The sequence below is a fragment of the Malus sylvestris genome, chromosome 12 (genome assembly GCF_916048215.2).
Source record: "Malus sylvestris chromosome 12, drMalSylv7.2, whole genome shotgun sequence".
Lineage (NCBI taxonomy): Eukaryota > Viridiplantae > Streptophyta > Magnoliopsida > Rosales > Rosaceae > Malus > Malus sylvestris.
Window position 1 is genome coordinate 19,884,738 of NC_062271.1, and position 57,711 is coordinate 19,942,448.

At 39.5% G+C, this 57,711-nt stretch overlaps 3 protein-coding genes and 1 long non-coding RNA gene across 6 annotated transcripts; 1 reads left to right on the forward strand and 3 right to left on the reverse strand.

Moving 5' to 3' along the window:
* Nucleotides 1-15,968: 15,968 nt before the first annotated feature.
* Nucleotides 15,969-19,586, reverse strand: LOC126592645 (putative receptor-like protein kinase At3g47110). Of its 3 annotated transcripts, none has more exons than XM_050258402.1 (3): nucleotides 16,749-19,586; nucleotides 16,321-16,553; nucleotides 15,969-16,233 (listed from the first exon to the last, which is right to left on the reverse strand). In XM_050258402.1, exons 1-3 carry the CDS (start codon nucleotides 19,465-19,467, stop codon nucleotides 16,132-16,134), a joined length of 3,054 nt encoding a protein of 1,017 aa, XP_050114359.1. In that variant the 5' UTR covers nucleotides 19,468-19,586; the 3' UTR covers nucleotides 15,969-16,131. The 3 variants fall into 3 exon arrangements, with proteins under 3 accessions (XP_050114359.1, XP_050114358.1, XP_050114360.1); XM_050258403.1 differs by having other exon boundaries at nucleotides 16,157-16,241; XM_050258401.1 differs by having other exon boundaries at nucleotides 15,969-16,553.
* Nucleotides 19,587-24,361: 4,775 nt separating this feature from the next.
* On the reverse strand, nucleotides 24,362-28,314 carry LOC126592222 (leucine-rich repeat receptor protein kinase EMS1-like). The gene is made up of 5 exons (XM_050257946.1): nucleotides 27,962-28,314; nucleotides 26,962-27,060; nucleotides 25,026-25,209; nucleotides 24,821-24,925; nucleotides 24,362-24,412 (listed from the first exon to the last, which is right to left on the reverse strand). The coding sequence occupies exons 1-5, from the start codon at nucleotides 28,312-28,314 to the stop codon at nucleotides 24,362-24,364; spliced, it is 792 nt and encodes a 263-aa protein (XP_050113903.1).
* A 13,127-nt stretch (nucleotides 28,315-41,441) lies between these two features.
* Nucleotides 41,442-45,305, reverse strand: LOC126594303 (probable LRR receptor-like serine/threonine-protein kinase At3g47570). Its single transcript, XM_050260547.1, has 2 exons — nucleotides 42,232-45,305; nucleotides 41,442-42,032 (listed from the first exon to the last, which is right to left on the reverse strand). Exons 1-2 carry the CDS (start codon nucleotides 44,945-44,947, stop codon nucleotides 41,608-41,610), a joined length of 3,141 nt encoding a protein of 1,046 aa, XP_050116504.1. The 5' UTR covers nucleotides 44,948-45,305; the 3' UTR covers nucleotides 41,442-41,607.
* A 3,307-nt stretch (nucleotides 45,306-48,612) lies between these two features.
* On the forward strand, nucleotides 48,613-50,669 carry LOC126591802 (uncharacterized). The gene is made up of 3 exons (XR_007612509.1): nucleotides 48,613-48,899; nucleotides 49,668-49,731; nucleotides 50,065-50,669. It is a non-coding gene; the product is annotated as an uncharacterized LOC126591802 (long non-coding RNA).
* The last annotated feature ends 7,042 nt before the right edge of the window (nucleotides 50,670-57,711 follow it).

The following is a 57,711-nucleotide window of genomic DNA, read 5'->3' on the forward strand; positions in this document are numbered from 1 at the left end:
TACTATATCTGTCTCTTCCCTCCCTAGTACCGTGCAGAACATATATATTTTGTTGAAACCCCAACCATTTATTGTAGGGAGTTTTATCGAAAAATCTGCAATAATGTTCACTTTAACGAAAAACCACATTTTTACACTAAAAAGTCAAACCTGATACTATTCATTTTACTCTTTATTTTATCCTTATCGTTAAAACTCAAAATTTTTAAACCATTTTCATTAGTTTTCCTTTTATTGTGAGACCCACAGCTTAAATTTCCGATCAAACTGCTAGGCCACTACATTCGAAAGTTTAGTATGTATCTTAATAACATTTTTTTTTGTATTTATCAAAAAAGTGTAGATGACTAAACAATTACAAATTTAGTTGATTTTTTAAAAGCTGATCTTTAAAATGCGATGTAAAGATAAACGATTTTGATCATTATGTACATTGCAGGATGAGAAAAAAAGGATAAAAATGTAGAAAGAGAATGCGATCATTCTTCAACAAAAATTCAGATGCTGAAGAGCAACTAAAGCTTATGTTAGGCCTAGCCTTAGGAGTAGAAATTAAATTTGCAATAGTGGACAGAACTGGACCTCCCCCAATGGGCCAATTCAGCTTATAGCTTTGCCCCTTGAATGCTATCATTCTTTTTCCTGTGAATATGTCTAGCAATAGTATTACTGCTGCTGGGTATTCTTGCCGATTCCAGATGCGTGCTCGTGCATTAAAGAACAAACACGCGAAGGAATTTAAACACAATAGAACTACCATCAGTAGCTGGAAACCCTTAACCCAGCTGACATGGTTTGCTTCCGGAGCAGTCATTTGATTCTTCCAACAGCAGGAACCTTGCTAAACCGAAGTCACCAACATGGGATATTATTATCTTCATTAAGTAAAAAATTGTTTCGATTTAGATCACAATGAATAAACGACGTTTAACAATGGTGGTGGCGATAATCTAATGCAGAAACTGTTAGTGTTTTTGGAAGGTTTATATTTTGTAGAAAATGTTCTTGACAGGGTTTTTGGTTATGGAAAAACACAAAAATGTAAAGAGGGATTTCGGCTATTGCAGTCTGCTCTCTTAGCAGCTCATAGCAAACATATATATATGCTGTCAGTAGGGTTTTGGTATACAAGGTCAGATCTTATCTCCATTGGAGCTAGTTGACAAAAACCACAACTACCATATAGTACTAAGTTAATCTAAGCCCTTCACTGGAGCTTTTAATCTAAGCCCTACACTTGTAACAAAACATAACTTAAAAAAACAACTAGCCGTTACAAACTAGCCGTTAGCATCCTGCTGCTTCATTCCTTCGATCAACCTGGAAGTGTTTAGCATCCAACACTCCCCTCTAAACTCTTCCTGGTGTTGACTCCAAGCATGCTTCGAAGGTATGTGAACCTCTCTTTTGGTAATGCCTTTGTAAAAATGTCTGCCATCTGATCTTCAGTTCTGCAGTACATTAATTCAATGACATTTTCTTGTAGTGCATCTCTGATAAAGTGATACTTCCTCTTTATGTGCCTTGTTTTCTGATGAAAAACTGGATTTCTTGTCATTGCTATAGCTGAGGTATTATCACACATTAGCTTAGTTGGTTCAACTTGCATTTCTCCAAAATCTTTTAGAACAAATCTCAGCCAAATTGCTTGAGATGTTGCTTCTGCAGCACTCACATACTCAGCTTCGGCGGTTGATAGTGCATCACTTTGTTGCTTGACCGAGGCCCACGAGAACACACCAGAGCCAAATGCAAAAGCATATCCCGATGTGCTTTTCATATCATCTTCACTACCTCCCCAGTCACTATCACAAAAACCAACCAGAATAGCTGACTGTCCTTTTTCATATTTGATTCCAAAATCAATTGTTCCTTGCACATACCTGAGTACCCTTTTTGCAGTTCCCAAGTGTATTTTGGTAGGACTATGCATGAATCTTGAGAGCAGGCTTGCAGCATACATAATGTCTGGCCTGGTTGCTGTGAGGTATAACAGGCTGCCAACAATTTTCCTATAGAGATTTGCATCCACTAACTCACTTCCATCCTCACTCTTGAGCTTCTCATTTGCAATTAAGGGAGTGTTTACTGGTTTGCATCCCTTGAGTCCAAATTTGTTCAACAATGTCTGTGCATATTTCATTTGATGAATGAAAATGCAATCTGATTTTTGAATCACCCCCATTCCAAGAAAGTGGTGAAGTAAACCCAAATCTGTCATCTCATATTTTCTCATCATTTCATTTCTAAATTCATCCACCATTTTCTTACTGTTTCCAGTAAAAACTACATCATCCACATAGATGGACACAATGAGAGTTTCTGACTTGTTCTCAACCTTGGTATAGAGTGTTGCTTCACTGAGACTTTTCTTGAATCCACACTTAGTGAGATGTGCATCAATCTCACTGTACCAGGCTCTTGGAGCTTGCTTCAGGCCATAGAGTGCCTTCTTTAATCTATACACTTTGCTTTCGGACCCTTTGACTTCAAAACCTTGTGGCTGGTCCACATAGACCTCTTCCTCTAGTACACCATTCAAGAAAGCCGACTTGACATCTAACTGATATAGCTGCCAACCCTTCTGTGCAGCTAATGCAATTAGTGTCCTGATTGTATCTAGTCTAGCCACAGGTGCAAATGTTTCATTAAAGTCAATTCCAGGCTTTTGAGAGTAGCCTTTAGCCACTAATCTAGCCTTGTTCCTCTGTACTGATCCATCCAAGTTCAACTTGGTTTTATAGACCCACTTCACACCTATCACAGGTTTATCACTTGGTCTATCCACTAGAGTCCAAGTTTCATTTTTCTTTATCATTGAGATTTCATCTCTCATTGCCATCTGCCAAGACTGGTCATTTTCAGCCTCTTCAAAGGTCTCTGGTTCAATAACACAGAAATTGCATGCTGCATAGATTTCTTCTAAGCTTCTCATTTTAATTGGTGCTGATCCTGAGCTTGAGTTTGAACTCGAGCTTTGTTGCCCTCTCTGTTGAGATGTTGAACTTGCATTTGGGTTTTGTGTACTCTGAGGAGTTTGAACTGGTGAGATATAAGGTATCTGCAAGCTTTCTTCTTTAGATTCATACACCTCACCAATTTCAGTTTGTGCAGTTCTTTGCTCAGAGATATCAACTTGCAGTGATACTTTGTCTTGTTCTACTGCATTTGTCTCCCAATTCCACAATGATTCTTCATCAAAAATTACATCTCTTGAGAGATTGATCTTCTTGGTTCTCAGATTATACAATCTATAACCTTTTTCATTTGTGCCATACCCAACAAAAATGCACTTATTGCTAGATTCTTGTAACTTGTGTCTGAGTTGTGATGGCACCAGTGCATAACACACTGAGCCAAAAACCTTTAAGTGCTTAACTCCAGGCTTCCTTCCACTGAACACTTCGAATGGAGTTTGCTTCTCCAAAGCTTTGGTAGGACATCTGTTCAAGAGATACACAGCAGTATTCACAGCTTCTCCCCAAAATGAATAGGGTATTTTCTTCTCATGTAGCATGGATTTTGCCATCTCCACTATAGTCCTGTTCTTTCTCTCTGCAGTGCCATTTTGTTGAGGAGTGTAAGCTACTGTGAGTTGCCTTTCTAGGCGCAAATTGACACGCCCCGATCCCGATATCCTCAGGATATCAGGATGGTCACGTGCTGGCCGACACCCGAGGGCGACGAAAGCCATTTATTGAGTGCAATTGCTGAAAATAAAGGATAGATAAAACTTATAAATATAAGAGAATAAAGAATATGCATTTAAGGAACGTGTTCAGAGCACACATCTAATCTAGAACATTAAAAGAATTAATATAAAAATTCAATGAACACAGAAGTGGGTCCTACACCGAGAGGACTTGAAGATACCGATGCGGAAGTGCCTGGATTGCCGGGATTGTACGCCTCGATCCTAAATCCTGAAGGGGGCGCAAAACAAACATGAGTGGACCAATTTGATATAAATATAACAAAACAGTTATCAACGTACTAACCCCCAAGTTTTATGAAAACACATATATAATGATAAACATAGGTTTTCCGAAACCTAGCATGATGTGCAGTGTCTCAAATCATAACTTTTATATATATAATAATCACTAGTGAATTGTCCGATAACCCCCAGGCCCCATGCCGGCTCCCCGTCTCTGAGCAGACAGTCAGAGGAAAATACACTTCAGGCCCCATGCCGGCTCCCCGTCCCTGTGCTAAATAGCCAGAGGAAACACACTCCAGGCCCTATGCCAACACCAAACCGTCGTCCGGGATGGACCGGAATCTATCCCTACGTCCCGTAGCGGAAAGGACCACTAGGTAAGTACAAAACCATTGAACATATATATTGAAAAACAACTTCATAGTATAAAGTCATCCATCATCTATACTATAAAGAGGTGTTCGAAACATGTTCTAAATATCATATCGTCATCCATCAGATATTCTATAAGAACACGGGTTATAGGAAAAATAGTAATAATTTAAAGTAGCCTCAATAAGCATGTTATCTCACAAAACGTTTCATAAAACGTAATCATCAAATCATGCTTTTTATGTATGCATTTCTACTATAAAACATGCATTTTAGAAGGGGTCCACTCACCGTACACCGTTGGTGCAACGCCATACCAAATAGGAATAACGGAACCGCCGTCATTAAATTCACCTAAGCACATAAATGATCCATTTAGTCAAACTCTACTCAAACGATTGAATTTGAGAAAACGGACTTCAAAAACGGATCCAGGACGTCGAAATTAGCCTAGGAAGGTCTTGGACGAAAACCCGAAAAGTCAACTAGAAAAGTCAACGTTGACCGGTCAAAGTCAACGGGTCAGGATCCGGGTCGGACCAGGTCAAACGGGCCTGGGCTTGGATCCGGGTTTGGGTCATAGGGTTTGGGTTCTTGGGTTTGGTCCTAAAGCCCAAAGGTTTAGGGTTTGGGCTTAAAGCCCTTAACAGAAACGGCCCAAAGGGCCCAAGTTTGATGGGTCGCCGGACCCGAGGAAGAAGAAGGCCGGAATTTCGGCCGGAAAACCACCCAATTTTAAATGGCTATAACTTTGTTAAAACTCAACGAAATCAAGCGAGACAAAAACGAAAGTTGTAGCCCTCGAAGAGACGAAGAGAATGGTACCTCACACGACGTCTAATTCGCCGTTGTTTGACCGGAAAACGCCTCGAAAGCCGTCGGACTCGCCGGAAACTGGGTAAGATTCAAATGAGTATAACTTCTTCAATACTCAACGAAATTGGGTGAAACAAAAAGGAAAGTTGTAGTAATCGACGAGACGAAGAGATTGATACCTTGCACGCCGGCCAACTCGCCGTGGTTTGGCCGGAGATTGCCTCGAAAGTGGCGGGTTCCTCGCCAGAAATGGGTGTTCCTGCACCCGAGTTTGTTTTCATCCTAAAACCTCCAAAAATCACGAAATAAAACCAATTAGAACCCATTCTCAAAAGATTCTAGGACGAAAGAGAGGGATTTGAGGCTTACCTAACCGGAAAATATAAAAATCTCGCGGGAGATCCTTTCCGATTTTCTGGGTTCGCAAACACGAGAGGGAGAGAGAGCAGGACGAGATGATGATGATGATGGTCTTCCTCGCGCAGGTGCAATGGGTGCGTGCGTGTGCTTGTTGCGGTGCAGAGAAGAGAGGGCGCAGAGAGAGCCGAGAGGGACAGACGGAAAAGAAAGAAAAAGAAACAGAAAAGAAGAAGAAGAAGAAGAAAGAAGAAAATAAATAAAAGAAAGGGAAAGGGAACGGGGGACAAAACAGGGGGTGGGCCCTTTGGGCACACCATTTAAGACCCAAAAACAATTTTAAAAGCAAGATAAACTCAAACTTAGTGAAAATACTATTTAAATTCGGGGCGGGTGTAACAATCTACCCCCCTTAAAAAGAATTTCGTCCCCGAAATTTAAAATCACCTACTAAACTGAAATACACGAAAATAGTAAGAAGAATATACGTATAAAGAGAAATCAAGTCAGAGTGGGTGCATCAAAGAGAATATACCACACCGTCGCGAGCGGGTTGCAAAATCCTCTATCATGCCTCCAAGCTTACTTTCTTCCCCATCAGTGTAAAAGTAGAAAACATACTTTATAAAGATATAAAGTCGAAAACATAAAATAGATTAAGGTCAAAAGTAAGAACATAACATACGATAACGTCAAAATGGATATGTACCAACATATAGGTTGAAAATTCGAGCTACACTTAAAAACTGAAAACGGAAATACTTTTCCAAAACCATTTGTAATGGCAAAACAATTAACTAGAGTAAATGAGGTTAAAATACTTATACTGAAAACCAAAACTGAAGAATGAGAGTGGGTCTTGCCCAAGAATTCGAAACGTCACGTACTCCGAAAATAGATGTGTCTTTGGGTCCAGTTCTAACAATAGTGAATCTTTAACGGCTGCCGTAAAAGGATATTCCTGCCCCACTTGCTTAACGAACCCAACAAATAAATTATCGATACCACAGTCGGCCGCCCGCGATATCGACCACACATTTGTTGTCTCAGTAAGCAAGCAGTAATTTCCTGAGGGTGCACAATTTCACACGTCGAAAATTCGATCCTCCAAGTACAAGCTTGCACGTCTCCTCTATCAACCAATGTTGCGTGTAGCAACTCTCGTACCATGTCGCAAATAGTGCCATTCCCAAATCGAACAAAACCAATAACTATCGTCATACTAACTCCCTTTAGTACCAAGCACAACCTCTTCCTCAGTTATTCCAAATGTGACCAACTACTCCAGAGTTATGCCAACAAAGAACCCATTTGAAACTGTACTTTGGGATTCAAGAGAAGTGGCCACCATGTTAGTAGTATACCCAAAAGCTCGAACTAGGTAAGCAGAAAACGAGAAGTCATCTTCCTCAACACGCAGTATCTCTTGGGAACTGTTGTAGTGCTCAATCTACCTCTCCATTTTTGCTTAGTTGCAGATTTCTAGTCAAACAAGATCAATGTTGGAGGAAAGAATGACTCTCATGCAATCAACCTAAACACCCCATGAGAGCACACACCATTCGCAAAAAGTGCAAAGATCTTCCGATTCTTATCTCAACTACGTTGTGGTGCCATTCCAGAGTGCACCAAACAAATCTGCTATAAGTGATTCAACATCCACATACTCACAAGAATAAGGTTCAGAAGTGAAGCAGTCGAAGTATGCATTGACACGAACACATATCGTTGGAAAATAACCGATGTGATGCCTATGAATTCTAGTAAGAGGGTGATACAATATGCTGACCTTCTGAACTAAAACCTTCAACCAACTCTTACTAAAAGACCGCTCAACCTCACGCCCACGTGCTCTCGAACCGAAGGATCCTGGTGAGAGGTAGTGGAAAGCTGCGTTGAGGCGAACACATCATCAAAAATGTCTACCAGAGTAAGATATGATGATTATGAATTGCAGCAGGATAATGAATGGTGACCATTCAATTCAGCGTGAAGATAGTGATACAATCTGCTAATCATCTGCACCACAATCTTCACCAGTCTCTTACCAAAAGACAACTCAAACTTCACACCCACGTGGAACTCTTTCTGGTAAGTCTAGTAAGCTTGTGAAAAGATTATGCTCCCAACATTCCTGTCCAAATCGATAAGAATTGGGCGCACACTTCCGCCGAAACCATCGATCATGAATTCCTCACTAATTGAGAGAGAAACCATGTCGATAAGGCTAAAAGAACACACAGGAATTTAAGGTTCAAAACAAGTCCATTAAATATAGAGTACAAGATATCCGGATTTGAACTAGAAACCACGCCGAGAACAAACGTTTTTTTTTTTTTTTTTTTTTTTTTTTTTTTTTTACACCCTTCGTGTAATGTCCCGGCATGATCCAGTTCACATTGAGAAACAAACAAACAAACGAAGGAAAATGAAGATGCAGAAATAGAAGTTACTGTTTATGATTATTTGGCTACTCATCACAATAAGGTCGACTGGTTTCTTAGCCAAAAGGAACAGGTCTAATCTCAAGAATAGTCAAGAACTATTAATAAGATTTGACGAGGCCAAAGACATTTCGAGATTCACGGTACTTCGCGATAGTCATTTAAAAATTCAGAAATTAAACATAAAACCTCTGAATCAGCAGAATAACGAAGAAGAAAGATACAAAGCAGCTTGTGTATGCATGCAGTGACACGATTGGCTACCTTAAAGTGATGCCTCTGAGCAAATCAAAGCTCAACGAGCCCAGAGAAGTTCAGAGTAAAGCTCGATCTTCGTACAATGATGAATATGATAGAGTCTCAAGCCATTACGCTGAAAATTACAAGGCTGAACAGTTAGGTTGCAAGCAAGGGACTAAGTTCACCTTCACTGAAAAGTACACGGATGAGGAACTAGGGTTTACTACCAAGTACCAAACCCAGGTGAAGTTCAAGGAATTTGTTTATCCAAACAAGGCTGAATCTTCATTATCCAAGTCCAACTACAACAACAACAAGAATCGCAACTCCATTTGGAAATTGATGAGAATAACGTCTGCTACCGAGGAGTTTCCCAAGAAAAGTATAATCTCTAGACGAAGTCAACTCTCGAGGGATTTGATGTGAAGCTGACGGTCAAAGGTCAGTGAACTTGACTTCGTCGTTGGAATAAACAAGAAGGTAATCGATAAAACAATCACAGAGAACTGTTATAAAGATTCACCCAAATTTTTTGAGTGGTAATGAGTTCGAGAACATTGATTTTGCTCCCACCAACTACCACCTACTAACCGTCGTCACCACTAGCACTTACTCGCTTCTTCAATCTGCATTTCGAAAGTTTCGAGTAAGTTCTAAAGAGATACGACTCTGCCCGCCATTCCTAAGGAACGCATGTTGCAGAGTACAACACCGCTTCAGAACTCCAGTTGGTCTTAGTCAATTCGTACTGCCAAGATTTTTTTCCGCTTCCCAAGATTTCGATGCAAAGCCGACTCCGCCCGCAATTCCTAGGGAACGCATGTTGCAGAGTGGCATCGCCATTTCGAATTTACAGCTGGTCTTGACCAGACTTCCTTAAGCTGAGATTTCTAAAATCCGTCGCTTCCAAGTAACACCGACTATGCCCGTCATTCCCAGGGAATGCACGTCGTAGAGTATCAATCTGAAGCTGAAAGTCGTCCAACAATTCAAACACGTCACCGATGAGGCACAATCCCGACACAAATTCTTGTATATCAACCCGAATGTGACAATTAAAACAGAGGAAGATTCGCACGACTGCGCCGAATGGCACCAAATCTAGAAGTCTGGACATCCAAATGATGTCAAAACCAACACTCTACGATAATAGAAGAGGATCCTAAGTATGCTCTGAACAAACCACGCTCTGATACCAATCTGACACGCCCCGATCCCGATATCCTCAGGATATCAGGATGGTCACGTGCTGGCCGACACCCGAGGGCGACGAAAGCCATTTATTGAGTGCAATTGCTGAAAATAAAGGATAGATAAAACTTATAAATATAAGAGAATAAAGAATATGCATTTAAGGAACGTGTTCAGAGCACACATCTAATCTAGAACATTAAAAGAATTAATATAAAAATTCAATGAACACAGAAGTGGGTCCTACACCGAGAGGACTTGAAGATACCGATGCGGAAGTGCCTGGATTGCCGGGATTGTACGCCTCGATCCTAAATCCTGAAGGGGGCGCAAAACAAACATGAGTGGACCAATTTGATATAAATATAACAAAACAGTTATCAACGTACTAACCCCCAAGTTTTATGAAAACACATATATAATGATAAACATAGGTTTTCCGAAACCTAGCATGATGTGCAGTGTCTCAAATCATAACTTTTATATATATAATAATCACTAGTGAATTGTCCGATAACCCCCAGGCCCCATGCCGGCTCCCCGTCTCTGAGCAGACAGTCAGAGGAAAATACACTTCAGGCCCCATGCCGGCTCCCCGTCCCTGTGCTAAATAGCCAGAGGAAACACACTCCAGGCCCTATGCCAACACCAAACCGTCGTCCGGGATGGACCGGAATCTATCCCTACGTCCCGTAGCGGAAAGGACCACTAGGTAAGTACAAAACCATTGAACATATATATTGAAAAACAACTTCATAGTATAAAGTCATCCATCATCTATACTATAAAGAGGTGTTCGAAACATGTTCTAAATATCATATCGTCATCCATCAGATATTCTATAAGAACACGGGTTATAGGAAAAATAGTAATAATTTAAAGTAGCCTCAATAAGCATGTTATCTCACAAAACGTTTCATAAAACGTAATCATCAAATCATGCTTTTTATGTATGCATTTCTACTATAAAACATGCATTTTAGAAGGGGTCCACTCACCGTACACCGTTGGTGCAACGCCATACCAAATAGGAATAACGGAACCGCCGTCATTAAATTCACCTAAGCACATAAATGATCCATTTAGTCAAACTCTACTCAAACGATTGAATTTGAGAAAACGGACTTCAAAAACGGATCCAGGACGTCGAAATTAGCCTAGGAAGGTCTTGGACGAAAACCCGAAAAGTCAACTAGAAAAGTCAACGTTGACCGGTCAAAGTCAACGGGTCAGGATCCGGGTCGGACCAGGTCAAACGGGCCTGGGCTTGGATCCGGGTTTGGGTCATAGGGTTTGGGTTCTTGGGTTTGGTCCTAAAGCCCAAAGGTTTAGGGTTTGGGCTTAAAGCCCTTAACAGAAACGGCCCAAAGGGCCCAAGTTTGATGGGTCGCCGGACCCGAGGAAGAAGAAGGCCGGAATTTCGGCCGGAAAACCACCCAATTTTAAATGGCTATAACTTTGTTAAAACTCAACGAAATCAAGCGAGACAAAAACGAAAGTTGTAGCCCTCGAAGAGACGAAGAGAATGGTACCTCACACGACGTCTAATTCGCCGTTGTTTGACCGGAAAACGCCTCGAAAGCCGTCGGACTCGCCGGAAACTGGGTAAGATTCAAATGAGTATAACTTCTTCAATACTCAACGAAATTGGGTGAAACAAAAAGGAAAGTTGTAGTAATCGACGAGACGAAGAGATTGATACCTTGCACGCCGGCCAACTCGCCGTGGTTTGGCCGGAGATTGCCTCGAAAGTGGCGGGTTCCTCGCCAGAAATGGGTGTTCCTGCACCCGAGTTTGTTTTCATCCTAAAACCTCCAAAAATCACGAAATAAAACCAATTAGAACCCATTCTCAAAAGATTCTAGGACGAAAGAGAGGGATTTGAGGCTTACCTAACCGGAAAATATAAAAATCTCGCGGGAGATCCTTTCCGATTTTCTGGGTTCGCAAACACGAGAGGGAGAGAGAGCAGGACGAGATGATGATGATGATGGTCTTCCTCGCGCAGGTGCAATGGGTGCGTGCGTGTGCTTGTTGCGGTGCAGAGAAGAGAGGGCGCAGAGAGAGCCGAGAGGGACAGACGGAAAAGAAAGAAAAAGAAACAGAAAAGAAGAAGAAGAAGAAGAAAGAAGAAAATAAATAAAAGAAAGGGAAAGGGAACGGGGGACAAAACAGGGGGTGGGCCCTTTGGGCACACCATTTAAGACCCAAAAATAATTTTAAAAGCAAGATAAACTCAAACTTAGTGAAAATACTATTTAAATTCGGGGCGGGTGTAACACAAATCTTCACAGAAAGCTTTGAATTCTAGTGAGGTATATTCACCTCCCCTATCACTCCTTATCTTCTTGATTTTATGTCCACTTTGTAACTCCACCATTGCTTTAAACTTTCTGAATATATTGAAGACTTCTGATTTGAACCTCATAAAATATACCCAACACATTCTTGAGTAGTCATCTATGAAAGTCAAGAAGTACTTGTTCCCACTGATGGATGCATTTTTCATTGGACCACACACATCAGTGTGAATTAGTTCTAGAGGTTTCTCAGACCTCCAAGCCTTTCCAGTTTCGAACTTGTCCCTATGTTGTTTCCCAAATGCACAGCCTTCACAAACCTCCTTCATTTCATCCATCTGAGGCAAACCTTGCACCATTTCATGTTTTTGCAGATTTTTTAGACTTTGCACATTCAAGTGCCCAAATCTTTTGTGCCATAGTCTCTCTGACTCAATTTTGCCTGCCTTCCTTGCCACTTCTTCCAAGCATTTCAGCAACAAAGGAAAGCTTCTGTTTTTTATTTGAACTTTCACAACCAGATTCAATAGAGTTCTGTCATCAAATACTTCCGCACTAGTATCTCCAAACAACAGGAAATAGCCATGTTCAATCATCTGTCCAACACTCAAAAGGTTTTCCTCCAGACCAGGTACCAACATGACTTCTTCAATGTGCCTTCTTCCCTTCTTGGTTTCTATGATGAGAGTACCTCTGCCGGTTGCTTTCACAATATCTCCATTTCCCATCTTAACCTTTCCAGTGAATGTAGTATCAATATTAGTTAATAGAGACTCATGAGCAGTCATATGATTACTGCACCCACTGTCTATATACCACACCTCACTGTCTTTTACAACATTGGCACTAAAAGCACAAAAGACATTGTTTCCTTCTTGTTCTTGTTTTGCAATGTTCACTTGCTGAGTGGTGTTTAATCTGCAATCCTTCTGCAAATGGCCAAATCTATTGCATTTGTGACATTTTGGCTTTCCTTTAAACCAACATTCACCAAAATGGGCTTTATCACAGTATCTGCACAATGGTTTGGTTTTTCCACCCCCATTGTTGCTTCCACTGTTGTATTTGTTCTCTCCACTTGATTTTCCTTCCCACTTCTTATTTTTCCCTTTCCAATCTCTCCTTGGTCTGTTTTGATGCTGATTAAAGTGATTTGATGACCCTATGTTTAGTGACTGGAAAGCTTTCTCAGTTGCACCATCAGAATGCCTTTCGAGCCTTTGATCAAAAGCTCTCAAGGAAGCCATTACATCTTGAACACTGAGTGTATCAGTATCCTTAGTTTCCTCTATCACACTCACAATAGAGTCATAAGGCTTAGTCAAACTAATTAGAAGCTTCTGCACTATTCTTTCATTAGGGAGTTCCTCTCCGTAAGTTTTCATTTGAGTCACAACATCAAACAGCCTAGAAAAATAGTCTTTAAGTGGCTCATCTTCTCTCATACGTGTATATTCAAAGTCACGTCTAAGAGACTGGAGTTTTACCTTCCGTACCTTCACATCTCCTCTGTATTCTTGTTGCAGGGTATCCCAGGCAGCTTTGGCAGTTTCTTCATTTGCTATCCTTGGGAATATGACATCGGAGATAGCACCTTGAATGATTCCCAACGCTTTAGCATCATTCATCCTGTTCTCCTTCAATGTAGCTATCTGCTTCTCTGTGAGATCCTCTTCTGGAGCATCTACCTCCATTTCTGGTAACTCATATCCATCTTGAACCATTTCCCATAGGTCATACGACTTGAAGATAGTTGTCATCCGAATCCTCCAATAGTCGTAGTTTTCTCCATCAAAGACTGGAGCTTTAAGTTCTCCTCCACCAGCTCCTTTCATCTTTAACTTATATTGACAGTTAGGGTTTCAGCTTTTACCTGAACAACCCTCGAAAATGGGTTCCACAACGCCCAGATTTCAGTGATCAAGAACAAAGCTCTGAGGCCATGTTAGTGTTTTTGGAAGGTTTATATTTTGTAGAAAATGTTCTTGACAGGGTTTTTGGTTATGGAAAAACACAAAAATGTAAAGAGGGATTTCGGCTATTGCAGTATGCTCTCTTAGCAGCTCATAGCAAACATATATATATGCTGTCAGTAGGGTTTTGGTATACAAGGTCAGATCTTATCTCCATTGGAGCTAGTTGACAAAAACCACAACTACCATATAGTACTAAGTTAATCTAAGCCCTTCACTGGAGCTTTTAATCTAAGCCCTACACTTGTAACAAAACATAACTTAAAAAAACAACTAGCCGTTACAAACTAGCCGTTAGCATCCTGCTGCTTCATTCCTTCGATCAACCTGGAAGTGTTTAGCATCCAACAGAAACAACATCAATTGCAATATGGAGTCTTTGAGTAAGGCTAAATCTTTTACTTTAACATTGAACTGAAGCCAATGCAGGAAGCTCATGTTGGTTGATTAAGGTCTAAAGTGTCATTTTCTTTATTTTATCAAGCTGTTAGTCTTTGTGAAAATAAGTTGTTAGGAATCAATGGTTGAGATTAGCTCTAAATGTGCTAGGCTCAGATGTGAGCAAGTGGCAGGATCTCATAGGGTCTTGTGAATGAATGAAAAGGCACACGCAGAAGAGCACATTGGGTCTCTCTGAGATTTTGATCACAATCCTTCTATCTCATCATTTTCCTTCTCTCTAAGTTCTTCCTTCTCTGATTTGAATTGCTGCAATACTGCTGAACTTTTACAGATTCTAACAGCTAAAACATCTAGTCTTTCCTAGCCATATTAATGATTTTCTTAAATCTTTGCAATTGTTTCCATCTCTTTTTATGTGCTTTTCTGCAACTACATATGAGCGTCTAATTCCATTCACTTTGTTGACAACAACGTCCACAAGCATTCACTGTCCTCGGGATATTTCCGAGCATGAGAGTCCTATCTGCATCACTGAAACCAAACATTCCTCCAATCTTTTCCCCTGGACTGGGCTGTGACCCTGATATCTTGTTATTGGTCTTCCTCATGTGTCATTGCGGTATCTGTCATCATAATCTGTATCGCCCCCTTCATAGAGCAATGCAGGATCAGCTATGTCCACAACATGGTCAGACATCGTCCTGGCTGTGAATTTGTGAATGCTTATACCATCTCCAAACGCGGAATGGTCTTTTTTCCTATGAACTTTTCTAGCTAGAAACAGTATTCCAACGATATAAACATCTCCTAGTACCGAGATTTGGCCTACCATGCCAAACTCTGGCATTCAATACTCACATTATGATGTCACAATCAAATATTTTGAATGCTTCTTTTTAAGGGCAAAGAGGAGTTATCTTTTTTTCTGTTTTCCATTTTACCATTAGAGACATAAGTTGGCTACTAATAAGCTATTAGGAAGGAAAAATGAGAATCCTAGAAAATCATACGTGGAGGAATGTAGTCTACAAAACCCTTAGCCCGGTTGACATGGTTTGACTTTGGGAGGGACTATCTAATGCTTCCAAATTGTGCTGATGACTGTTTTATTCTTGTCATTCAACAAGCTGGAGATGTTCTTGCTTCGAGAGACTGCAAATCCCCGATGTTAACGAGCACGAGCCTAATTGCTTGCTCAGTGGAATAAAAAAGAGGGAGAAGTGCTATCAGCCATGTTCAAAATGAATTGCTGTTTCCAAAATCTCAATTTTTTTGAGAAATTATGAGGTTGTTTGCGTAGAAATCGAATATATAGATTTTTGTAATGAGACTACATCTAAGTTCTTGTGGTCTACTGCAATATTTCTGTGTATAAAAGTGATCATGTACAAGTCATTCGTTTCAAATTTACATCCTAGTAATGCTAGAGCAAGTGCACTGCTCCCTAAATCACCTCTTACTAACTTTGAAGACAAAGAATTGACTGTATAAACATATGACAAACTCTGAGGAGTTCAGATAGACTATATTCAAAGTTAGATGAAGAAATATTATTTAGGATATATCAACCAAATAAAAATGGACTGAAATAGTGCAGGATTACAACTGCTGCAATTAGGATTATATCATATATCGTTGTTGGATTGAAACAGAAACTAATACAAAAATGTAAATATTTCAGCCATAGAACATCAAAAGTAATTTCAGCAGAAAAAGTCAATAATAAATTTTTCTGATCAAAGTGCAAGCTAGCTCTTTAGTTGGATACTTTTACTACTCCTCAATTCCAAAAGTAAAAGTATGATCAGTATGATGACGAAAAGAGAACGACAGTAAAAAAAAGGCGAGACAAGGGGCATCACTTGACTTTCACACAGATTATACTCGACCTGGCTCTTCTCTAGCAGTAATACGATACAAAACAGAGAAATCATTAACAGAACAAAACAATTTTCCCTTATTCTGGAATATAATTATACAATGCTGAGATCAACTTTACATATTGTCATACACATTGGTACATGAACATTATAAGAGCCGAGAGTGAGACCAAGGAAACAAACTTAGCCCAATATTGTATACTGCTAGCTTCATCTTCATAAATTCATAAATGAGTCTCTAATTGCCTTCATTTTGTTGACAACAACATCCATATGCATCCGCTCTCCAGTGGATATTGCAGAGCACGCGAGTCCTATCTGCATCACTGAAACCAAACATTCATCCAATTTTCCTCCTTGGACTAGGCCGCGGTCATGACGATTTGTAGTAGGGTTTTCTTGTACCTCATTTTCGTATCTGTCATCATTAGCATCTGCATCTTCTCCTTCAATCAGCAATGAAGGGTCTACTATATCCATGGCATGATCAGGAATTGCCATGGCTGTGAAATTGTGAATACTTAAACCATCTCCAAACATTCCATCTGTAGGTCTTTTTCTAGTGAACATTTCTAGCAACAATATTCCAAAGCTATAAACATCTCCTAGAATGGATACTTCGCCTCCCATGCCATACTCTGTCATTCAATACTCACATTAGGATATCATAGTCAAATTGTTATGAATCCAAATCTTATTTAAGAGTTCGCTGATGCTTTTTGCCAAAGAAAAGAGGTCTTTTTCTATTTTCTTTCATACACATAGAGACTTAAGTTAGCTACTAACAAGTTATTAGGAGAAAAAAAAATATTGAGAATCACAAAAACGCATACCTGGAGGAATGTAGCCAATGGAACCCTTTAGCCCAGCTGACATGGTTTGACTTTGAGAGAGATTATCAGTAGCTTCCAAGAGGAACCTTGCTAGACCAAAGTCACCAATATGAGCCACCATATCTTCATCCAGAAGAACATTGCTTGGCTTTAGGTCACAATGAACAATTGACGTTTCACAATGGTGGTGGAGATATTCTAAAGCTGAACCAATATCAATTGCTATATTGAGTCTTTGTACAAGGCTCAATCTCTTCTTCTGGGACTGCTCATCATCTGTTGGATGCAGCCACACATCTAGACTTCCATTTACACTGTACTCAAATACTAAACTTTTGAAGTCATTGCCCTGATTGTCAATGCTTGAACAAGCAGTTATGATCTTGAGAAGATTACGGTGCCTTACACTTCTTAGAGCTTCACATTCACGAATGAAACTATTGGAAGCTCCTTGTTGTTGAAGGTTTAATACCTTAACTGCAACTACAATTCCATCACTAGGGAGCACTCCTTTGTATACGGAACCAAAACTTCCTGAACCAATTATATTTTCTCTAGAGAACCCGTTAGTTGATTCAACAAGTTCTTTGTAAGAGACACCTGATTTCCAATCCATATAAGAACGTGAGCTTACAGGTGTACCTCTTGGCTTATTAGGCATTGAACGAGTAACAATGAAGCATGCCAGAGCAATTATGGATGCAAGTGCAAAAGCTGCAGGGAGTACTACTTTCGGGACAAGTAGTCTTCTAGATGAATGAGCCTTTATGTTGGAGCAAGGAGTTAGACTTAATAGTGGGATGCCACCACAAAGCCTACCATTTCCGAGAATTGAGAGACCACTTGCATTTAGAAAGATCCCTTCTTTAGGCAATTCACCCTGGAAATTATTGTTAGCAACATTGAGGTTCTTGAGAAAACTTAACTTGCCCATAAATTCAGGAATCTGCCCAGAAAAATTATTGCTTGAAATATCCATCTCTTCCAAGCTTCTTAAACTTCTAAGAGATTGAGGAATTGTTCCTTCAAATTTGTTATTTGCCAAGTACAAGCGCTCCAACATAATACAATTGCCGAGTGTTGTGGGGATTTCACCCGATAAGTTGTTTCCGGACACATCTAGCTCCACTACCTTTACCAAATTACTCACTTTAGCTGGTAGTGAACCAGTCAAGTAATTGTTAGACAGGAGCAAATAAATTGAAAGAGATGAAATCCCAATGACCTCTTGAGGTATGGTGCCTGTTAAATTGTTTCGAGACAGGTCAAGCGCTAGTAGACGTTGGCAGTTCGCAAGAGTTGGAGGAATGCTTCCCTCAAACCTATTGCCGCTGACGTAGAGCTCTGTCAACGAAGTCAAGTTACCTAGGGAGGATGGAATTGGTCCATAAAACTTGTTGTCATTCAAATATAGTTCCCCTAACTTCTGAAGCCTCCCAATTTCTTCAGGGATCTTACCGCTGAGAAAGTTATAACTTATTCCAAAAAGGGTCAAGTTTACAAGATTGGCGATGCCTCTATCGATGCTTCCATATATCAAGTTCTTCTCCATTGTAAGAGATGTTAGTTGGGTGGAAAGGTTGGATATGGAGCTTGGCAATTCATCTCTGAATTGGTTATCGTAAAGAGCCAACCCCTCCAGACTTGTACAATTGGCCAAGAAGCTGATAAAATTCAGGTCCCCACTTTTCCCAGTTCCAAGTCTATTGGCACCAAAGTTTAGTCCAACTAAGCTTCGCAATCTTCCAAGGCTTTCACCAGGAACTGTTCCAGTGAGATCATTTTCAGGCAAATTGAGATAACGAAGTCTAGAAGCATTTGAGAACGATGCAGGAACATTTCCTGTGAATTTGTTGCTACCAAAATGAAATTGTTCGAGATTAGGAAGAATAACGCCAACATTTGGCGGTAGCTCTCCATGAAGCTGGTTCTGACTGACACCGAAAATGGATATGGAAGAAATATTATAGATTGAAGAAGGAACCATACCAGATAGATTATTTGCCGCTACTGAGAATGCTTGCAAGCCTGTTAGACGCCCGAGCTCTTTAGGTATGCTTCCTTGAAAGTTGTTTCCGCCAATATAAAGACTACACAAAGAAGAAAAGTTTCCTATCCAACTTGGAATAGTTCCAGTGAGATTGTTTTTATCAAACAATAGAATATTTAAATCCAACAACGAACTGAGTTGGTCCGGAATTGGCCCAATAAGCTTATTGGAGTAAAGCTCGAGCACTCTCAGTTGTGTACAGTGAGATATATTGGTTGGAATTTTCCCGCTGAAGGAATTGACAGACAGGTTGAGGTGTTGTAGGCTTTGTAGACGACCCAATTCTTGAGGAAGTTCACCATGAAAATTGTTCCTTCTCAGATTAAATGCAGTAAGAAAAGTAAGGTTTCCAATAGAAGGTGGTATGGAGCCTACCAATTTCTGAGACTCCAGCTCCAAGGTCAAGACTCTTTTTGTGATACGGTTGCATGTAACGCCAGCCCAGCTGCAGAAATGAATGGAATCATTCCATGAGCTCATGATATGAAAAGGATCTTCTGAGATTCTTTTCTTGAAGTCGAGTAGCGCCATGTGATCCGTTTCATTTCCAAGACTAGTGCCACTGCTTGGCAGTGTCGCAGATTCCAGAACTGCGGTGCCCATGCACAAAAGAATGAAGCCATAAAAGAGTTTAAACAGCCTAACTTGAGTACTACTTGAATGCTCCATCCTTTCTGAAAACACAGAGCAAATAAGATACCAAGTTTCTTTCTAGTTTTTTCTTTTGGCTGTGAAAATAAGAAATCGATTGTGTATTACGCAAATACATTAGAAAGAAAACTCACCGACACAGTGTCTAAGGCGGCTTTTTGTTTAATTACAAGTCATGCAACAATAATTTCTACACACAAATGGCCCAGCAAGATAAAATATTTCAAGAGTACTTACAATGTCTTGAATTTTACAAGAGCAATGAATTAAAATATTTCAAAAGGAGTTACGATGCCTTGAATTTTACAAGAACACCTAAATAATTGTTGGGAAAAATTTAGTAGATGAATTAAAAATTCAAGCAAAATAAGAAAGTTCGTAACGTGGTACAAAAATTTGAGTGGAAGGACAAAGAATTCAAGCAATGATACAGTGTGCTTTGTGCATAAAGGAAGAAATCTTATCCCCGGAAAAAAATAAGAAGAAAAGAGAGAGCTTCATTGGGTTGGTGGTAGAAAATTTTGAGTGAATGGACAAAAAATTCAAACAATTATGCTACTATGTGAATCAATGAATCATGTAATCATTTTGTCTATTTCGTAGATGGTGAATCAATGAATCATGTAATCACTTTTGGATCTTTTTCATACTAAACTAGACGATTAGGCAATATTAGCTCATTGAAGTATGACGATGGATGTAGGACGTGGAACGTGGAACGTGCCCCACATCAAAAAATTTGGATCAATTTGTCAATGAACCACAATTATTCAAAGACAATATTGTTGCTTGTTCATTGTGTTGAACTAAATAAAGCAAATGCAGCAGACGATGATTTCCTAAATCTCAATTCTCTGAGAGATAATTAGGTTGTTTGCTTAGAAATTAAAAGTTGGAAGCTCTAAATCATATTATTGGCTGTTGGAATATACAGATTTTTGTAATTGATTTCCATTAATTTATTTCGAGTACTAAGGTCATTCCCAACTGATCCGGTCAGAGGGTCATTAGGCTAAAAACAGCCCGAAATCACACGAAAACCGTCTCCAACCGAGTGCTAGGCCAAAGGGTTTGTGGGCCCCACCGGAGCAAAACTAGCCAATTAGACCGGCCAGCCAACCCGATGAGCCCAACCCACTTTTTTTTTATACAGCCTAACTTGAGTACTACTTGAATGTCCATCCTTTCTGAAAACAAAGAGCAAATAGGATACCAAGTTTCTTTCTTATTTTTTCTTTTGGATGTGAAAATAAGAAATCGATTGTCTATTACACAAATACATTAGAAAGAAAACATACCGGCGCCGTGTCTAAGGCAGCTTTTTTGTTTAATTCTAAGGTCTGGTTTGGTACTAAGGTAATTTTGAAAAAAGTGGGTATAAAAAAAAGCTGGGAGTTTTTTGTGTTTGGTAAACATTCAACTTCAACTTTTTTTTTCACAGTTTTGGGTGAAAAAAAGCCAAAAACACAAAGCTGCAAAACCCAGCTTTAAAAAACCGACTTTTTTTCACATCTGTTTTACATAAAAGTTTACCAAACATTATAATACTGCTTTTTTTTTTCAAAAGCACTTTTACAAAAAAGTTTATCAAACACTCTGCTGATTTATTTCACAGCTGCTTATTCTCACAGCACAGCAGAAGCAGTTTTTTTTTTCAAAGCACAGCAATACCAAACTAGCCCTAAGTCATGTAACAATACACACAGATGGCCCAGTAAGATACAATATATCAAGAGTAGTTACAATGCCTTGAATTTTACAAGAGCAATGAATTAAAATATTTCAAGAGCAGTTACGATGACTTGAATTTTACAAGAACAAAAACAACAACAACAAAACCTTATCTCACGAAGTGTGGGGTTGGCTGTATGAATTCTAGAACGCCATTGCACTGTGTCATGTCTTTCATTAGATCCAAGTATTCCAAGTCTTTTCTTAGAGTCTATTTTCAAGTCTTCCTAGGTCTTCCTCTATCCCTTCGGCCCTGAACTTCTGTCTTGTAATCGCATCTTCAAACTGGAGTGTCTGTCGGCATTTGTTTCACTAGTCCAAACCACCTTAACCGATTTTCTCAATCTTTCCTTCAATCTTGGCTACTCTTATTTTACCTCGAATATCCTCATACCTAATCCTATCCTTTCTCGTGTGCCAACACATCCAATGAAGCATTCTCGTCTCTGCTACACTCATTTTATGTACGTGTTGATGCTTCACCGCCCAACATTTTATGCCATAAAGCATTGCTGGCTTCATTGGCGTCTTATAAATTTTTTCCTTGAGCTTTAATGGCATACGACGGTTTCACAACACACCCAATGCACCCAAAGCACTCTTCCACTTCATCCATCCAACTTGTATTCTATGGTTGAGGTCTCCATCAAACTCTCCGTTCTTTTGCAAGATAGATCCTAGGTAGCGAAAGAGGTCGCTCTTTGGTACTTTCTGATCTCCAATCCTCACCCCTAACTCATTTGAACATTCGTTCGCATTGAACTTGCACTCCATATACTTTGTCTTTGACCGACTTAGGCGAAGTCCTTTAGATTCCAACACTTATCTCCAAAGGTTAAGCTTCACATCTGCTCCTTCCTAAGTTTCATCTATCAACACTATATTCTCTACGAAAAGCATACACCAAGAATGTCATCTTGAATATGTCCACCATCGAATCTTGTCGCCTTACTTCGAATGGAATCTTAGCCCTGCTGAGCAAGATGCATTGCGATTTCCTCTTCTGTGGACCCACTGGAATATGATCCAGGACGGGAAGGGAAATTAAGACTTTTTTCTCAAGTGGGCTTTCTCTTGTAAAGCCAAAGATGCCCCAAGACACAAGGTGCTCCACTTCTAGAATATTAAGTAACTAATTGGTGAAGAATGAAGGTTAGCTTAAAAGAAGTCATTCATTGGCGTCATCCATTACCAATGCAAAAAGGTAAGGACTTAAAGATGAACCTTGATGTAATTGAACGACAGCAAATGATACCTACCCGGTGACCCCTTATCTCGCCCAAAATGGAGAGGACAAAATTGCCCTTCGTAATACACCATCCCCACCATCGGATTGTAATCTTTGATGGGCCAAAATGTAATTAAATAATTTTGGTCTCACTGAGGGTCGAGCTTCCCAGCTAAAACCAACACATTTGGGTCGGGCTGTTGACCCAAAACCAACACAAAGACCAATTGCATGGTTGTAATTAATCTGAAATTTGGATTGAAACACTGTTCATTTGAATAGTGCCAATTTCAAAATAATTTTGGTCTCACTGAGGGTCGAGCGTCCCAGCTAAAACCAACACATGTGGGTCTGTTGACCCAAAACCAACACAAAGACCAATTGCATGGTTGTAATTAATCTTAAATTCGGATTGAAACATTGTTCATTTGAATAGTGCCAATTTCAAACCTTACTTTAGAATAAAGTAATGTTCTGGCATATGAGTCTCTAAAGAGTGAGATTAAGAAAACAAACTTAGCCCATTCTCGTATATTGTTAGCTTCGTCTTCTTAAATTCATAAATGAATCTCTAACTGCCTTCATTTTTTTGACAAGAATATCCATATGCATCTGCTCTCTTGGAGATATTGCAAATCACTGAAGCTAAACATTCCTCCAATTTTCTTCCTTGGAGTAGGCCGCGGTTATGACGCATTTTAATAGGTTTTTCTTGTACCTGCTTTTCGTACCTGTCATCAATATCATCTGCATCCTCTCCTTCAATGAGCAATGAAGCGTCAACTATGTCCGTGGCATGATTAGGCATCGCCATGGCTGTGAAATTGTGAATACTTATACCATCTCCAAGCATTCCATCGGTAGGTCTTTTTCCCGTGAACATTTCTAGCAGCAGTATTCCAAAGCTATAAACATCTCCTAGTATGGATACTTCGTCTCCCATGTCATACTCTATCATTCAACCCTATTTAAGAGTTCGCTGATGCTTTTCTTTCCAAGGAAAATAGGTATTTTTCTATTTTCTTTCTTACCAATAGAGACTTAATTCGACTTCTAATAAGTTATTAGGAGAAAAAAAATATTGAGAATCACAAAAACGTATACCCGGAGGAATGTAGGCAATGGAACCTTTTAGCCTAGCTAACATGGTTTGACTTTGAGAGGGATTGTCCGCCGCTTCCAATAGGAACCTTGCTAAACCAAAGTAACCAACATGAGCCACCATATCTTGATCAAGGAGAACATTGCCTGACTTTAGATCACAGTGAACAATTGTCGTATCGCAATGGTGGTGGAGGTAATCCAATGCAGAAGCAACATCAATTGCAATATTGAGTCTTTGGATAAGGCTCAACCTCTTGCTTTGAGATTCCTCATCATGCAACCGCACATCTAAACTTCCATTTACCATGTACTCGAAAACTAGACTTTTGAAGTCATTGCTGATTGTCAATGCTTGAACAAGCAGTTATGATCTTGAGAAGATTACGGTGCCTTACACTTCTTAAAGCTTCACATTCATTAATGAAACTCTTGAAAGCTCCTTGTTGTTGAAGATTTAGGGCTGGTTTGGTATTGCTGTGCTTTGAAAAAAAGCTGCTGTGAGAATAAGCGGCTGTGCTGTGAGAATAAGCGGCTGTGAAATAAAGCAGCAGAGCGTTTGGTAAACTTTTTTGTAAAAGTGCTTTTGGAAAAAAAAGCAGTCTGATAGTGGGTCTTTTCATTAAAGGAGCACTGTAGCTCCATGTGCTTTGAAAAAAAGCCAGTTTTCCAAAGCTGCAAATAGCAGCTTCAGCTTTTTCCTTTGATTTCAGCTTATTCTCACAGCAGCTTCCAAAATAAGCCCTTTTTTTTCAGTTTACCAAACACCTAAAACCCTCACAGCTTTTTTTCATAGGTGCTTTTTTTTTAAGCACCTCACTCCCAAACTAGGTCTTAATACCTTAACTGCAACTACACTTCCATCGCTAGGGAGTACTCCTTTGTAAACAGAACCAAAACTTCCTGAACCAATTAGATTTTCTCTACAGAACTTGTTAGTTGATTCAACAAGATCTGAGTAAGAGACACTTAATTTCCAATCCCTATAAGAACGTGAGCTTTCAGTTATACCTCTTGGCTTCTTAAGCATTGAACGAGCAACAATAAAGCATAACATAGCAATTATGAAGGCAAGTGCACATGCTACAGGGACAACTACTTTTGGGGCAAGTAGTCCTCGAGATGAATGAGGCTATATGTTGGGGCATGCATGTAAAAGTATTTCTGATCTGCCACCACAGATTTTAGGATTTCCAAGAATTGAGAGACCAGTTGCATTTGAAAAGATTCATTATTCAGGCATTTTACCCATAAAATTATTATGAGAAAGATTGAGATGCTTGAGAAATTTAAACTTTCCTATAAATTCACCTTTCCTATAAATTCAGGAATTTGCCCAGAAAAGTTATTGCTCGAAAGATCCATTCCTTCCAAACTTCTCAAACTTTGAAGAAACTGAATAAGTGTTCCTTCAATCTTCCAAGTGCAGGAGCTTTAACATAATACAATTGTCGAGTGTCGTGGGGATCACACTAGATAAGTTGTTTCCCGATATATCTAGCTCCGCTAGATTTACCAAATTACCCACTTTCGATGGTAGCAGACCAGACAAATGATTGTTAGATATGCGCAAATAAATTGAGAGGGACGAAAGTCCAATAAGCTCTTCAGGTATGGTCCCTGTTAGATTGTTACTAGAAAGGTCAAGCATCAGTAGGTGTTGGAGGTTTCCTATACTTGGAGGCATATTTCCCTTAAAACTAATATTGTTCACGAAGAGCTTTGTCAATAAAGTCAAGTTACCAAGGGAGGATGGAAATGACTCGGAAAATTGTTTGTCATCTAAATACAGTTCTTGTAAATTCTAAAGCCTCCCAATTTCTTCAGGGACATGACCAATGAAATAGTTAGAATTCATTTGAATAACGGTCAAGTTTACAAGATTCTCAATGCCTCTGGGGATGCTTCCACGTATCTAGTTTTTCTCCATTGTAAGACATACAAGCTGGGTAAAAAGCTAACACCTCCAGACTAGTACAATTAGCTAAGAAGCTGATAAAATTCAGATCGCCAGTGTTACTAGTTTCGAGTCTATTGGCACCCAAGTTTAGTCTGACTAAGCTTTGTAAGCTTCCAAGACTTTCGGCAGGGATTGTTCCATTGAGACAATTTTCAGGCAAATCAAGAATACTAAGTCTAGAAGCATTTGAGAACGATGCAGGAATATTTCCTGTGAATTTGTTGCCATCAACTTGAAATTGTTCAAGATTAGGAAGAATAACACCAACATTTGGCAGTATCTCCTCGTGAAGCTAGTTCTCACTGACACCGAAAATGGTTATGGAAGAAATATTATAGATTGAAGGAGGGACCATGCCAGACAGATTGTTTGCTGCAATTGAGAATGCTTGCAAGCCTGTAAGACGCCCGAGCTCATTGGGTATACTTCCTTGAAAGTTGTTTCCACCAATATAAAGACCATACAAAGAAGAAAAGTTTCCTATCCAACTTGGGATAGTTCCAATAAGATTGTTTGTATCAAACCATAGAATATTTATATCCAACAATGAACTGAGTTGCCCAATAAGCGTATTGGAGTAAAGGTCGAGCACTCTCAGTTCTGTACAGTGAGATATATTAGTTGGAATCTTCAAAAGAGAATGCTTGAATGGAATAATCGTGTATTTCATTGATATGTGAAGGAGAAATATATATAGTTGATATGCACAATCAACTCCATAAAAATTGGAGGTGACTTCCTAACTAGGCAAATACATAAAAAGCTAAGTATACAATTAGTTAGGGATTTGTTCCGATTGAGATCTTATTGATTTGTCAACACTCTCCCTCAAGTTGGTGAATATATGTCACTCATGCCCAACTTGTCTAAGAAACTTGAAAACTTATGACTTGAAACAACTTTCGTGAGAATCTCTGCCAATTGATCATCCGTTCTAATTGATGGTACTTCAATTATTTTTCCTTCCAATTTTTCCTTGATACAGAATCTATCAACTTCAACATGCTTCGTTCTATCATGTTGTACCGGATTATGTGCAATGTCACGGACGGCTTTATTATAACAAAATAATTTCATAGGCTGATCATTTTTAATCCCCAAATCCTGCAATAGAAGTTTAAGCCATAAAATTTCACAAATTCCAAAGACCATTCCTCTGTATTCGGCTTTTGTACTGGAACGGGCAACCACATTCAGCTTCTTACTCCTCCATGTAACCAAGTTACCCTCAACAAATGTAAAGTAACTTGACGTTGAGCGCCTATCATTAACCGAACCTGCCCAATATGCATCAGTATAATCTTCAACTCCAAGATGGTTATTTCTTTTAAACAAAATCCCTTTTCCTGGACTTCCCTTCAAATATCACAAAATCCTCATCACTGCATTCATATGTTGTTCTCCGAGATCATGCATGTATTGACTCACTACACTCAAGGCATAAGCAAGGTCCAATCTTGTGTGTGCTAAGTACATTAAATGGCTTACTAACCTCTGGTATCTCCCTTTGTCAACTGGTACTTGATTTGGATCAACATAAAGCTTTAATCCTTCATCTAATGGTGTAGATACTGGCTGACAAGCTGACATACTGGTTTCATGTAACAAATCAATAATGTAATTTCTATGAGACAAGAAAATTCCCTAATTGCTTCTTGATACCTCAATCCCTAAAAAATATTTTAGGGATCCAAGGTCTTTCATCGTAAATTTGGTAGACAAGTATCTTTGTAAGGCTGCACGTTCTTCCGAATCATTTCTTGTTACCACCATATCATCTACATACACAATAAGTGCAGTAAGCTTCCCATTTCATATTTTCAAGAACAAAGTATGATTAGAGTTACTTTGTTTGTAACCAAATACTCTCATTGATTTTGTGAATCTTCCAAACCATGCTTGAGAAGGATTGCTTTAAACTATACAATGATTTCTTCAACCTACACACCTTTCTTTTGTATTTATCTGGAGTATTACATATTGGTGGAAGATCCATATAAATCTCTTTTGTCAAATCTCCATGCAAGAAAGCATTCTTCACATCGAATTGTTGTAAGGGCCAATTGAGATTTGCAGCCAAGGACAACAAAACTCGAACTGTGTTAATCTTGGCCACAGGTGCAAATGTATCTGTATAGTCGATTCCATATTTTTGAGTGTACCCTTTTGCTACTAGTCTTGCCTTGAAGCGATCTACCATCCTATCAGCTTTGTACTTCTTAGTATAAACCCATTTGCATCCCACATGTTTCTTACCAGTTGGCAAGTCTGTGATCTCCTAGGTAGCATTTTTCTTCAAAGACTTTATCTCTTCATTCATTACTGCTTGCCAACGTGGACCGAGTAAAGCCTTCTGCACATTGTAAGGAATATATACAGTAGATAATTGATACCCAAATGACTTATTTGAGTCTAACAGGTGACTGGTAGACACATAATTACTTAACGAGTATAACACTTTAGACTCAGGGTTGGGCTTATTCACAAAATACCTAGTTTTGTACTTAGGATCAGCTTTGTAAGTGGGTTTAGGAATACCTCGGTTAGGGAGATGACATGGTGGTGGTGCATCCGAAATTGAAGGCGATTGATTATGGTTATTAGGGCTCAAAGATGGTGAGGCCAACTGTGAGGGCAGCGAGGAAGTTGGTGGTGCGAAAGTTGGCAGTGAGCTGTTCGATGACGTAAGCTCGTCTCTTTCAAGGTTTTCAACATTATTTTCATGTGAATGATCACCACTTGTCTCCAATGAATTACCACTTAATTCCAACTCATTCACATTATTTTCATGTGAATGATCACCATTTGTCTCTAAGACATTACCACTTAATTCCAAGTCATTCATAACGTTATTTTCTTATAAATGGTCACCACTTGTTTCCAAAACATCCCCACTTGAATCCAAATCATTCACAATAACTGTATCTGGAATACTATAATCAAGAGTTTGAACTTCAGTCTGATTCTCCCCCTGAAGTGAAGACTCGAGATTGGCATAGTACATATCATTATCATGAAATGCAACATCCACAGTGATAAACAACTTTTTCATTGGAGGGTGGTAACATCAGTATCCCTTTTGATGTGAGGCATACCCCACAAACACACACCGTAAGACCCAGATGAACGAATGCCACATGACCGAACACGTGAAGTGGGAGATTGGGAATTGCAGGAGCATGGACATGGGAGGTGAAAGCCTGAAACAATGTTTGAAAATTAATCGAGAGGGAACACGATTAAAGAGATATGCAGCTGAATTGAGAGCTTATCCCTAATAGGATAATGGAAGACGAGCCTCAAGCAAGAAAGCACGAACAACTTCCAGAAGCTGACGGTTCTTACGTTCTGCAACCTTATTTTGTTGAGGAGTGTTTGGACATGTAGATTGATAAACAATACCATGATGATCAAGAAAGGCACGAAGCTCATTGTTCACATACTCACCACCATTATCACTCATGAGAACCCGTATTTGTGACTTATATTGTACTTGCACCATTTTGTGAAATCGCTGAAACAAAAAAGTAACTTGGTTTTTGACTTCATCAACCAAACCCAAGTCATACGTGTGCAATCATCAATAAAAGTAACGAACCAATGAGCCCCACCAAATGTAGCAGTTTTAGATGGTCCTTAAAATCAGAATGGATTATCATAAAAAGAACATAACTTTTAGTCATATTGGGCGGAAACGAAGTACAATGACTTTTAGCCAGTTCACAAATACCACATTTAAAGCTAGAAACATCATGCTTAACAAATAAGCTAGGAAACAACCTCCATAAATAATCGAAAGAAGCATGTCCAAGTAGACGATGCCACAACCAAACCTCTGAAGCTTTATTCTTCTATCCCTGAGATCCTTCCACTGCAAGAGCTTGAGTCAACATTCCGATATTATTTGATGTCAGCTCCAAGTAGTAGAGCTTGCCCTTCCTAATACCATAACCTATTGTCTTACGAGTCTGAATATCCTTAAAAACATAAAAAAATAGGCCAAAAAATTACAAAGCAATGTAGGGCAACAATGATTTGAGCAACTGATAATAAATTATAGTCAACAACATTCCCATTGGCAACACTCACGACAGTTTTGGTGGATGGTTTTAGGGTTTGTATCTGTCCAGAATCACAAGTCATATGTTAAGTAGCACCAGAATCAATTATCCACGTATTATTCGTAAAAGATGCAGAAACCTTTAAAGCCTTACCATTGTTATATGTATGTTCAGAAGCTACCTTAGTTTTTGCAATCAGTGCACGAGTTTGGACTACCATTGCTCTAGATGAATTTGACGCAACGTGTATGGGTGATTGATAAGGTCAAAACTTCCAAACTAAGGTCCTATAAAACAAACAGAGACATAAAAAAACCAACAAATTTCCTTTTTTCTTTTTTCTATTTTCTGTTTTCTTCCTTTTTTCTATTTTTCTTCTTTCTTTACTTTTTCACCTGTCTTTCCTCATTTTCTTTTCTTCAAACCCTTTTTTTTTCGCAATAGCACATCAACCTTTTATTTTTTTGCCCTTTCCTTTTTCGCAACAGTAAGCTTTTTTTGCTGTTCTTCAAACAGTAACGAGTGGGTCATTGTTGGAGTGAAATTTCCTACAGGAAGAAATACCTCCACAGATTTGTTGACCTTAATCCTCACGTTCGCCGAATACCTCATAAGAGGCATCCCCGAATAGTCTTTCTTTGTAGCTTGTCTGGGCGGGGTACCTGTAAGAGATACTCTGACGCTCAAGTCAGTAGATTGATTTTCTATTCTCTGGTTTATCTCGAGTTCTGATTGCGTTGTTGGTGGAAGGATCTCTTTGAGGATGAATTATGCAACTTAGGATCTTAATTCTGTTGTTGATAGAATGGTCTCTCTGGGAAGAAGTTACGCAACTCGGGCTCCTGACTCTATCACTTATTCTTCCGACCCTTATGCAAGAGATGAAGTGGGTATTTCTAGCGCACCTTCCCCTCGCCACCCATGTTGCCCCCAGTGCTTTGACTGCTCCCTGTTATTGGATGAGCGTGAAACTCTGAAGGGATACTTGCAACACGCTGAACACCAAGTGGATAGTCTTAGAGAGGAATTGATGGATGTTGATCATGCCGTGTCCGCTGCTCACTCAGATGGCATACATGATGGTTTTAAACAAGGCATTCACTATTTTCGCTCCAAGGCTAAGGCGACCTTTCCTTCCATAAACTGGGATAATCTCCCCATCTCGTTAGACTAGATGTCATCTTGCTTGTAATAAGTTGGGCCCTTAGGTCCAACCACTATTAGGATATCTAGTAGTGATGTTGTCCTTGTTTTCACCTTCTACTAGTAGGTTTATTTCTTCTTTCATTCTTATCTTTTATCGCACTATGTATCCAACGTCCAAGAGGTTTTCCTCTTTGAAATAAAAGATATTCCCTTTTACGGGAGGGAAAAACATTGTCCCACTTTTTGAGATTTTACTTTTGAACACGTAATGCTTCATTTTCCTCTGCAAACACACGACGTGTTTGGGGAGGAAAATTGTTCTTTGCAAAGATTTATTTAATTCGCCCCTTCATTATTGTAAACCGTTCAACCTTGAATTCTTCTCTTAATCAGGTATTTACCTTCTTCAATCCTTTTCCCTTGTGATCCTCTTTAGCCTTGATTTTTCGTCACCTCAACACGGTTGCTGGACCATGCGCTACTAGATACACACAAGAAGTTTTGAATCCCTCCGGAGATGCAGGGACTCGATCAGTGCATGTGAGGTCTCAATCCCAAAATAGTGAACCCAGTTTCACCATAGAACAATTTAAAAAGCTAACAAAGGAATTGCGTGAAACAAAAAAGACAGCATAAGAGGCTTTGAAGAAGGCTGAGGCGAGAAATGCAGTGGAAGATGTGATCGGCACCAAGAGACAATGTGCAGAAGAAGAATAAGGAGGGCAGCTTTAGTAGCGCGCCATCCAGTAACCGTGTTAAGGTGACGAAAAATCAAGGCGAAGAGGATCACAAGGGAAAAAGATCGAAGAAGGTAAATGATGTTGATTTGCGAGAACAAATTGAGAAGATTGTGAAGGGATACAAGCCACAGACCCTGACGAAACTTGCGTTAGAAGCAGCCAGGGGGATCCGTAAATTGCTGTTCACAGAGGACATCCTGAAAGCTAAACAACCTGCTAAGTTCACCCAACCAAAGTTCAGGCTGTTTGAAGGCACAACTGATCCCGTCGAGCACATTTACCATTTCCAACAACAAATGGCGTTTGAAGGAGATGACGAGGCCCTCCTATGCAAGTTGTTCCTCTTAAGTATTTTGGGATCATCTTTAACTTGGTTTAGACAACTGAAATCAAGGTTTATTGGAAGTTTCACGGAGCTCTGTGAAGCATTCATATCTCAGTATGTTTGCAATCGGAGGCCAAGAAAAGATGATAAGATCTTGTTTAACACCAAACAAAATGTTGGCGAAAGCCTCAAAAGCTATATGACTAGGTTCACAAAAAAAATGTCCACCCTAGAAGAATGTGATTCTCACACTGTGTCTTTGGCATTCTGAGAAAGGGTGTTGCCTGGAACGAAGATGCATAGGTCATTAATCGAAACTCCACCATTGGACATGAGGGAGGTGATGGCCCGAGCTGATTGAATCATCAGACTAGAGGAAGATGAACCTATTCAGTCTAAGCGGGCCACATCCACTATTACTGCATCTCCAGCGGGCACTATCGTGCCTATCTTGAAACCTACGACTCAACTGAAGCAAGAATGAAGATTCTCACGTGATCCAATGGATTGGTTTAATGAAAGATCCAGACCTGATCGCCTACACACCAAGTTGATAGTGAGCTTGGGCAAAATTTTCAATAAGAACAAGGGAAAGGGAATCTTTTGGTCACCAGCACCGATTTGAGTGCCGCTAGAGAAGCGAGACAGGAACAAGATATGTGCTCATCACAAGGACTTTGGTCATACCACCAATGATTGTCGAAGCCTGAGGAACTAAGTGGAAGTTATGCTGAAGAAGGGGATGTTGTCACAGTATCGCATAAAATCAAGAAACGAACGTAAGAATGACTGATGACTTAAAGCAATAAGAGGAAACATTGGGGTGGATGAGAGGCTATTGGATATCAATGTTATACATAGTGGACCCTCAACCCTCTGAGGGACAAGAAGCACGCTCTCGGTCTTAAAGACGAGAAGCCGAGAAATCTAGACGAGTGCACAACATAACATAATCCCTTGAAGTGTCCAAAGCATTAAAGAATCTTGGAGTCATCTCCTTGAGCCAAAAACACCTTGAAGGGATTCAATTCCCTCACAATGATGCACTAGTCATGACCCTACATGTTGCCAATTCAAGAGTGAAAATGATACTGATTGATGGGGGGAACAACATAAACGTTCTATTCCGGAGCACATTTAAAATGATGAAATTAGATGAGAAAGAGATAAGGTCAAATCCAACTCCCATTTATGTGTTTGAAGGAACTAAAGCCTGACCCATTGGAAATGTGACTCTTCCCGTCACCGCAGTAGGTAAGGCTCTTTTCGTCACTTTTGTCATTATCGACACACCAAGTGTGTATAACATTATTATGGGAAGAGGCTGGATCTATCAAATGGATGGGAAAGCGTCAACCAGATATTAAGTGATGACAACGGATGGTCAAATGGGATCAGCTAGAGGCTAGAAAGTGTTACAGCATGGCAACAAACATTAAGACAGCCATGAAAGTACAACAGAGCTCGAACTTGCATGAGAATAAACCATTATAGCAATTAGCAGATGACCTACCACAACAGGATCAGAAAAGTGACGATCAAGAACGCCCGACTATAGAACCACTAAGGGAAGAGGTTTTGGATCCAACCGATCCCGAGAAACGAATATGGGCGGGCTCCCTTCTATCTGATGCGGAAGTTGAAGAGTTGCTGAAATTCTGAGGAGCAACATGGAAGTTTCTGCATGGTTCTATAGGGACATGCTGGGGATTGACCCAGAGGTGGCATGTCACCAGTTGAACGTTGATCCGAGTTGTCCTCCACACCGATAAAAGCAAAGGAGATTTGTGCTAGAGTGAAATCAGATTATCAGCGCAGAAGTCGATAGACTCCTTGAAGTTGGATTCATTTGTGATATCTGGTGCCCAACTTGGGTTTCGAATGTCGTGGTGGTAGGCAAGAAAGAGAAAGGAAAATGGTGTGTGTATGTGGATTACACTAACCTAAACAGGGCATGTCAGAAAAATTGTTTTCCAATTCCAAAAATTGACCAGACGGTGGATGTTACGATCGGGTAAGCACTATTGTCTTTCTTAGATGCTTATTCCAGTTATAACCAAATTCCTATGGCCGCTGAAGATTAAGAAAAAAACTGCTTTTATCATTGAGCGTGGGTTGTATTGTTACACTGTAATGCCTTTCGGACTCAAGAATGCTAGCTCGACTTATCAAAGGTTAGTGAACATGATGTTTAAAAATCAAATTAGAATACAATGGAGGTTTACATTGACGACATGGTCGTCAAAAACTGGGAAAGGTGCCAACACATTGATCATCTACACAACACTTTCGACCTATTAAGGAGATATCGCATGCGGCTAAACCTGGCAAAAAGTGCATTTGGTGTATCATTTGGGCAGTTCTCAGGGCACATAGTAAACAAACGAGGCATTGAACCAAATCCAGCGAAAGTTGAAGCCTTGTGTAACATGCCAGATCTAGTACCACTTAGAGATATTCAAGTGTTAACTGGAAGAGTTGGTGCCCTTAACCGTTTCATCTCACGATCATCCGATCGATGCAAACCATTTTTTCAAGCCATACGAAATAGGAGAGGAGGTGTGTAGGGGCATGAGCAAAGGGAATCTTTCAAACAACTGAAGAAATATCTCACAAGCCTATTATTGTTGATTATCCCCAAACAAGGGAAGCTGTTGCGCATGTACCTGGCCGTAAGCAAATGGGCAGTAAGTGCTGCGTTATTCATAGAGGAAGGCGCGGTTTAGCAAACCATATTTTATGTGAGCAAAAGTTTAATTGATGCAAACTAGAGGTATTCGCTTGTTGAGAAGTTGGTGTTGGCCTTAGTAACCGCAAAGAAGAAGCTCTATCAATACTTCAAGGCACACACCATTGTGGTGTTAACTAATCGACCGATCAGGGCTATCTTATCTAAACCAGACTTATCAGGAAGAATTACAAAGTGAGCCATTGAGCTGAGTTCCTTTGACATAAAGTATTGGCCTCGAAGCGTAGCCAAATGACAGGTAATTGTTGACTTTCTTGTAGAGTGTTATCCTCGTGAAAGTTTGCAGGGTGAATGCGAGGAAATTACGGAAGTCGACCCTAGTGAAACCAAGTAGGAGCTGTATGTGGATGGCTCATCCAATCAAGCAGGAGCTGGGGCATGGATCATTTTAATTTCTCCTGAAGGTGTAGACTTAGAGTGTTCAGTTCAGTTGGATTTTCCAGCATCAAACAATATGGCGGAATACGAAGCCCTGATACTAGGCATCGAACTTGTGAAACAATTGAAGATAAGCCGTCTTACCGTGCATAGTGATTAACAACTCATCATCGGCCAAACAACTGAAGAGTACACAACTAAAAATGTGAGGATAAAGGCATATCAGCAACTAGTTAAAGGGCTGGCGAATGGATTCAAGTATTTCGAACTAAAGCAAATACCTAGAGAGATGAACGAAAGAGCAGACCAGCAAACGTGTGTAGTGTCAGCCGCACAAGAGAACCTACGAGTAATCGAAGTAGAATGTCTATACTTTCAAAGTATCGGAGCAGAGAAATCAAATGTGATATAGATAGACAAGCAAAGGGCGAGACTTGATAACCCGTTGCTAGAACAGGCTCAAGCTGAAGATGATGACTGTTGGGTGACTCCAATCGTAAACTACCTAACTAAAGGGATCCAACCAGAAGATCATGTAGAAGCGAGAAAACTCCGAATGAAAGCAGTAAAATATGCAATCTTCAACGACACGCTTGATAGGAATTCATTATCAGGACATTACCTCATGTGCTTAAGACCTAGTTTGGGAGTGAGGTGCTTAAAAAAAAAGCACCTATGAAAAAAAGCTGTGAGGGTTTTAGGTGTTTGGTAAACTGAAAAAAAAGGGCTTATTTTGGAAGCTGCTGTGAGAATAAGCTGAAATCAAAGGAAAAAGCTGAAGCTGCTATTTGCAGCTTTGGAAAACTGGCTTTTTTTCAAAGCACATGGAGCTACAGTGCTCCTTTAATGAAAAGACCCACTATCAGACTGCTTTTTTTTCCAAAAGCACTTTTACAAAAAAGTTTACCAAACGCTCTGCTGCTTTATTTCACAGCCGCTTATTCTCACAGCACAGCCGCTTATTCTCACAACAGCTTTTTTTCAAAGCACAGCAATACCAAACCAGCCCTAAATCCAAGGCAATCTAAATGGGTCCTAAGAGAATTACATGATCAATCCAATTGTAGAACCCTGACCATTTGCAAAATGGGGCATGGACATCGTAGGCCGTTGCCAAGGGCGTCCAGGAATAACAGGTTCGTCATTCTCACCACATACTACTTCACTAAGTGGGTAGAAGCAGAAACATACATTTTTGTTACATAAGATGATGTTGTAAGATTCGTATGGCGGAACATTATATGCTGGTTTGGCATACCAAGGGTGATTGTGATGGATAATGGGACATAATTCGATAATCAAAGATTTAGAAGTTATTGCACAGAGAAAATGATCATATTACAATTCTCTTCTAGAATTTATCCCCAGGGCAATGGCCAAGCGGAGAAGACAAATCGAACAATTTTCGATTGCTTAAAGCAAAAGTTAGAACAGTGCAAAGGAAAGTGGCGTGAGGAACTCCTTAATGTACTGTGGGCTTATCGTACCAAAAAGCGGAAGCCAACATGTGAAAACCCATTCTCTCTCACTTGTGCACTGAAGTGGTTATCCCCACAGAAGTCAGTCTACCTATGATCAGAACCTTAGTTATGGAAAATGGCAAGAACGATCAGCAACTAGTCCATAACCTCGCCTTAGTCGAGGAAAAAGAAAATTGCTGCACTACGACTTGAGAACTACCAAAACCAAGTTGCCACTTACTTCAACAAACGGGTCAAGTCAAAAAGGTTCAACGTAGGTGAATGGGTATTGAGAAAGGTCATGGAAAACACAAAAGATTTGAATGAAGGAAAGCTTGGACGCATATGGAAATGACCATATAAGGTGACCGAAGCCTTTGAAAATGGAGCTTATAAACTCAGGCACGTTGAAATAGGTCAGTATGTGTCACGCTCTTGGAGCGCAATTCATTTGAGAAAGCACCACATTTAGCTTTTCATGTTTGTGTTTTCTGTATTTAAATTTCTGTTTCCAGCAATGTTGAAGGGTACCTTCTTATCTTCTTGACATGTTAAATGGTGTATCCCTAGATGTCTGCTAACATCTCCTTATTGTATGATAAATAAAGTTGCACTTCATTCGAATCTTTGACTAAAGTCTAAGGCTAAAAAGCATAAACCATGGATTGAGGATCGAATCAAGATCCAAAACGTAAGATTGAGTGGGAAAAGAAAACCCAAGATTGGATGGACAGAGACCCAATCAAGATCAAAAATCTAAGATTGAGTGGGAAAAGAAAGCCCAAGATCAAATGGGCAAAGACCCAATCAAGATCGAAAATCTAAGATTGAGTGGGAAAAGAAAACCCAAGATCGAATGAGTAAAGACCGACCAAGATCGAAAATCCAAGATCGAATAGGTAAATACCTGATTAAGAGAAGAATTCAAGGTTGAATAGTTTAAGAACAATAACGAAACGGCGAATTAAATAAATCTTTGCAAAGAACGATTTTCCTCCCTGAACACGTCGTGTGTTTGTAAGGGAAAATAGAGCATTACGTGTGCAAAAGTAAAAGCTCAAGCAGTGGGACATTGTTTTTTCCGCCCGTAAAAGGAAATATCTTTAATTTACAAGAGGAAAACCTATTAGACGTTGGATACATAGTGCAATAAAAGATAAGAATGAAAGAAAAAATAAACCTACTAGTAGAAGGTGAAAACAAGGACAACATCACTACTAGATATCCTAATAGTGGTTGGACCTCAGGGCCCAACTTATTACAAGCAAGATGACATCTAATCTAACGGGATGGGGAAACTATCCCAGTTTATGGAAAGAAAGGTCGCCTTAAACTTAGAGCGAAAATAGTGAATGCCTTGTTTAAAACCATCATGTATGCCATTTGAGTGAGCAACGGACATGGCACGATCAACAACCATCAATTCCCCTATGAGACGATCCACCTAGTGTTCAGCACATTGCAAGTATCCCTTTAGAGTTTCACACTCGTCCAATAACAAGGAGTAGTCAAAGCATTGAGGGCAACATAGGTGGTGAGGGGAAGGTGTGCGAGAAGAACCCGCTTCATCTCTTGCATAAGGGTTGGGAGAATGAGCGATAGAGTCAGGAGCTCGAGCTGCATAACTCTTTCCCAGAGAGACCATTCTATCAGCAACAGAATTAAGAGCTCGAGTTACATAATTCATCCTCGAAGAGATCCTTCCACAGACAACGCAATCAGAACTCGAGAGAAACCAGAGAATAGAAAATCAATAGACTAACTTGAGCGTCAGAGTATCTCTTGCAGATACCCCGCCCAGACAAGCTACGGAGAAAGATTGTTTGGGGACGCCTCTTACGAGGGATTCGGCCAACGTGAGGATTGCAGTCAACAAATATGTGGAGGTATTTCTTCCCGTAAGAAATTTCACTCCAACAGTCACGGAGTCTGGGCACATAAACTAAACATAACGACTTCAATCGAATCTGGGCACGTTAAACAGATTCATAGGTCAGAATGTAGGACAAATTTCAGGTAGCAGGTTGAATCTTGGTTCATGGTGGTGGATGTAGGGAGCGGCTTGGTGAACTTAGATTAGCAATGACGGCGTCGCTCGCTGGTCGAACGATGCACTACACAATTGGGTGCGTTGCTGGTAGTTTGGGTCAGCAACAACGACATTGCTCGCTGGTCAGATGACACTGCACAATTGGCTGTGCGGCTGGTAGTTATGGTTCTCCGTATAGAGCACAACCTCGTCTTTTTATTTATTTATTTATTTATTGTGTTTTTTTTTCTCAAAACCTAGGCTCTGATGCCAAGAAGAGAATGCTTGAATGGAATAATTTTGTACTTCTTTGATACGTGATGGAGAAATATATACAGTTGATATGCACAATCAACTTTATAGAAATGGGAGTTGACTTCCTAACTAGGCCAATACATAAAAAGCTAAATATACAAATAATTAGGGATTTGTTCCGATTGAGATCTCATTGATTTGTCAACATCTTCCCGCTGAAGGAATTGACAGGTGTTGCAGGCTTTGTAGACGACCCAATTCTTGAGGAAGTTCACCATGAAAATTGTTCCTTTTCAGATTGATTCCAGTAAGATAAGTAAGATTTCCAATATAAGGTGGCATGGCGCCGACCAATTTATGAGACTGCAGTTCCAACGTCAAGACTCTTTTGGTGGAATTGTTACATGTAACGCCTACCCAACTGCAGAAATGGATAGAATCATTCCATGAGCTCATGATAAGAAAAGGATCATCAACGATTCTTTTCTTGAAGTCGACTAGCACCATGCGATCAGCTTCATTTCCAAGGGTAGTGCTACTGCTGGGGAGTGTCGCAGATTCCAGACTTGCGGCACTCATGCACAAAAAAATGAAGCCATAAAAGAGTTTAAACAGCCTAACTTGAGTATTACTTGAATGCTCCATCGTTTCTGAAAACACAGAGCAAATAAGATACAAAGTTTCTTTCTTGTTTTTTTTTTTTTTTTGGCTGTGAAAATAAGAAATCGATTGTCGATTACACAAATACATTAGAAAGAAAACTTTGAATGTGAATTGTCCTTGTTACCTTATTGTATAATTACCACTAACTACAAGATGAAATTAACAATAAACTAAAATTTATCAATAAACCCACATCTAATAATCAAACCCTACCATCATGGAATCTTTATCCTACGTTTATTCTAACTAAAACCTAAGACGCTTTCATAGAGAAAAACAAGCTCTTTTTGAACGATGGATGGCGATTTAGAAGTTTTGAATCCTCCAACTGAATCGATTTTTGCAATATTTTTTTTTCGTTTGATTTCAATTTTTATTAGGATTTAGGAACAAAATCAGCACATTTTCTAAGGCATAATTACTAGCAGAAACATATTTATGGGATTTAAAATTTTAAAGTCTAGCAACTTGTGCGAATGTCACACTTTCTTCTCCTTTTATTCGTGAAGGGTGGAGGCTATACTTTGCTTGTAGTTTTAATGGCAGTGCATAGCAGCACTATAGCTACTGTTCTTGAATTTAAACGTGTTGAGATCCTTCTATCCGGTGAAACAAATGTATGTAGTCTCTAGAAGGTTCCCCTTCTTTCTCTTGTTTCAATCAATATTGTTTTTCATAATTTAATTCGGTTGTTTGGATGTCAAAAATGTTTTGATTTCATTAAAATATAGGAACGTGAGGTTCAAGTAGGTTCATAGCATGAAAAAAAATGCCTTCAATTTTAGAGTTGAATTTTTTTATCTTGATTATGATAATTAAAACATAATCTTATTTTGATTACGAGATTATTAGGTACCCTTATCGTCATTTAATGGGGAGAAACGGTGCCTCTACTTCTCTACAAATTGGTTTAGGCCTTGCAATTACCCCTCAACATTGCAAGAACGTGACTTCATGAAATGCTTAGAGTGGAAGGCAAAGAGTTTAAGATAATCTTTGTCTCTTTCGGTTGTGGTGAGGTAAAAAATGAACACTTCACGTGCATGCCATGGCAGACATTGAACGGATGCTATTTTTCATAAAAGATTGAGTGCATCTACCGCATAGAATGAGTTGTAGAATGCTAACTTTGGGTCTTTATTTTCTAAATGGGTGTAAAGAGATATTGAGAATTTAATTCAAAGTAATATGGGTGTAGAGAGTAAGTTGGGTGTAGAAAGAAAGAGGTTAAATGGGTTCAAATAAAATTTCTCTTTAAAAATTCAGGCAAAATAAGAAAGTTCGTAACATCGTCAAAAATTTGAGTGGAAGGACAAAGAATTCAAGTAATGATAGCAGTGTGCATAAAGAAGAAATCTTATCCCCGAAAAAAAAAACCAGAGAGAGAGCTTCATTGAGTTTGTGGTAGAAAATTTTGAGTGGATGGACAAAAAATTCAAACAATTATGCTACTATGAGAATCAATGAATCATGTAATCACTTTTGGATCTTTTTTATAATAAAATAGACGATTGGGCAATATTAGCTCCTCGGAGTATGACGATGGATGTAGCTGTAGGACGTGGAACGTCCCCCACATCAAAACATTTGGATCAATTTGTCAATGAACCGCAATTATTCAGAGACAATATTGTTGCTTGTTTGTTGCATTGAACTAATTAAAGCCAATGCAGCAGACTATGATTTCCTAAATTTCAATTCTTTGAGAGACAGTGGGGTTATTTGCGTAGAAATTAAGATTTGGAAGCTCTAAATCATATTATTGTCTGTTCGAATATACAGATTCTTGTAACTGGTTTCCATTAATTTATTTCGGGTACTTCATCAGTCTATAATTCAGTAGGTACGAACCAACAATAACTAGGAGTTTACGACATTCCAAGCAAATCAAATAGACTGAAATGGTGGCGGTCACTTCTGCAATTAGGATTATGTAGTATATCGTCGAGCGCCTTCTGGATATAAACAGAAAATATTACAAAAAGGTAACGATTTCAGACCCAGAACATCAAAAGTAATTTCGTTCTATCTACAACTCCAAATATTGAGACAAAACTGGTTCAACAAAAAATTGAATTTCACATAAGTGCAAGATAGAGTCGAAATCTTTTACTACTACCAGGTAACTCATGTCAAAAAAGTAAAAGTAAAAGAATGATAGATGAATGAAGAAAGAAACAATGGTTAAAAAATTGGCGAGACTAGGGGCATCTCATCAGTTTCACACAAATGTACTGCACCTGGCTTTTCTCTAGTAGTTAGTACCATACAAAACAGAGAGAGCATAAACAGAACAAACTTATTCGTATCTCATATACTACAAAGCTTCTTCTTATCGAATTTTCAGATACGAGTCCCTTATTGCCTTCATTTTGTTGACGACGACATCCATAAGCATCCGATCTCCTGGTGAAATTGCAGAGCAAGAGAGTCCTATCTGCACCACAGAAACCAAGCATTCCTCCAAGCTTCTTCCTTGGACAGAGCTGCGGTCCGGATATTTTATAATTGGTTTTTCGTGTACATCATTTCTGCATCTGTCATCATTAGCATCTGCTTCTTCTCTTTCAAAGAGTAATGAAGGGTCAACTATGTCACCGGCATGGTTGGGCATCGCCATGGCTGCAAATTGGTGAATGCTTAGACCATCCTTGAACATGTCATCTGTAGGTCTTTTTCCAGTGAACATTTCTAGCAACAGTATTCCAAAGCTATAAACATCTCCTAGTGTGGAGACTTGGCCTCCCATGCCATACTCTGCCATTCAATACTCGCATTAGGATGTCACAGTCAAATGTTTAGAATTCTAAATGTATTTCAGTGTTTTCTGATAATTCATTTTCAAGGAAAATAATCATTTACGTTTTTCTGTTTTATTAAATACTAATACAGACACAATTAAGTTGGCTACCAATAAGTTAATGGGAAGAAAACGGATAACCAAATAAATTCATACCTGGAGGAATGTAGCCTATGGAACCCTTGAGCACGGCTGACATGGTTTGACTTGGGGAGGCGTTATTTGATGCTTCCAAGAGGAACCGTGCTAAACCAAAGTCACCAACATGAGCCACCATATCTTCATCAAGGAGAACATTGCTTGGCTTTAGATCACAGTGAACAATTGCCGTATCACAATGGTGGTGGAGGTAATCCAATGCAGAAGCAACATCAATTGCAATATTGAGTCTTTGGATAAAGCTCAACCTCTTGCTATGAGATTCCTCATCATGCAACCACACATCCAGACTTCCATTTACCATGTACTCAAACACTAGACTTTTAAAGTCATTGCCTTGATTGTCAATGCTTGAACAAGCAGTTATGATCTTGAGAAGATTACGGTGCCTTATACTTCTTAAAGCTTCACATTCACGAATGAAACTCTTGGAAGCTCCTTGTTGTTGAAGGTTTAATACCTTAACTGCAACTACATTTCCATCACTAGGGAGTACTCCTTTGTAAACAGAACCAAAACTTCCTGAACCAATCAGATTTTCTCTAGAGAACCTGTTAGTTGACTCAACAAGTTCTTTGTAAGAGACACCTGATTTCCAATCCTTATAAGAACGTGAGCTTGCCGGTAAACCTCTTGGCTTCTTAAGCATTGAACGTGCAACAATAAAGCATGACAGAGCAATTATGAATGCAAGTCCACAAGCTGCAGGGATAACTACTTTTGGGGCAAGTAATCTTCGAGATGAATGAGCCTTTAAGTTGGAGCATGGAGGTAGACTTAATCGTGGGATGCCACCACAAAGCTTGCCATTTCCAAGAATTGAGAGACCACTTGCATTTAGAAAGATCCCTTCTTTAGGTAATTCGCCTTGGAAATTATTATTAGAAACATTGAGATTCTTGAGAAAACTTAACTTGCCTATAAATTCAGGAATTTGCCCAGAAAAATTATTGCTCGAAATATCCATCTCTTCCAAGCTTCTTAAACTTTTGAGAGATTGAGGAATTGTTCCTTCAAATTTGTTATTTGCCAAGTACAAGCGCTCCAACATAATACAATTGCCGAGTGTCGTAGGGATTTCACCCGACAAGTTGTTTACAGACACATCTAGCTCCACTATTTGTACCAAATCGCCCACTTTAGCTGGTAGTGAACCAGTCAAGTAATTGTTAGACAGGAGCAAATAAATTGAAAGAGATGAAATCCCAATAACCTCTTGAGGTATGGTGCCTGTTAAATTGTTTCGGGACAGGTCAAGTGCCAATAGACGTTGGCAGTTAGCAAGAGTTGGAGGAATGCTTCCCTCAAGCCTATTGCCGCTGATGTAGAGCTCTGTCAATGAAGTCAAGTTACCTAAGGAAGATGGAATTGGCCCATAAAACTTGTTGTCATCCAAATATAGTTCCCCTAACTTCTGAAGCCTCCCAATTTCTTCAGGGATCTTACCGCTGAGAAAGTTATAGTTTATTCCAAATACGGTCAAGTTTACAAGATTGCTGATGCCTCTATCCATGCTTCCATATATCAAGTTTTTCTCCATTGTAAGAGAGGTTAGCTGGGTGGAAAGGTTGGATATGGACTTTGGCAATTCATCTCTGAATTGGTTATGGTGAAGACCCAACTCCTCCAGACTTGTACAATTAGCCAAGAAGCTGATGAAATTCAGGTCACCAATTTTTCCAGTTCCTAGTCTATTAACACCAAAGTTTAGTCCAACTAAGCTTCGCAATCTTCCAAGGCTTTCACCAGGAACTGTTCCAGTGAGATGATTTTCAGGCAAATTGAGATAAAGAAGTCTAGAAGCATTTGAGAACGATGCAGGAATATTTCCTGTGAATTTGTTGCCACCAACATGAAATTGTTCGAGATTAGGAAGAATAACGCCAACATTTGGCGGTAGCTCTCCATGAAGCTGGTTCTGACTGACACCGAAAATGGATATGGAAGAAATATTATAGATTGAAGGAGGGACCTTACCAGACAGATTGTTTTCTGCAACTGAGAATGCTTGCAAGCCTGTAAGATGCCCGAGCTCATTGGGTATACTTCCTTGAAAGTTGTTTCCACCAATATAAAGACTATACAAAGAAGAAAAGTTTCCTATCCAACTTGGGATAGTTCCAGTGAGATTGTTTGTATCAAACCATAGAATATTTAAATCCAACAACGAACTGAGTTGGTCTGGAATCGGCCCAATAAGTGTATTGGAGTAAAGGTCAAGCACTCTTAGTTCTGTACAGTGAGAAATATTAGTTGGAATCTTCCCGCTGAAGGAATTGACAGACAGGTTGAGGTGTTGCAGGCTTTGTAGACGACCCAATTCTTGAGGAATTTCACCACGAAAATTGTTCTTTCTCAGATTGATTCCAGTAAGATAAGTAAGATTTCCAATAGAAGGTGGTATGGAGCCGACCAATTTCTGAGACTGCAGCTCCATCGTCAAGACTCTTTTGGTGGAATTGTTGCATGTAACGCCTACCCAACTGCAGAAATGGACAGAATCATTCCAAGAGCTCATGATAAGAAAAGGATCGTCAACGATTCTTTTCTTGAAGTCAAGCAGCACCATGCGATCAGTTTCATTTCCAAGGGCAGTGCTACTGCTAGGGGGTGTCGCAGCTTCCAGACCTGCGGCGCTCATGCACAAAAGAATCAAGCCATAAAAGTGTATAAACACAAGCAGCTTGGTTTGAGTGCTACTTGAATGCTCCATTCTTTTTTAAAACACAGAGCAAATAAGATACCAAGTTTCTTTCTTGTTTTTTCTTTTGGCTGTGAAGAAATCGATTATCTATTACACAAATACATAAGAAAGAAACCCGGCCGACGGCGGGATCTAATAAGGAGTTGAATATTGGACCACAGCTCCTGCTGTGTCCTTCCCTTACATTCAAGCTGTGTTGACCGTGACTGCTTTTCTGAAGAGAAAAATATCACAGTAATTTGATTGTACAACCATTATGATTTGATCATCGTTATTCTATACTTTGGCTAATTAATTTGTGTTTTATATATTGAGTATTGTCACTCTCTCCCTTCCAAGCAATTTGAAAATGTACAGAAAAAAAAAGGAAGAAAAAAATCCAAACAATTATGAGGGTAGTGAGAAATACCAGTCTACTACAAAATATCAAATGTGTATGGATATGCAAAATGAAGGAGTTTTTCTTTTCAAGGTTGTGAAACCTTTCTAAGAAGTTAAAACCTTCCCAATGAAATTCAAAACTTGCATGTCATTCTTTTTACAAAATCCTTCAAGTTTCATCGATCGTCATGGAGAAATTGCATTGGAACTTTGACTTGTCTTTAAGAGTTATATTGATGATGTTTTCAATAAGGCTTTCCTCATCAGAACTCTCTTTCACATAAACCAAGTATAGAAAAACCAAACATTATAAACCATTCAAATTATGAGAAGTTTACGAAATATAATTATAAAAAGAAATAAAACAATAATACTATACCATATAAAAACATATTACCTCATTTTCCAACGAGCTAATCTCGTGTGCCCAACAAAGCTTGAAATGTTTCTGACAACAATAAACTACAATACTAATCCAGTACTCTACCCCCAATACTAAATGCAAATTATGATGCAACAGTTGAAAGAGAATTGTTAACACATCTCGTGCTAACTGAGAAAGTATCAGATAATGAAAACGCTCGATTTGTCACTAAGGAAGAACATTTATGTCTACTTTTTTATCTATTCTTTTATCCTCCAAATGCTTCTGCAATTCACTTTTTTCCAATCAAACTTGAACCATTGTAATTATTATCAAAATCCTAAATTATAAAAAATTAAAAAAAAACATAATAAGAATTATGCATCATGCCAATTTCAAATGTAATATCAACACTTTTTTTTTTTTACAATACTACATGTACAAAGTAAAACAAAAACAAACTTAGGTTACCTCAAAGAGAACAACTCCACCTTTTGTTTGATGATTAGGCATCGAATACACTGGAGTATTTGAATTATCAAGATGAGAAATTATTAAATTAATATTTTTAGAGGATAAAATCCTACTGCTGTTAAGTTTAGTATTATGTTTTGTGGTATAAAATTATTAAATTTTTTTTTTATCGTGTAACAAGTTACTCACGTGTATACATGAACTAACCTATTATTTTAACAGGTGCTTATCGGATTACTCGATAACAATTTGATTCGTTATCGTATCAACCTGAAAACTTGTTAATTTCGTATTGTGACTCCGTCCCTGATTGAGAGAACTAAAATCACACATGAAATGTGTTTTACAATAAAATCACTTTCTTTCTTTTTTTGTCGAAACAATAAAATCACTTTCAAACCTTATATATATTTTTAGGGAAAAGTCAAGATCCAGAGTGTTGGAAATGACTATGAAATTGATAACTATTGAGAAAACTAGCTCCCACATCACTTTCAAACCTTAGATATTTTTTAGGGAAAAGTCAAGATCCAGAGTGTTGGAAATGACTATGAAATTGATAACTATTGAGAAAACTAGCTCCCACATCACTTTCAAACCTTAGATATTTTTTAGGGAAAAGTCAAGATCCAGAGTGTTAGAAGTGACTATGAAATTGATAACCATTGAGAAAAATAGCTCCCACATCACTTTCAAACCTTAGATATTTTTTAGGGAAAAGTCAACATCCAGAGTGTTAGAAGTGACTGTCAAATTGATAACCATTGACAAAAATAGCTCCCACGAAAAAGGGGTTGGTAGAAAATCTGGTGGCTATTGCGATCAAGTTTGAAGTTGAAAAGCCAAATGGCCAAAAAACACTAAAGCAATGATATTGGAAAGTATATGCAGCAAGTCATGCATAACTTTCCAGCTGAGCCATTCGTCAGCGAAGAAGTAGCAACCCTATAGAAGAAGGCTCACACTACATTGGAAATTTAGAATCGACGACTTACAAACCAACATTTGTTTAATCACATTCAAGTCTCTCTTTTGAAAGAGTAGCATGAAATAATAAACGTGCTTGTAACCATATACAATAATACTGCAACTTTCATTTTTAATTTTTTTACCATCTAGACACTCTTAACTTTTTCTTTTTTTGAAATATATCACCTACGTTACTTTTCATCCATTTTGTCATTAAAACATGTCACATGTAGCTCATGAGCTGGCTAGAATCAAATTTACTCCATAATGATTGATGAGTCAATATGGTGCCAAAATTGATGGTTTGTACAACTCTAGTCCATCAATTCCCTCTTAAGAGTTTGAAAAATTAATATATAAATAAATTAAGGTGAACACGCATCCACTTGCTGACGTAGAAAACAAATCTTGAAAGCTTACTGTAAATGAAAGACCAAATTTTTGCATAATTTTCACTTCTATTCTTCAATAACCCTTGCCAAACTCGAAACCTAACTTCTCCCTTTCTCTTCATGACCTGACTCCAACACTGTTACTAAAAAAATGCCTTTTGCCTTCATACAAATTGATTCCAGCAAGCCCTAGAAAGTTAATTGACAAAAATATCTCTCCACGTGACTTGTTTTAACGAAAATTTGGATGAAAAATAACATAGGTGATAAATTCCAACAGTTAAGAGAGTCCATGTTGGTAAAAATAAAAATTGAAAGTTTAGTTCGAATTGGTGCACATATTTGCAAGTTTAGGTGATACTTGTGCAAAATCTCCTTAATTTTTACTTTAACTAATTTTTGGCACTTAAAAAGTCCAATTTTTGCTTGAAGCCGCCTTTGTAACGCAGAATTGGACTCGGTCTAGAACCTAACTAATTAATGATGGAACTCCATTTCATGTTTGTACGCTACCATCAGATTTCCTTAATACTCTATTTTACCGCTCTTATTTATTAGTTATAAAAAAAACTGTAATATTCATTAAATGAAGAAAAAAATGTTAAACATTAGGCCCAAAATTTAAAATAAATTTGCAGCAATCTTTCTAGGAAATAAAGTTGATAACTTTTTTGGTTAAAATCTTCTAGATGGACTATATGTGTGTTATCTTAAGCAAACTGAGATTGGAAGTAAATTTAAAAAATGTACGAAGAACATGAATTAATAATAAAATATAACTATTTAGACACAAAATTAACACGATTGTTGGCATGTACACTCTTTAATAGAGCCGTACTTCATTTGTATTAGAGCATGTGTCAACAAGTGTTAGTTCTATGTTCGAATATCATTGTTACAACATTTATAATATCATAATTAATTCAAGGAGGCCAGGTTAGGTTGTAAAACCACTCCCCAAGTTTATGTAATTTTATACCAAAAATTAATGAAATTACATATGTACCCCTGGAATTATTACCCAATATGGATCCCCTATCCAGATTCTCCTCCTCTCTTTATCTGCCATGTTGCAGCACCCCATCCCCCTTCCCTTCTTCTCTCTTTCCCCTCCCTCGAGTCAACTCTCTTTATTTTTCTCTTAGCTCTCTATCTCTCTCGCTCTCTCTCGGATCTCCCTCTCCTCAATCTACACACACACACCTACCTCCACACCCAAAACATCACGATCCCACCACCAACTCGAGAGGACCACCCCTCTCTCTCCCTCGTCTTTGTGCAGCACCAAAGGAACTGGTGCAAAATCTTAGAGATTCCGACGAACCCCTGTGGGTTTTGAGCAAGACCCGGCCACCTCTGACCATTTCACTGCAAATCAAAGGTAAGGGACCCTCCCTCTCATCTCTATCGTCTTTTTATAGTTAGATCGGAGGGTTTAATGACCAACCGACGGCGACCAGAGCTTGGGAGGCTCTAGCCTCCTTCCCCGGCTAGAAACCAACCCAGGCCCTTAGGGCCGTGTAGATTTGGGCCTTTGAGCCATTGCATTTGAGCCCAATTCCCTTGAAACCCTAACCCTAAAACCTAAAAGAACCGGCTTTGGGGTTGAGTGGAACTTGGGCCTTCGACCCTTTTTACCCTAAGCCCAAACCTTTTTATTTTATTTATTTAAACCCCAAAACCCTTATCTTGGGCCGGGCTTTCAAGCCCAGGCCCTTTAACCCAAAACCCTTGAACCCCCCGGCCTTCGGATCGTGTGAACTTGGGCTTTCAACCCAGGATCCTAGGCCCAAGCCCAGAGGCTCAAGCCCAAGGAAACCAAGCCCAGAGGCCCAATACCTTGGCCCAAGCCTAAACCCAGTCAAAACACTAGCCCAGTCGCGCGTGAGCCTGCGTATGGCAGGTGCATGGGTGCATGTCGGTGCCCGCGCGTGGAACACACGCGCCACAATCCACGATAGTGTCGGCAAATTTTCTGGAGACCCACGGCGACTCGTGGCCACCGGAGCCACCACCTTGAGGCGGCACGTGACTGTACCTGAGGTCATCTTTTATGTTTTTCGACGTCCTGAACCCATTTATGACTTCTGTTTTTCGAAATTCAATCGTTTGAGTGTAGTTTTGTTGCTTGTACGCTTTATGTGCTTAGGTGCGAATATTAACGGTGATTCCGTCTTTTCTAGTTTGGACGGCTCTTCGACGACGGAGTATTTGTGAGTGGAACTCTTCTAAAATGCATGTTTTAATAGTAGAAATGCATACATGAAAAGCAAGATTTAATGACTACGTTTTATAAAACGTTTTATGAGACATTATGCTTACTAAGGATATTGTGAATTACCATATTTTATCGAACTAATGTTCTTTGTAGTATATATGATCGATGACTATATACTGCTTACGAACATGTTTTGGCATACTTCTTTATAATATATATGATGGATTACTATATGCTATGAAGATTTTTTTGAGATATATGTACCTATGTTTGGAAAGTATATATTCAATGTTTTGTGCTCATCTAGTGGTCATTGTTCTGCTTACAGGCGAAGATAGGAGTTGGCTTCTGGTTGAGAGAAATAATCTCTAGCTTTGGGCGCAGAGACATGGTAGTTGGTTGTACGGGCCAGGAGATATAATTATTGAACACCACGGGTGGCTAGGATACCACTAGTTAGCACACTATATACGAGATATGTTTTATGAAGGTTTTATGGCATGCTAGGGTTTCGGAAACCTATTACATATTATGCTATGAGTTTTCATTAAATTTTGGGGGTTAGTATGTTGATAACTGTAGTATTTTATATATATATATATATATATATATATATATATATATATATCAACTTGGTCCACTCATGTTTGTTTTGCGCCCCCTCAAAACATAGGAACGAGGATTACGACTCGAACTACGAGGCATTCCCTTACCAGTGACATCATGCCGTCTCTTCTGCTTTGACATCATTGTAATTTTACCTTCCACTTATATTCTGAATTAGATGTATGCTCTGAACATGTCATGCATTATCATTATTGTTTTCATTGTTGGCAGTTGAATATTATTTTATTATGTTATATAGTTCGAGTGAAATTTATATGCATGCTTCACATGCTCTTGGCATATGCATTCATTAAATGGCTTGCATCATCCTCGAGTGTCAACTAGCACGTGGCCATCCCGATGTCCCTTGGACATTAGGATCGAGGTGTGTCAGATTGGTATCAGAGCATACGTAGGACTTCATTCTTCCATTTGGTAATCATAAGCTTTCTTGTATCCATAATCTTCCGTCTTTCCAAATCTTGTTTGCTTCTTATCATAATTATGAAACATCCTGTGGGAATGTACCTCGATGACCTCATTCCGGTATTATGGGAGGTATTCAGCAGTTAACGTCCGCTTTATGGAATGCTTTTCTTGGTAGTAGCAGGTCGATTCGTACATACATGGAGATCGCTCGTAGCCACAGCGTTACATATCTTAGAATAGTTGGAGCTTGTCAGGAAGTTGAGGATTGGTTGGAGAAAATGGAGGATACTCTAGAAAGCATGAAATGCCTATTGTCTGAATGGGTGAATACCGCTAGTTACTTCATTCAGGGGGATGCGAGGTTTTGGTGGAAGTCAACGAGGGGCTCTCGTCTACCTGGTTCCTTGATGACTTAGACCATATTCAGGAAACTCTTTAGCGCACACTTTTTAAGCCCTAGTTATCAGTTTAGAAAGCGACAGGAATTCCTGGAGTTTCGCCAGGGTGATCTAAACATTATAGAGTTTGGTAGCACCTTCCGGCGTCTGTCGAGACACCATGAGGGAACTTATAGGAACCAGCGGGAGATGATGATTCAACTAATGATTGCTATAAACTTGGACTATCACGAGCTTCTGACATTACAGAGGCATATATCCTATGAGGATATGATTGAGACGACCTTAAAGATTGAACAGACGAGATGAGACAGTCTTAACCAGGATCAGCCTCAGAGTCAGAGCCAGCCTCAAAGCCAAAACCAGCTTCGGAGACAGAACCGACCTTGGAATCAAAATCAAAAGGGTCGAGGATTCCAATCCCAGAGTATGGAGAGTCTTCTACCTCTTCAAACCCCTTTGGCCTTAGTCACTCTCACTTGTTTAAGCAACAGGGCCAAGGTTTGATCATCTAGTGATGGCTCAGGCAGTGAGTCGGTGAGGCGATCTTTCAGACACTTTTGTCCTGCAGTCACGGCTTGTGTGCATTGGGGTTTGCACCATTAGGGGAATTGTACTGTGGTTATAGCCACATGTGACATTGGCACTGGGCACTATATCTGTGATTGCCTTTCAGCGCAACCACCCGAGAGTTATGCTTCTGGTTCGTGTTACAGTAGAGGTAATGACCCGAGTACTAGTTATGGTGAGAGCAGTAATACTCAGAGTTATGGTGTGAGTGGCAGCCAGAGTACCCTGTTTTTTGCTCAGAGACAGCCATAATATTCTGGGTCAGCTTCAGGCAGTCGCCATCAGGGGAAAAGAGCGGGTCGTAGCAGCCAGGGCCCTAGGACTCGGGGCGGCCGTAACAGTAGAGCGGGATGTCAGGTCCATGGGCGTATCAACAACATGCCTCAACAGAAGGTGGGGCAGGACCACAGAGTCATTACTTGTACATTACTTGTGTGTGGTAATTGGGCTAGAGTTCTGATTGATCATGGTGCCACTTATTCATTTATATCTTCATCATTTGCACGGGTTTTAGACTCGTAACCTACACCATTCGGTTTTGATATGCTTATACAAATGCCACATGTAGATCTTTTCTATGCATAATAGGAGTATAGGGATTGCCTGGTCCTAGTTGAATAGGAACTGTTGGCGACTAATTTAATTCCCTTTAAACTTGAGGAGTTCGATGTCATCTTGGGGTGGATTGGTTGTCTAAGCACAACACTAATGTCGATTGTAGGGAGAAATTTGTGACCTTCAATTGACTTGGACGACCGTCAATCACGTTTCAATGTGAACGACGAATCCTTCCAAATAGTATCATTTCTGCCATCCAGGGAACTAAGTTATTGTAGAAAGGATGTGAGGGATTCTTAGCCCACGAGGTGAACCTTTTTTTATGTCCTGAAAATGTGCCAGTGGTGAATAAATTCACCAATGTGTTTCCTGAGTATTTGCTAGGGTTACTATCTGCGAGGCAAATCGATTTACTTCCAGGAACAAACCCTATCTCTTTAGCACCATATCGAATGGCACCAGCGGAGTTGAGAAAACTAAAGACTCAACTTCAGGAACTTGTGGATAAGGGCTATATCCAACCCAATATGTCTCCATGGGGTGCCCCTGTCTTGTTTGTCAAAAAGAAGGATGGGTTGATAAGACTTTGCGTCGACTATAGGCAACTGAATCTAGTGACGGTGAAGAACCGTTATCCCCTGCCTCGGATCGATGATCTGTTTGACCAGTTGAAGGGTGTTTAGGTATTTTCTAAGGTCAATCTTCATTCGAGTTATCACCAGCTACTAATCCGGGATGAAGATGTGTTGAAGACTGTCTTCCGTACTAGGTATAGACAATACGAGTTCCATGTCATGCCTTTTGGATTAACAAATGCACCTGTAACATTCATGAATTTGATGAACATAGTCTTCAGACTGTATTTAGATCGATTTGTGATTGTGTTCATTAATGACATCATGTTCTATTCCAAAAGTAATGCCGAGCACATGAAGCATCTGAGGTTGGTGTTGGAGAGGTTAAGAAGTCATCAGCTGTATGCAAAGTTCAGTAAGTGTCAGTTTTGGCTAAACCAAATCAGCTTTCTCGGACATGTGGTCTCTGCTGAAGGGATTATTGTTGACCCTCAGAAGGTTTCGACAGTGTCTATATGGGAGCAACCGAGAAACGTTACTGAAGTGAGGAGTTTTCTAGGTCTAGCTGGCTATTATAAACGTTTTGTGCAGGACTTTTCAGCAATCACCCTGCCTCTTACTAAGTTGACCCAGAAGGGGGTCAAATTTGAGTGGAATGATGATTGTGAACAGAGTTTCTAGGAGCTTAAGCGACATCTTGCTCAGGCTTCTGTCCTTGCTCTCCTGGACGATGGAGGTGAGTTCGAGATTTACATTAATGTATCCTTGTCAGGATTAGAGTATGTACCGATGTAGCATGGGAAAGTCATCGCCTATGCTTCTAGGCAGCTCAAGAATCACGAGAGAAACTACCCCACTCACGATCTGGAGCTTGGAGCAGTGGTCTTTACTCTAAAGATCTGGCGGCATTACTTGTACGGCGAGAAGTACTGCATGTTCACTGATCACAAGAGCCTGAAACATGTGTTCACTCAGAAAGAACTAAATTTGAGGTAGAGAATGTGGTTGGAGCTTATTAGTGATTATGACTGCACTATCAAGTATCATCTTGGACATGCCAATGTAGTAGTAGATGCACTTAGCCAGAGATCTCATGAACAACTTGCCTCCCTTTAAGATATCCATGTTCTACTCTTATTTTCCCTGCGAGAAACCGGCGTTACCGTGGAACTAGATTCACAGGGAGCCTTCTTGGCACACTTCTATGTTAGACATGTCTTAGTGGATATGGTAAGGGAAGCTCAGGAACTTGATCAGCAATGTACAGACCTGAAGAGATAGGTACTGGATGGGTGGAGACGAGATTTGAAAATCCGGAAGGATAGAGCCTTGGTGATGGGAAATAGGTTGTTTGTGCCTAAGTATAATGAAGCAGTGAAAAAGGAAATTTAAGATGAAGCCCATATTTTAGCGTATGCCATGCATCAAGGGAGCACCAAACTGTATCACACTATCCGTCCATTATATTACTAGTATGGGATGAAACAAGATGTGGCGGATTATGTGAAGAGATGCATTATTTGCTAGCAGGTGAAGGCAGATAGACAAAGACTTGTGGGGCTAATGCAGAATCTTCCGATACAAGCATGGAAGTGGGAAGATATTACCATGGACTTCGTGTACAGTTTACCAAGGATACAGTCAAGATTTGACGGCATTTGGGTGATTGTAAACCGACCCACCAAGATTGCTCACTTCCTACCTGTTCGACAAACCTACTCACTAGAGAAGTTGGCAAAACTGTTCATTGATAATTTATCAAACTTCATGGAGTATCCGTCACCATCGTATTGGATAAAGATCCAAGGTTCACCTCTAGGTTTTAGAGAGCTGTTAATGCCACTATGAATACTTAGTTGTTGTATAGCACTGCCTACCATCCACAGATCGATGGTCAGTCCAAACGGACAATTCAGACCTTGAAGAACATGTTGAAAATGTCTGTTCTCCAGTGGAAGGGTAGCTGGGATAGTTATTTGTCGTTGGTTGAGTTTGCATACAACAACATATATCTTTCTAGTATCGGCATGACACCATTTGAGGCAGTATATGGGAAAGCATGCCGAACGCCGTTGTGTTAGACACAAGTCGGTGAACAAGTGTTAATGAGGCTAGATGACACTACTAATACTAACATCCAGCTAATTAAGAGAAATCTGAAGGCAGCTCAGGATCGACAGAAAAGCATTGCGGACCGACATTCCAAGGACCATGAGTACAAGATCGATGACTTTGTTTTCTTAAAGTTGTCTCCTTGGAAGGGTGTGGTTCGATTTGGTAAGCGAGGGAAGTTGAGTCCTCGATATGTTGGCCCCTACCAGATTACGGAGAGGATTGGTGCAGTTGCCTATAGGTTGGAGTTACCACCATAGTTTGCATAGATTCATAATGTTTTTCATGTTTCCATGCTTTAGAATTATATGTCGGATATCTCTCATGTTATTCAGCCGAAACCGCTGGAAGTGAACCAGGATGCAAGTTATGTCGAGGAACTAGTGACTATCAATTACCGGTAAGAGAAAACCTTGAGGAATAAAGTCATTCTGTTAGTAAAAGTGATGTGGAGAAACCACGCAGTCGAAGAAGCGACTTAGGAGACAGAGGAATTGATGAGGATCCAGTACTCGTATCTTTTTAGTTGAGTTGTAATTTCAGGAACGAAATTTCTTTTAAGAGGGATAGATTGTAAAACCTCTCCCCAAGTTTATGTAATTTTATACCAAAAATTAATGAAATTACATATGTACTCCTGGAATTATTACCCAATCCGGATCCCCTATCAAGATTCTCCTCCTCTCTCTATCTGCCACGTGGCAGCACCCCATCCCCTTTCCCTTCTTCTCTTTTTCCTTTCCCCTGAGTCAACTCTCATTTCTCTCTCTCAGTTCTTTATCTCTCTTGCTCTTTCTCGGATCTCCCTCTCCCCGATTTACACACACACCCACCTTCACACCTAAAATATCACGACACCACCACCAACTTGTAAGGACCACCCCTCTCTCTCCCTTGTCTATGTGCAACACCAAAGGAACTGGTACAAAAGCTTAGAAATTACGACGAACCCCCGTGGGTTTCAAGCAAGACCCCGCCACCTTTGGCTATTTCATGGTAAATCAAAGGTAAAGGACCCTCCTTCTCATCTATATCATCTTTTTTATAGTTAGATTGTAGAGTTTAATGACCAAACGACGATGAACGAAGCTCGGGAGGCTCTGGCCTCTTTCTCCGGCGAAAAACTAACCCAGGCCCTTAGGGCCGTGTAGATTTGGGCCTTCAGGTCGTTGCATCTGAGCCCAATTCCCTTGAAACCCTAACCCAAAAACCTAAAAGAATCGGCCTTCGGGCCGAGTGGAACTTGGGCCTACGACCCGTTTAACCCTAAGCCCAAACCTTTTTATTTTATTCTATTTTATTTATATAAATCCCAAAACCTTTATCTTGCCCTTTAACCCAAAACCCTTGAACCCCCCGACTTTTGGGCCATGTTAACTTGGGCTTTCAACCTAGGATCCTAGGCCTAAGCCTAGAGGCTCAAGCCTAAGTAAACCAAGCCTAAAGGCCCAATACCTTAGGCCCAAGTCCAAACCCAGTCAAAACCCTAGCCCAGCTACGTGTGGCTAGCGTGTGGGTGCCTACCGTTGCTTGCACTTGGAGCACACGCGCCACATTCCACGCTGGCGCTGTTGGTGGCGTCGACAAATTTTTTCGGTAACTTTTTCGACGACCCATGGAGGCTAGTGGGCGCTAAAGCCGCCACCTTATGGCGACGCGTGACCATACCCGAGGTCCATTTTTATATTTTTCGACATCCTGAACCCATTTATGACGTCCGTTTTTCGAAATTCACCGGTTTGAGTATAGTTTTGTTAATTGTACGCTTTATGTGCGTGAATATTAGTGGCGAATCTGTCTTTCCTATTTCGTATGACTCTTTGATGACAGAGTATCTGTGAGTGTATCCCTTATAAAATGCATGTTTTAATAGTATAAATGCATACATGAAAACAAGATTTAATGACTACATTTTATGAGACATTATGCTTACTAAGAATATTTTGAATTACCATATTTTATCAAACTGATGTTCTTTGTAGTATATATGATCGATGACTATATACTGCTTACGAATATGTTTTTGCACACTTCTTTATAGTATATATGATAGATGGCTATATGCTATGAAGATGTTTTTGAGATATATGTACCTATGTTCAGAAAATGTATATTCAACGTTTTGTGCTTATCTAGTAGTCACTGTTCTGCTTACAGGCGAAGATAGGAGTTGGCTTCGGGCACAAAGACATGGTAGTTGGTTGCGGGCCAGGATATATAATTATTGAACACCACGGGTGACTAGGATACCATTAGTTAGCACACTATATATAAGATATGTTTTATGAAGGTTTTATGGCATGCTAGGGTTTTGGAAACCTATTACATATTATGCTATGAGTTTTCATTAAAATTTGAGGGTTAGTATGTTGATAATTGTTTCACTATTATATATATATATATATATATCAACTTGGTCCACTCATGTTTGTTTTGCGCCCCCTCAGGACATAGGAACGAGGATTACGACCCAAACTACGAGGCATTCCCTTACTAGTGACATCGTGCCATCTCTTCTGCTTTGACATCATTGTAATTTTACCTTCTGCTTGTATTCTGAATTAGATGTATGCTCTAAATATGTCATGCATTATCATTATGTTTTCATTGTTGGCAGTTAAATATTATTTTATTATTTTATATAGTTTGAGCGAAATTTATATGCATATTTCACATGATCTCAGCATATGCATTCATTAAATGGCTTGCGTCAACCTCGGGTGTCGG

What these genes read in the sequence shown, in the direction of transcription:
- LOC126592645 (XM_050258401.1), bottom strand. Translation starts at nt 19,467, where the DNA reads ATGGAGCATTCAAGTAGTACTCAAGTTAGGCTGTTTAAACTCTTTTAT. An exon ending in CATTGGCTACATTCCTCCAG is followed by an intron (nt 16,554 to 16,748) that starts GTATGCGTTTTT and finishes ATTGAATGACAG; the next exon opens with AGTATGGCATGGGAGGCGAA.
- LOC126592222 (XM_050257946.1), bottom strand. Translation starts at nt 28,314, where the DNA reads ATGAATGACTTGGAATTAAGTGGTAATGTCTTAGAGACAAATGGTGAT. An exon ending in CATCGAAAGTGGGTAATTTG is followed by an intron (nt 24,926 to 25,025) that starts GTAAATCTAGCG and finishes TGCACTTGGAAG; the next exon opens with ATTGAAGGAACACTTATTCA. An exon ending in TTCCTGAATTTATAGGAAAG is followed by an intron (nt 24,413 to 24,820) that starts GTGAATTTATAG and finishes TAATTGGTTCAG; the next exon opens with GAAGTTTTGGTTCTGTTTAC.
- LOC126594303 (XM_050260547.1), bottom strand. Translation starts at nt 44,947, where the DNA reads ATGGAGCATTCAAGTAGCACTCAAACCAAGCTGCTTGTGTTTATACAC. An exon ending in CATAGGCTACATTCCTCCAG is followed by an intron (nt 42,033 to 42,231) that starts GTATGAATTTAT and finishes ATTGAATGGCAG; the next exon opens with AGTATGGCATGGGAGGCCAA.